The 72,089-nt window shown below is 41.9% G+C and overlaps 1 protein-coding gene across 1 annotated transcript; it reads right to left on the bottom strand.

Annotated features, from left to right (window-relative positions):
• Window positions 1-44,922: 44,922 nt before the first annotated feature.
• Window positions 44,923-66,315, bottom strand: dynlrb2 (dynein light chain roadblock-type 2). The gene is made up of 4 exons (XM_080186708.1): window positions 66,219-66,315; window positions 58,961-59,036; window positions 51,262-51,429; window positions 44,923-45,141 (listed from the first exon to the last, which is right to left on the bottom strand). Exons 1-4 carry the CDS (start codon window positions 66,219-66,221, stop codon window positions 45,098-45,100), a joined length of 291 nt encoding a protein of 96 aa, XP_080042834.1. The 5' UTR covers window positions 66,222-66,315; the 3' UTR covers window positions 44,923-45,097.
• Window positions 66,316-72,089: the final 5,774 nt, after the last annotated feature.

Genomic DNA, 72,089 nt, shown 5'->3' with positions numbered 1-72,089 from the left:
TCAATATCATTTTCCAAAGGTAGGGGAGTCTAAAACCAGAGGGCATAGGTTTAAGGTGAGAGGGGAGAGATACAAAAGGGTCCAGAGGGGCAATTGTTTCACACAGAGGATGGTGAGTGTCTGGAACAAGCTGCCACAGGTAGTAGTAGAGGTGGGTGCATTTTTTTTATTTATAAAGCGTTTAGACAGTTACATGTGTAAGATGGGTATAGAGTGATATGGGCCAATGCAGGCAATTGGGGCTAGATTGGGGGTTAAAAAAAGGGGTGGCATGGTCAAGATGGGCTGAAGGGCCTGTTTCTATGCTGTAAACATCGATGACTTCATAATCATAGAATCCCTACAGTGCAGAAGGAAGCCATTCAGCCCATCGAGTCTGCACCAACCACAATCCAATCCAGACCCTATTCCTGTAACCCCACATATTTACCCTGCTAATCCCCCTGTCACTAGGCTCAATTTAGCACGGCCAATCAACCTAACCTGCACATCTTTGGATTGTGGGAGGAAATCGGAGCATCTGGAAGAAACTTACGCAGACAGACGGTCATCCGAGGTCGGAAGTGAACCCGGATCCCTGACGCTGCGAGGCAGCAGTGCTAATTAGCCTCTGTGCCACCTTGCCGCCCCAAAATGAATCAAAAGATAGGGAACAAAGGCAGGTAAATGGAGTTGAGATGCAGATTGGCCGGGATCTGACTGAACGGAGCCAGTCAAGAGACCTCAAAGTGGGCGATCTTACCATTGCGCCCCTCCGGGTAGGGCCAGCTGGTGAGATCGCACCAGAGCCGAGGAATCAGGTCTGTGCCCGATTTCTCAGCTCGCGCGATCTTATCCAGATTGGCTATCTAGCGAAGTCAGCCTTGTGTGGTTGTATCTGAGGTGAGCGGTTTTCTTTGTTGAATTCTGTGACTCAAGATGGCAGAGCAGGAGAAGGGCAGACACTGTGGATGCTGGGATCTGAAACCAGAACAGAAAACGCTGGAAAATCTCAGCAGGCCTGACAGCTTCTGCAGAGAGAGAATGGAGCCAACGTCTCATGTCTGGATGACCCTTCGTCAGCTCTGACAAGAGGAAAGGAGGAATTGGGGGTTTCAGTTTACCTCTCTCCCACATCCATAACAATCAACATGCAATGTGTATTTCGAGGATTGGCAGTTCAAGACATGATGGGAGCAAGCTTTTTACTTACACACAGGTATGGTAGATGTAGTGATGGGAATCAGATTATAAAATTGCTCTGCAATGGGTGTGAGGGGTCAGAGTGGACTTCCTGCTAGACCAATATCCATCCCAAAATCCTCACTGAAGTGGTAACAATCTTTGCATTTTAATCCAGTTTACAATTCAGATAGCTCAAAGCTAACTGTCAGGAAATAGGAGTATAAACCTTACAGAGTTAAATTGTAATTATCATTGTTAGTCTTTCTCCTCCCCCTCTGCCACAGATATCTATTAATGGAAAGAATACTACTTAATCATGGCCTTTCTGCTACAAGATTAGATTCAACAAGGTTGTGAAATTTCTCATCTGTGCAGTGATGAGAGTATATGTAATACAAAAGGCCCCATTAAGCTAACTTTTAAAGAGCAGTTTGTAACCGCGTATGGTGAACTCATTTTTATGCTTTTTTTCCCCACTCGAGAGATATGGGCGTTGCTGGCCAGCATTTATTGCCCATCCCTAGTTGCCCTTGGGGGGGCAGTTGAGCGTCAACCTCATTGCTGTGGCTCTGGAGTTACATGTAGGCCAGACCAGGTAAGGGTGGCAGATTTCCTTCCCGACAGCACAGCAGTGAACAGATGGGTTTTTCCAACAATCGACACTGGTTTCCCAGTCATCAGTAGATTCTTAATCCCAGATGTTTTTTAATTAAATTCAAATTCTACCATCTGCTGTGGCGGGATTCGAACCCGGATCCCCAGAACACGAGCTGAGTTTCTGGATTAATAGTCTAGCGATAATACCACTAGCCCATCACCTTCCTTCTGAATAAACCCAACTGAATAAGACAATGGACGGCAAGTTAAATCAGGGGCTTTAATATCATATGTTTCTTTGAATTATGTTCAACATTATTAACAGCTGACCTATTTTTCACTGGTCCTAACTTTATTGTTTCTATGTTGATGACATAATTAATTTTATTGGCCAGTTTATTTGGTAACTTCTTTTATTCTGACCAATTGCTTGCATCCCAAAAGTCCAACAATACCAAAAAAGGATTTGCCATCTTTCTTAATTTTCGGAGTTTTATGGAATCACAACAGCGCATTCAGCCCATTGACACCAACTCCCTGACAGACCACCTCACCCAGGCCCTTTTTCTGGACATATTGACTCTGCTAATCCAGCTACACATGGTGGGACACTCAGGGGCAATTTAGCACGGCCAATCAACATAACCTGCACACCTTTGGACTGTGGGAGGGAACAGGAGCGCCCAGAAGAAACCCACGCAGACATGGTGAGAATGCGCACGCTCCACACTGACAGCTGGAAGTGAACCAACATCCCTAACACCGTGAGGCTGCAGTGCCACCACGTTGCCCTATTTTCTTTTATTTGTTCATGGCTGTGAACACTCCAGTGTCTGTTTGGGCACACCGAGGGAGAATTTAGCATGGCCAACGCACCCGACCAGCACGTCATTCGGACTGTGGGAGGAAACCACAGCACGCGGAGGAAACCCACGCAGACGCGGGGAGAACATGCAGACTCTGCACAGACAGTGACCGAAGCTGGGAATCAAACCCCAGTCCCCGGCGCTGTCAAGCAGCAGCACTCACAATTGTGCCACCATGGCCGTTCACATAAGTTGTGATTCACATCCTGCGAGGTTTCTGCTAAAGGCCCTGCTTTAGGTTCAACACTCAAGGCTTGAAAACCTTGTTCTTCACTGCCATCAAACTCTGACTGAGATAAGGGTCTGGATGAGGCAGGTTGTATCATACTGAAATTATTTGCGCCTCATCTGAAAAGTTACCAGCCGTGACACTGCAGCACTCCCTCAGTACTGCACTGGATTTTCAGTTAGATTTTTGTGCTGAAATTCTGAAATGGGACTTGGATCCATAATCTCCTGATTCACAGGTGAGAATGCTGACAGACGCATAATTTTCCCTCTGCATGGACTGTATGGTTGTTTACAATTTGTTACAGGTTAACTTTCCTTTCCCAGCAGTTTTCCAGGCACATGTGGCTCAGTCACTAACTGGATTTGATTTGATTTGATTTATTATTGTCACGTGTATTAGGCTACAGTGAAAAGTATTGTTTCTTGCATGCTATATAGACAAAGCATACCGTTCATAGAGGAGGAAAGGAGAGAGCGCAGAATGTAGTGTTACAGTCATAGCTATGGTGTAGAGAAAGATCAACTTAATGTATCTTTTTCTCGATGGAAGAAAGTGGAAGAGAGAATGTCTGGGGTGCGTGGGGTCCTGAATTATGCTGGGTGCTTTGCCAAGGCAGTGGGAAGTGTAGACAGTGTCAATGCATAGCGAAGGAAAGGGGAGGGTGCAGAATTGGACATGTTGTCTGTTCTGGAGGGGAGTCTAATTGCAGTATAACTGTGTTGCAGATCAGCCAGTCTTTTATAATTTCTTCCTACCTGACAATCTGCTTCCTGCTCATCCCCATCTCATTCACATCTAAAGCTGAGATGTCCATTAGATCACAGTTCTGAACAGAGTATACTCCCTTAATTTTACAATGACACCAGCAGACGGTAAGACAAACCACAGTCTGCTCAAGACCTTGGACTGTAACCACACTTGTGAAAACAACACTCTAAAAACCGATGGCTGCTTGTATTGATTATTTTATTGTTTGAATCCCTCATTGTTCCTCCTCTGAATTTTACACAGAGGGTGGGATTTTTTGGCCCTTCCTGCTGGTGGGATCTTCCAGTCCTGCCGAAGGTGACATCCCTGCAATGATTTTCCCCTGGCGACAGGGTAGGCAAAATGCTATAGGCATCGGTGAGACTGGAAAATCACACCAATGGGCAGGACAGTAAATTTACGCCCGTGTGGTTTTGTTTATTGCAAACAATAATTTTTTGATTTGATTTATTAGTGTCATATGTATTAGCAGACAGCGAAAAGTACTGTTTCTTGCACGCTATACGGACAAAACATACCGTTCATAGAGAAGGAAACGAGAGAGTGCAGAATGTAGTGTTATGGTTATACTTAGGGCGCAGAGAAAGATCAACTTAATGCAAGTAGATCCATTCAAAAGTCTGACAGCAGCAGGGAAGAAGCTGTTCTTGAGTCGGTTGGTACATGATCTCAGACTTTTGTACCTTTTCCTTGATGGAAGAAGGTTATAAGAAGTAATAATGCTTTCCTTGCCCTGATATTTTTTTGAAGACACTTTGCAAATTAATTGCAGAAGTTGAATAAAGTAAGTGATGAAATTTGTACCTTCAAGTTGGTACAAGATAGTGGGCAGGATTTTCCAGTCAGGCTCGCCCCAAGACCAGAAAATCCCTTCGGAGGTGAACAGACCTTTGCATGATCCCCACGCACCCCCCCCCCGCCGCCCCGCCCCGCCCACCACCACACACACTCCCACACACAATATGATTCCCGTGGCAGGCGGGATGGGAAAATTCCCCCCAATGTGTCCTCCCCCCGCCTCAGCAGTGCACAAGCAACCTCGTTAATTAATAAAGGCATGACTATCGGAAAGTGTGATTGAATCGGAAGAAAATTCAGGTCAGTATTCATATTTATTTCAGCAACGGATAAACTATTGCAGCTTCACAAAAGTGGAAGGACCATCCGAGGATTTGAAGTGGTTAATTACTACAGAAGGACGGCAATGGTGCAATGTTCCCTGTAAAGGTATTTGCATACGGGAGCAAGATGCTATTTTATAAATTTCTTCAAGACAAACGTGCCATTTACATTGTAAGGTGTAAACATTCCACCAGATAAATTTGTTAAAGGTCTGAGTGGCATCAAATGGCAACATGTATCTGCAACGTAGACTAAAGACAATATTATCTGCAGAGAAACAATCATTTCTATTATAATATGATTAGGGTATGCCATTGCCCAGCACATGCACTGAAGTAAAAACTAACACTGTAGTTCGAATCATGCGGTGGAATATCATGCAATTTTACTTTGCCATCTGTTGCTGTTCCCTTCCACAGCTGCCACTCAACGCGGACAAAATAAAACTAGAAAGTGCAACTGGTCGAAGATGGATTCCGTCCATAAAGGTGATTTAGAGTGGCTCAACCCGGGAGCCTGTTTCAAAAACTGAAAGTGGTCAGAGATGTGAAGGATCTGACCTTTCCCTTTCTGCTTTGCGGTGTCATGACAACCCCTTTAATGTGTTACTGAACACATTGCCACGTCTACATGAGACCTGTTCATGAATCAGCGTTTTCAATGCCTCCGGGGATTTGTGTACAAAATTACAGTCATTGGGACGCAAGCTGTGCCACGCAAAACATGTACAATAATCTGCCGCGCCAAAATCGCAGAATATATAGCAATTTCTCCCAGGTATACCTGACTGTCAACCACACACACATACAAGGAATTCTAAGGACACGCCAGTTTCAGAGTGAGGTGGGTTACGTCTGAGTAATGTTCCACACACCAGGATCCCAAGCTGCGATGCTGCTTTTAAAATACATTCCTCCATCTTTATGTTTCCTCAGAAGAGACATATCACCAATAAAATAAAAAACTCACTCATGCAGAGAGGCAGAGAGCAGATCTCCCTATTAATTCTCAGATAGCTTGAGTCTGCTGAAACACATTAATATATCTTGCAAGTCTAGAAGGATTCTAGAAATTGTTTGCCAACCCCCAGCTGCATAACCCCAGACAGCTCCACAGCACAGAAGGATTGCCAACTGTGATTAAATGTGTTCCAGGAGATTTAATTACATGACTTGCCCCCACGCTGCAGACATTACATCCATCCTCGCAATGTATGCCCTGCTTTCCTATCCCAATGGGAAAGCAAAAAGACTCATTACCCCATTGGGTGAAGCTTGTGTGTCAGCCATTTTCTGTGTTTGTACAGCTGGTAAAGTGAAATGTACTAAGAAAACAACCAAAGACTATTCCATGATATAATAGGGAGGCGATATCCAAGTGGTATTATCACTAGACTATTAATCCAGAAATTCAGCTAATGTTCTGGGGACCGGGGTTTAAATCCCTTCACGGCAAATGGTGGAATTTGAATTCAATAAAAAATAACCTGGAATTAAGAATCTACTGATGACCATTGTCGATTGTCGGAAAAACCCATCTGGTTCACTAATGTCCTTCAGGGAAGGAAATCTGATGTCCTTACCGGGTCTGGCTTATATGTGACTCCAAAGCCACAACAGTGTGGCTGATTCTTAACTAAGGATGGGCAATAAACGCTGGCCAGCCAGCGAAGCCCATGTCCCACAAAATAATTTTAAAGAATGAAATGTCCTGATAACCTTTCTCCAGAGTTGCACACAGCACATTCCTGGAAATCAATAGTCAATTTCTAAAGATTCCAAGCCAATCCTGAAACCCTACACATGGATACAGGCGGAAGATTTATTTGATTTGATTTGTTACTGTCGCATGTATTGGTGTAGAGTGAAAAATATTGTTTCTTACGCACTATACAGACAAAGCATATCGTTCAGAGTACATGCAGGAGAAGGTAAAGAGAGGATGCAGAATGTAGTGTTGCAGTTACAGATAGGGTGTAGATAAAGATCAGCTTAATATGGTAGGTCCATTCAAAAGTCTGATGGCAGCAGGGCAGAAGCTGTTCTTGAGTCGGTTGGCATGTGACCTCAGATTTTTGTATCTTTTTCCTGACAGAAGAAGGTGGAAGAGATTATGTCTGGGCCGTGTGGGTCCTTGGTTGTGTTGATTGCTTTCCTGAGGCGGCGGGAAGTGTAGATGGAGTCAATCAATGGGAGGCTGGTTTGCGTGATGGGTTGGATTACGTTCACAACATTTTGTAGATCCTTGTGGTCTTGGATAGAACAGGAGCCATCCCAAGCTGTGATACAATCAGTAAAGAATGCTTTCTATGGTGCATCTGTAAAGGTTGGTGAGAGTCGTAGCTGACATGCCAAATTTCCTTATCCTCTTGAGAAAGCTGAGGTGTTGGTGGGATTTCTTAACAATAGTGTCGGCATGGAGAAACCAGGACAGGTTGGTGGTGATATGGATGCCTAGAAACCTAAAGTTTTCACTGCTTTTTGCCAATCTCAGGAGATCGATAACCAGCACAGATAAACTGAGCATTTCACAAGTGACTGAAAAAAATGTACCTGAGAAGATTCACAACAAAAATTGATCCTTTCTGCCTCATGCTGGTGAGGATGCATAACTCTAAACTGTGGCAACTTCAGCAGAAATTATCCAGTTCCTATCCACCTACCATTGATCACAATGATTATTTTGAAGGTAATCATTCAGCATAACTATAGCAAATGCACAATGTCAGAAATAAAGATACTGGGAAAAGGCAAGATAAGAAATTGCCTGGTCTAAATTAAGTGCACAGTGGCACAGTGGTTAGCACTGCTGCCTCACAGCACCAGGGACCTGGGTTCGATTCCCAGCTTGGGTCACTGTCTGTGCGGAGTCTGCACGTTCTCCCTACGTTCGTGCGGGTTTCCTCCGGGTGCTCCAGTTTCCTCTCAGTCTGAAAGACGTGCTGGTTAGGTGGATTGTCCATGTTAAATTCTCCCTCAGTTACCCAAACAGGAGTGTGGCGACTAGGGGATTTTCACAGTAACTTCATTGCAGTGTTAATGTAAGCCTACTTGTGACACTAATAATTAAACCTTAACTTTAACTTAACTGTGGAAAAGTTAACCAGCAGGTGTGAAATCTTCAAATGTGAGATGCATAGAATACGAAATAAATATATTCCCATTGGGCAAAACAATGTTGTATTCAGATGAGAGTTGTGTAGAGTAATAGAGTATTTTTTATTTGATTTGATTTATTATTGTCACATGTAATAATATACATTGAAAAGTATTGCTTCTTATAATACAGACAAAACATATCGTTCATAGAGAAGGAAACGAGAGAGTGCAGAATGTAGTGTTACAGTCATAGCTAGGGTATAGAGAAAAATCAATTTAGTGCAAGGTAGGTCCATTCAAAAGGCTGACAGCTGCGGGGAAGAAGTCGGTTGGCACATGACCTCAGACTTTTGTATCTTTTTCCCAATAGAAGAAGGTAGAAGAGAGTATGTTTGGGGTGCATGTGGTCCTTAATTATGCTGGCTGCTTTGCCGAGGCAGCAGGAAGTGTAGACAGTGTCAATGGATGGGAGGCTGGTTTGCCTGATGGATTGGGCGACATTCATGACCTTTTATACTTTCTTGCAGTCTTGCACAGAGCAGAAGTCATATCAGCTGTGATACAACCAGAAAGAATGCTTTCTATGGTGCATCTGTAAAAGGTGGTGAGAGTCATAGCTGATATGCCAAATTTCCTTAGTCTTCTGGGAAACTGGAGGCGCTGGTGGGCTTTCTTAGCTATAGTGTTGGCACAGGGGGACCAGGGACAGGTTGTTGGTGAGCTGGATACCTGAAAGCTTGAAAGCTAAAGAGAAGCATATAATGATAAAAACAAATAGTAAGGACTTTTATTTTTCCAATTCCCTTCCACACCTAGGGTGCACAATGGCAGATTTCCATCCGTTTCCATAGCTAATGATTGCAATGGGTTACTGGCCTGTCGCTAGAGGCTTATAGCCTCAAACGTGTCTCACCCGCTCTTACCCGCCAACTTTGGTGTGTTTTGGAAGGATCTGCAGGTTGACACACTCAATCATTATGAATGCACCTTCTTTGGTTATCAGGCTTGGGTAGGGACTTAAATCCAAAACGTTAAATACGGATTTAAATATTATAATCAGTTTCATGCCTGGCAAGGTTGATCATGCCAGCAGTCCAGTGCCAGTAGGATTGTGAGCCATAATGTTTATTTTGGCTTTAATGCTCGCAGTGAGGAGATAACATGTTGACACTCACTGACAAAACTCATCACTCCTGATTGTTAAAATGACTTTGTTTGTGATAGTTTGCTGTCAAAGCTAACGTTCATTGCAGGACCCAACCATCAATTATATTGAGTGAATTGTAATGTATGTAATTGTATTTGGCTCAACAGAAGAAGATAAAAATGATAACCAGGACAAAGTGAACAATCACTTGGACAAGTGCATATTAATTAAAGAAAGCCAGCATGCATTTGTTGGGGGAAAATCTTGTTTAACTAATTTGATTGAGTTTTTGGTGCGGTATCAAAGAGGGAATGAGGAGGGTAATTTGGTTGATGTGATGTACAAGCAGTCACAAAAATCATCTGATAAAGTGCCAGAACTTGCTGCTCCCTTCGCCAAGCTCTTCCGTACAGTTACAACACTGGCATCTACCCAACATTGTGGAAAATTGCCCAGGTATGTCCTGTACACAAAAAGCAGGACAAATCCAACCCCACTAATCACCGCCCAATCAATCTACTCTCGATCATCAGTAAAGTGATGTGAGGGGTCAAACAGCACCTGCTCAGTGGCACCCAGTTTGGATCTCACCAGGGTCACTCAGTTCCTGACCTCATTACAGCCTTGGTTCAAACATGGACAAAAGAGCTGAATTCCAGAGGTGAGGTGAAGGTGACAGCCCTTGATATCAAGGCCACATTCCACCAAGTGCGGAATCAAAACTAAGGCCCGAGCAAAATTGGAATCAATGGTAGCGGGGGCAAACTCACCACTGGTTAGAGTTATACTTGCCACATAGGAAGATGGCTGTGGTTGGGGAGTATTAGCCATCTCAGTTCCAGGGCATCCCTGCAGGAGTCCCAAGGGGTAGTGTCCTCAGTCCAGCCATCTTTAGCTGCTTTACCAATGACCTTCCCTCCATCATAAGGTCAGAAGTGGGCATGTTTGTCGATGATTGCATAATGTTCAGTATCATTCACAACTCTTCAAATACTGAAGCAGTTCATGTTTAAATGCAACAAGATCTGGACAATATCCAGGCTTGGGCTGACAATTGGCAAATAACATTCTTGCCACACAAATGTCAGGCAATGATCATCACCAGTAAGAGATACTTGAACCACTGTCTCTTGACATTCAATGGTGTTACCATCACTAAATCCCCCACTGTCAACATCCTTGACCAGAAGCTCAACTGGACTCACCACATAAAAACAGTGGCTACAAGAGCAGATCAGAGGCTAGGAATACAACAGCAAGTAACTCACTTCCTGACTCCCCAAAGCCTGTCCACCATCTACAAGGCACAAGTCAAGAGTGTGATGGAATATTCCCCACTTGCCTGGATGGGTGCAACTCCAACAATGCTCAAGATGTTTGGTACCATCCAGGACAAAGCAGCCCCACTTGATTAGCACCAAATCCACAAACATCCACTCCCTCCACCGCCAGTGCTTCACAGCAGCAGTATGTACAATCTACAATATGCGCTGCAGCAATTCACCGCAGTTTTTTTTCACCAATATGATTGAAGTGATACACATGTAAGTTTTAAGTTTATTGTGAAAATCCCTAGTCGCCACATTCTGGCGCCTGTTCGGGTACACTGAGGAAAATTTAGCATGGCCGTCCACCTAACCCAGCACATCGTTCGGATGGTGGGAGGAAATGAGAGCATCCAAAGGAAACCCACGCAGACATGAGGAGATTGTACAGCCTCCGGACAGACAGTGAGCTAAGCCGGGGATTGAACCCGGGTCCCTGGCACAGTGAGGCAGCAGTGCTAATCTCTGTGCCACCGTGCCATCCCAGAAAGCAATGGTCAGTGAAGTGAGGTGCATGCTGATAGCTCACAACATTGACTGCAAGAGCTGTGAACTACCTTTGAGCCCAAAGTGTAAATATTTCTTTTATTTTTACCATTTGAAGTTGTTCTATTAATATATAAATGATTAAACATTTTCTATAACTCATTATGAAATATTCGGCATGTATTAAATGTATTTCATTTTATTCGCGGGGTCATGGTTAGTGAACAAACCCAATTTCAGTCTTGCGACCTGCTGAAATAAAGAAGGGTCACAGTGTGGCTGACTCATTAACCTACTGGGTCAGAGGAAAGGAAAGGTGAGGAAGGGGCCTCAGTGCTAATGAGTTGATGGAGCTTCTGTTTATTAAGACTGAAAGGTAGAGGAAAGGTTTCTTGTTCAGGATGTTGTAAGAATGCCTTGTTTAAGAAAAAAAACCTGCCAAATTATCTCGGCGGAAACCTAACCAAAAAGGCAAGAGAATTATACATAACTGATTCCAGAAGCTGGATTACTTTCCATTCCCTGACTGAGAAGTAAAAACTGAAAGTGCTGGAAATTCTCAGCAGGTTTAGCAGTGTCTGTGGAGAGCGGCAGAGTCAACATTTCAAGTGGAATATGATACTTTTATGGAGTAGCACTCTACAATCCTGTTTCCACTCCTTTCACCCTGTTTGTTTTTAGTGCATTCACAATGCTATCGTTTACCTAGAGGACAGCCTTTGCGAGCTCTGCTCACTGAAACGAGGCCAAAGAATGGCTGGCTGCAACTTCAAGATTATTTATGTTACAGCAGCTGACTTTGCTGAGACTGTATCTGTGAAAAACAAACCTCTTCAAAAGGACCTTAGGTTCACGTTTATTTTGATACAGCCATTTGTTTAAACACAGGGCATTGTGAGGGAACACGGGGCCCTTAATTTCTATTTCCTTTTTATGTTAAGCCAGAGCATTTATTGCGAGGTGGGTGGGAAATTGAGGCTTGTACTTTAAACATTGCTTTCATGTGCACTCCATGGGACTTTGCTATGACAGAGGAATCTCTGATCGTGATAATGAAATATTCTTGTTTAAGTTATGCGCACTGTCTTCCAGCGAGTTTTTAACAGTATTATTGTACAATATTCAGACAGTGTGTTTCAAAATATGACAGAAAGGATTGATGCCGGCAGTTTGAGTCATCCTCACACCATTCATTTTACTTTTGCAAAGAATGTTGTTGATGCAGCTTTTGCAAGACCGCAATGTAATAACAGACAAGGAAGGTCGTTTAGCCGACTGTGATTTATCTGTCCAGATAGATCTTAAAGTCAAAACCAGAAAATGCTGGAAACTCTCAACTGGTTTGACAGAATCTGTGGAGAGAGAATAGAGACAATGTTTCGAGTCCAGATGATCCTCATCCCAACTCAAAATGTTGGCTCTATTCTCTCTCCACAGATGCTGTCAGACCTGCTGAGATTTTCCAGCACTTCCTGTTTTTGTTTCAGATTCCAGAATCCATAGTAATTTGCTTTTTATTATAGATCTTAAAGTGCTTCCATTGTAACATCTAATCGCTTCTTAAATACTCATAGAACTTTCATCGTCATTAATCTTCCGCACTTGCGGAAGGATATATTGGCCTTGGAGGGAGTGTAGAGAAGGTTCCCTAGGCTGATACTGGAGATGAGGGGGTTAGCCTATGAAGAGAGACTAAATAGACTGGGTCTGTACTCATTGGAGTTTAGAAGGCTGAGGGGGGGGTCTTATAGAGACTTACAAGATAATGAAGGGGGTAGATAGGGTAGAGGTGGAGAGATTCTTTCCGTTTAGAAAGGATAGCAGGACTAGAGGGCGCAAGATAAGGGGGGAGCAGTTTAGATCAGAGTTGAGGAGGAACTTCTTCACTCAAAGGGTGGTGAATCTCTGGAATTCTCTGCCCGTGGAGGCTACCTTGCTGAATATATTTAAGTCACGGGTAGATAGGTTTCTGATAGACAGGGGAATTAAGGGTTATGGGGAGGAAACAGGAAAGTGGAACTGATGCACTTCAGATCAGCCATGATCTTATTGAATGGCGGGCAGGTTCAAAGGGCTAGATGGCCTACTCCTGCTCCTATTTCTTATGTTCTTATGTTCTTAATCTATCTAAAAATCCGTCCCATACATCAATCAGAGAATCACTTGCTGCAAGTTAAGACAGAACAGCAAGAGTTTTGGATGGCCTCAAGTTTGTTGAGTGTAGGATGTGGGCACCAGCCAAGAGTTTACTAAGGCATGAGTGAGTATTTCAGCATTAAGTGAGCTGAATCCAGAGTGAAGTTGTGCAATGTTAGGCTGGTGATGAGAGGTAGTCTTAGAGATAGCATGAACATGAGATAGGTAGCTCACCTCAGGATCAAATGTCACACCAGGGTTGTGAACAGACTAGCTTAAACCGGGCAAGATAGGGAGTTGGTTGGCACAAAATGGAGTTTGAAGTTGGAAGCGAAAACATTGGCCTTGGGCGATGGCCTAATGGTATTGTCTCTAGACTATTAATCCAGAACCTCAGCTAATGATCTGGGGACCTGGGTTTGAATCCTGCCACTGCAGATGGTGGAATGTGAATTCACTAAAAGTAACTGGAAACAATCTACTGATGACCATGAAATCATTGTCAATTGTTGGAAAAGCCCATCTGGTTCAGTAATGTCCTTCAGGGAAGGAAATCTGCTGTCTTTACCTGGTCTGGCATACATGTGACTCCAGAGCCACAGCAATGTGGTTGACTCCTAGGGCAACTAGGGTTGGGCAATCAATGTTGGCCAGCCAGCGACACCCATGTCCCATGAATGAATTTTTAAAAAATCTTCCCAATGGGCAGAATTTTCCAGCCTCTCTGCTGTGGGTTTAGTGATGGGTGGGGAGGGGATGCAAAGCTATGGCAGGGGCCTCCAATTGGCACTGGGTACCCAAAAAGGAGTAAGAAGTCTCACAACACCAGGTTAAAATCCAACAGGTTTACTTGGTAGCAAAAGCCACTAGCTTTCGGAGCACTTGCTACTCCTTCGTCATCTGATGGCTTTTTGGTGGCTTTTGCTACCAAATAAACCTGTTGGACTTTATTTGTGAGACTTCTTATTGTGTTTACCGCAGTCCAACACCGGCATCTCCACATCATGGCTACCCAAAAAGGAGACACTCTTCCTTTTTACTGGCCAGTAAACAACAGGGTCAAATCTGCTGGGTTACATGTTGAACATAGGCCTCCCCCATTAAGAGCGTTAGTTGGGGGAATGGGAGGCCAGCAGTGGGAATGTCACCAATAGCACAGTGCCCTATTTTACATGCCCACCCACCATGGTCCCACTCACAAATGACACTTAAAATCCAGCCCTCTGTTTCTACCTCTCCACAGCAGCTGCCTGACATGCTGAGTATTCACAGCATCTGCAAATATTTTTAATATTTTTATTTTAACATTACGGCTTCTTGCCCAGATCCCTTCAGAAAACTTTCTATCTACTCTATCAGTTCCTTTTAACATCTTAAACTCAATGAAATCACTTCTTGACCTGCTATATTCCAAAGGATATGAGTATTGCTTATATACAGAGCGTCAGTAATATTCTGGTGAAGATGCAGTACTTTGCTTCCAGGGGAATTTTGTGATTTCTGAGCTGCAGTCCCTGGAACAACACACATTACTCCAGATGTGGTATAACCAGGGTTTTGTACATTTGAAGGAAAACTTCCTTCACTTAATATTTCATGCCTCTGGATATAAAGATGAACTGTCTATCAGTCTTTTGGGTTATATTTGGACCTTGATTTGAATTTTGATTTGATTTATTATTGTCACATGTATTAACATAGTGAAAAGTATTATTTCTTGTGCTCTGTACAGACAAAACATACCGTTTATAGAGAAGGAAACGAGAGAGTGCAGAATGTAGTGTTACAGTCATAGCTAGAGTGTAGAGAAAGATCAACATGCAAGGTAAGTCCATTCAAAAGTCTGATGGCAGCGGGAAAGAAGCTGTTCTTGAGTCGGTTGGTACGTGTTCTCAGATTTTTGTATCTTCTTCCTGACGGAGGAAGGTGGAAGAGAGAATGTCCAGGGTGCGTGGTGCCCTTAATTATGCTGACTGCTTTGCTGAAACAACAGGAAGTGTAGAGAGAAATGGAGGTGAACAATGAAAGACTAGTAAATGATAAGCATTTGTTGATTCCAGGGTGATAAAAGAATGGGTTTCAGGTGAGGATAGGGTTGAGCATGTGGTGAATTTAAAGTCATCACAAAGGATTAAAGGAGAATCGAGAGGACATTTTTTTCACCTAGTGGGTGTTGGAGGTCTAGATCCCTCATTGTTTTTAAAGATGAACCAATAAATATTTCTGAACCTCCACTGTTCCTAACTTTCACCACTTAAAAAATGTGCCATCCTTTACATCTGTACTCCAAGGACTACTTTCCACGTCGAAGCTCTGAACGTTTGTCTCGGGAGACTTTGTCAGACATGCGGACAATGTGGCCTGCAGAGCTGATCGAGTGCGGACAATGCTTCAATGCCTGAGCAAGGATATTTACATTGGTCCAGCTATCCTGCCAATAGATTTGCACGATCTTGCTAAACTACAGCAATCCAGTTTAATCCCAATTTCCAGCTCTTGGACATTATAACTCTTCAATGTATATCCATGAACATTTTAACTACGAGGGTTCCAGACTTCCAACACCCACTAAGTGAAAAAAATGTTCCCTCAACTCTCCTGTAATCCTTTGCGATGACTTTAATTTGGCCAACATGCTCACAGTGTGGGTGGGAAGATACGCATTAAAGAAAAGACTTGCTGAAACTTATTTCCAATTACAAAAACGATTTACAGTTGAACAGGACTAGATCACTGTGTCTGTGCCTTTCTGCCTCTTGGCAAAGTTAACCGTGGGATAAAGCAGATGGGGCAGAATTTGTTTCCCTCGGTGAGATGCTCCAAATAGCAAGTCAACTGTAAATCACGCTTGTAAAATGTATTGGTCAGGAGAATCATGTGGTGGTCAGTTCCACAGGCACAGTGCCCGGACTCAGTATTAGTCTGCAATTCCTCGACAAGTGTGCAGTGATGCATCTGGGAAGGAAGAATGAGAAGAGATAAACTAACTGGCTTAAGCAGAAGAGGTTGCAGGGAAGGAGAGCCCTGGAGCTATACTTATACAAATCTTTGGTGACAGGACAAGTTGTATGGTATGTTTTACTAAAAAACATATGGGATTCTTTATACACAAAGTATGAAAGCAAGGAAGCTATGCTAAACCTTTATGCATCACTGGTTTGGCCCCAGCTGGAGTATTGTGAACATGACACTTTAGGAAGAATGTCAAGACCTTAAAGGGTGTGGGAGCGATGTACCATAATGATACAAAGGATATCTGGAATTAAGAATCTACTGATGACCATGAAACCAGTGTCGATGGTCAGAAAACCCCGTCTGGTTCACTAAGGTCCTTTAAGGGAAGGAAATCTGCAATCCTTTCCTGGACTGGCCTCCATGTGACTCCAGAGCCACAGCAATGTGGTTGACTCTCAGCTGCCCTTTAGGGGCAACCAGGGATGGGCAATAAATGCTGGCCAGCCAGCGATGCCCATGTCCCATGAATGGAAAATAAAAAATATGGAACTTCAGTTACATGAGAACATAGTACTGGAGAAACTGGGATTGTTCTCCTTCGAATAGAGAAGGTAATGAGGAGATTGAATAGATGGATTCAAAATCAGAAGCGATTTGAAAGAGTAAGTAAGGAAGGATCAGTGACCAGAGAACACAGATTTAAGCTAACTGGTAGAAGAAGCAGGTGCAGTGAGATAAGGACATCATCATTATTTTAGGCAGTGGTTTGTTAAGGTTTGGAATATAATGCCTGAAAAGGTTGTGAAAGCAGATTCATTAACTTTCAAAAGGGAATTGAATGAACATTGGAAGGAAAAAAAATTCTGCAGGGCTACGGCGAAAATGCCGGGAAGTGGAAATACTTAGATACCCATTCCAAAGAACCAGAACAATGTGCGGCAATTGTCCCTTTTAGAGCAACACAGTAGAGTAAGGGTCATGCAGACCAGGTGACCCTTACTCTGCTGTGTTTCCCTTAAAGGGGCAATTATCACATCCTTCCCTCTTTAATTCCTTTACACAATCATCAAAAACTAATTTACTCAGTCCTAAATTCTAACTACATGAGTTGGACAATTAGAAATGCAGTATTTGAAGGAATTTCCTGACCCTTGTCTCAAGGCACAATTCTGCTGCATGGAATGATTCTCCAGGATCGACAACACCTGTAATAATGGGTACTCTTTCTGGTACAGGCAGTCCATCAAGGAGGCATCAGTTATGTCTATAGCAGGTTGATCAGGTACTTCAGTGTTTATGGATTCAGAAACGTTTCTTGATGGCAGCACTTACTGCTGGAGCATCTCTCTACCTCTCAAGTGGTACATTGGCCTGCATGATTCTCTGATTCAATGGGCAGTATTTTCGGAACTACGTCTGATGTGCAAGTGGGAAGTCAAGGTGACTTCAGCAGGAGAGTGAGGTGGGTGAGCAAGCAAAACCTTGTGGGTTCATCAAATTAATTATGCAACTATGAGGATCCTTTCTTTAAAAAGGGCTGCAGGGAAAAGCCTGGGAACTACGTGCCAGTGAGCCTCACATTTCTGGTGGGTAAATTGTTGGAAGGTATTTTGAGAGACAGGATCTACAGGCATTTAGAGACGCAAGGACTGATTACAGACAGTCAGCATTGCTTTGTGAGTGGAAAATCATGTCTCACAAATTTGACTGAGTTTTTTGAAGGGCTAACCAAGAAGGTAGTTGAGGGTGGTACAGTTGATGTTGTCTATATGGACTTTAGCAAGGCCTTTGACAAGGTACCGCATGGTAGATTGTTGCATAAGGTTAAGTCACACAGGTTCCAGGGGGAGGTAACTGAATGGATACAAAATTGGCTTCTTGACAAAAGCTAGAGGGTGGTTGTAGAGATTTGCTTTTCAAACTGGAGGCCTGTTACCTGCGGCGTGCCTCAGGGATCAGTGCTGGTCCACTGTTATTTGTCATTTGTATTAATGATTTGGATGAAAATATAGGAGGCATGGTAAGTTTGCAGATGACACTAAGATGGCTCAGTGGGCAGTGAAGAAAGTTATTTCCAATTGCAATGGGATCTTGATCAATTGGGCCAGTGGGCTGACAAATGGTAGATGGAGTTTAATTTAGACAAATGCGAGGTGATGCATTTTGATAGATTGAACCAGGGCAGGACTTACTCAGTTAATGGTAGGGTGTTGGGGAGAGTTACAGAACAAAGAGATCTAGGGGTACATGTTCGGGGCAGGCTCGAGGGGCTAGGTGGCCTACTCCTGCTCCTATTTCTTATGTTTGTTCATAATTCCTTGAAAGTGGAGTCACAGATGGACAGGTGAAGATGGCATTTGCGATGCTTGGTTTCATTGGTCAGAACATTGAATACAGGAGTTGGAATGTCTTGTTGAAGTTGAACGAGACATTGATAAGGCCACACTTGGAATACTGTGTGCAATTCTGGTCACCCTATTATAGAAGGAATATTATTAAACTCGAAAGAGCGCAGAAAAGATTTACTGGGATACTACTGGGACTTGATGGTTTGAGTTATACGGAGAGATTGAATAGTCTGGGACTTTTTTCTCTGGAGCGTAGAAAGCTGAGAGGTGATCTTATAGAGGTCTGTAGAATAATGAGGGGCACAGATCAGCTAGATAGTCAATATATTTTCCCAAAGGTAGGGGAGTCTAAAACTAGAGGGCATAGATTTAAGGTGAGTGGGGAGAGATACAAAAGTTTCCAGAGGGGCAATTTTTTCACACGGGGTGGTGAGTGTCTGGAACAAGCTGCCAGTGGTAGTAGTAGAGGCGGGTACAATTTTGTCTTTTAAAAAGCATTTAGATTGTTACATGGGTATGATGGGTATAAAGGGGTTTGGGCCACATGCGGGCAATTGGAATTAGCTTAAGGGTTTTAAAAAAAAGAAAAGGGCGGCATGGACAAGTTGGGCCGAAGGGCCTGTTTCCATGATGTAAACCTCTATGACTCCATGATCACACTGCATCTTGCAGTGAGGTAGACAGGAGACCATCTTGTACAGGCAGTAAATTGAAAAAGCGCAGTGACAACCATTCAATCACATGCCAGTTCTTTCACATCTTGACAAAGTATATTTATCTTGGAGCTGGCTGCCGCTGTGGACTCGTGGTAGAAGGAGTGATTGCTGGGGTGCCAATCAAGCTGAGATCTCCACAGTTTAATTTTTAATAAATGAATTGACCTCGTCAACAAGGTATCAACTTATTTACTTTGTTTCCTAATTAATTGAAAGCTACCTCTGTGTTTGCACAAATACAATTCTAGTAGGTATATTTACACATAAAATACACATCTTGTATGATATTAATGTATCTGCTTATCTAGAATCGTAGAATGAGGCTATTTGACCCATTGCATCTTTACCATCTCCCTGCAAGTGCAAATCACCGAGTGCCACTCCTCAGCTTTTTCCCCACAGCCCTGAAAATATTTAATCTTCAAATAATGATCCAATTCTCATCTCTGAATTTTAACCAAAGTGCTGGCCTGTTTATTTCAGAGGGTAAATGCCTCCATTGACAAAACACAATGAGGTCATGTGAAAGTATTACGCTCAAATGCTTCAGTGGCCTCATATATGTGTCCAATTCTTCATGACCCTTATTTAAGTCGTGGTGTATCTTGTTTGCCTATAGCCATGTATTAGGCCAATTATTCAACCACTCATGACAGATTGCTCCCTCATTGAGCCACTATCATTGACCATGGGGTCCTCTTCAAAAGGGTACAGAAGCAAGGAGAGGGATTTCAAAAGCTGGCACCTCTGACATAAATCATGATACCTAGAAACACTTGCGTCTGCGAACAGGAAAGATATAACAGCATTGTAATGAAAGCAGGCAGTCCAGTAAAGAGACAGAAAAGTTCCAGACAGGGGTTTAGTGAAGATGAATTTCAATCAGGCTTGACATTATAGTTGAAGAGTTCATCACTCACAAGTGAAAGAGATACACTGTTAGCTGGGCTTTGAGCTTTGACATGTGCATTCCATTGTATAAGTTGTTCCCATTTGCAGACTGTGGGGAGTCAGGATGTGAGTTACTTGCCGCAGGATTCTTAGAGCTCCTTCCCTAACAGTACTGTGGGTGTACCTACACCATAGGGACTGCAGCAGTTTAAGAAGGGAGCTCACCACCACCTTCTCGAGGACAGTTAGGGATGGGCAATAAACACTGGCTCGGCCACTGAAGCCCACATTCCACGAAAGAATAATAAAACGTTAGAGCTTCAAAACTTATTATTTTCTTGGTAAAAAACAGTTCACATGGGGCAGGGTAGGTGTAGGAAAATGCTTTGTTGAAATGGCGGCGTGGGCTCGTTGGGCCGAAGGGCCTGTTTCCCGTGCTGGGTTGTTCTTTGTTTTGTTTTATTTATTTCTCTGTAGGTTGAATGAGCTTCCACCATGTATTCCTTTGGGTTCAGTGTCACTGCTGAATAGCGAAACCCCTTTCTTGTAGATCAAGACTCTGTCCAACTCAGCCTGGAATACATTCAATAACTCAGTCTTCCATTCGTCATCTTGGGAGAGGAACGTGACATTATTCACCTTCTGACTGGCCGAGTAGGAGGGACAATGGACGAAAAATTGGTTTAATTGAAAGTGAGACATTAGTCAGCGTTTACTTTCATTTGTCAGGTTTCACAACAGCTAAGTTGAAGAAAATAGCTTTTCTTCAGTATACCAGCTTGTACCTGAATAGAATTTCTAACAATGAAATATTCTTAATCATTTCAGAAAGCGGGCAGAGATTGAGAAAAGGGTTTAATAGCCTTAAATTACATAGAATATAAAGATCGTATAAATTCCCTGGAGCAAATATTTTACAAGGTTTAATCTAGAAAGACCAAGAAAAAGTTAATGCAACAGCACAGTTTCAACTTGCAAAGTTTCTACATGCTATGCTATTGATGTATAAATATTGATTTGTAGATTTCACTGTATGGCTTCAGGAATTAAACATCAAACTGAGATGTCTTTACTAAGTGCCAACGTTCCCGTTTCTTCCTCCTTTACTAAACCATTCCTCTGTTTCTTCGCTCTCTATTGATTAATCATTTGCGCTATTACTTCCACCACCTCATAGATGATGTGCCCTGTTAAGCACTGCAACGTGATGTGGAGATGCCGGCGTTGGCCTGGGGTAAACACAGTAAGGAGTCTCACAGCACCAGGTTAAAGTCCAACAGGTTTATTTGGTAGTAGACGCCACTAGCTTTTGGAGTGCTGCTCCTTCGTCAGGTGACTGGGCTCCCCACTGCAACAACCAATACTATGTGCAGTTTTGTTCTCCTTACTTGAGCAAGCATGTACTGGCACTGGAGGGGGTGCAGCAGAGATTCACTAGATTGATTCCAGAGTTGAGAGGGTTGGTTTATGAAGAGAGACTGAGTAGACTGGGAATATACTCATTGGAATTCAGAAGAATGAGGGGAGATCTTATAGAAACATCTCAGATTATGAAGGGAATAGACAAGATAGTAGCAGGGAGGTTGTTTCCACTGACAGATGAAACTACAACTAGGGGGCATGGCCTCAAAATAAGGGGGAGCAGATTTAGGACTGAGTTGAGGGGGAACCTCTTCACCCAAAGGGTTGTGAATCTGTGGAATTCCCTGCCCAGTGAGGCTACCTTATGGAATGTTTTTAAGGCAAGGATAGATAAATTTTTGAACAGTAAGGAAATTAAGAGTTATGGTGAGTGGGCAGCTAAATGGAGCTGAGTCCACAAAAAGATCAGCCATGATCTTATTGAATGACGAAGCACACTCAAGGAGCCGGATGGCCTAATCCTGCTCCTAGTTCTTATGTTCTTAGTTCTTATACTATTGGGCCCATAGGGTGACCACCCAACCTATTCAACAGCGGTCAACATTTTTCCACGTCAAGCGAGAAGAGGCTGGGAAGGAGTTCACATTATAACCTGGTTCTACAAACCTACTGGTTGTTGGTTACAAAACAGCATTTACACAGAATCTACTTACAGGGATTACTGGTAGCCAATCCAGCGCAGTCTTAAAATTTGTAGCACACACAATGAGTTACTGTAGAAAGTATTCTCATTCCTCTAATGTGAAACAATAAAAGGTTGTAATTTAACTTCTTTTGCAAGTAACGTTTATTTATGAAGTTTTCCTTCTCTTCTTGTACCTCTCACCACGGCAGATGCTGTGTTAGCTTGAACTGCAAATCTGGGGAAATTTAAAACTGACTCAAAGATTTTGGTGGCTACAGATCCTTAAATATCTCTGAGAACAGTCACAGGACTTCCTGGCTTTGAATAGCTGTCAACCACATTTGAAAATAACAGGCTTCGAAAGCACAGGATAAATCGCAACCAGTAGTTTGGCTATTTCCGAAAGCCTTACAATTGATAAACCCTGCAACATTTTTATTGTGTTTCTGTGTCCATTTAAGTGTAAAAGGTTTAGCTAAAAATATACACAAATCCTTTTATAAATAACAGCTGCAAGTACACTGATAAGCAATGCATAATTCCTCACAAAGGCATTACAAATTCATAAGGAGATAGATATATTGATCGAATGAACAGATCAACACATATAAGTACAGCATATATAATGTATGAGAATTAATGCTCTCCACTTTCTAATATCCAGCAGCTGTGAGGCCTGAATTCTGCAACTTTAACTGTTGGCTCATAGGCCTCTGTGAAGACAATGAGGCATCTTTTTTTTACTCATTTGTGGGATGTGGCATCACTGGCCAGCATCTATTGCCCATCCCTATTTGCCCAAGGGCAGTTGAGAGTCAACCACATTGCTGTAGCTCTGGAGTCACATGTAGGCCAGACCAGATGGGAATTATCCCCTCTCGCCTGCCATGGGAATCGAAGTGGGCGGGGGGCAGACCATGCAAAGGTCTGTTGACCTTGGGTGGAATTTTTCAGTTTTGGAGCAAGCACAGCTGGAAAATCCCTAGTTGCCCTTGGAGGGCAATTGATAGTCAACCACATTGCTGTGGCCCTGGAGTAAGGGTGGCAGATTTCCTTCTCTAAAGGATATAAGTCAACCAGATGGGTTTTTTCCAACAATTGACAATGGTTTCATGATCATCAGCAGATTCTTAATTCCAGATTTTTTTTTAAAATTGAATTCAAATTCTACCAGCTGCTGTGGTAGGATTCGAACGTGGATCCCCAGAGCATGAGTGAGGTTCTGGATTAATAGCCTTGCAATAATACCACTAGACCACCACCTCCCTACGATCCTTGTGCCTCAGTGTTGATCAGCCCAATAACTGGCAGGATATTTAAGACACTTTTTGTAAAGGAATTTCAGATATAATAATAAACATAGAAACTAGAAGCAAAATAGGCCATTCAGCCCTTTGAACCTGTCCACCCATTCATTTTGATCATGGCTGATTATCAAATTCAATATTCTGATCCCCCATTCCTCTCATTTCCCTTGATCCCTTTAGCCCCAAGAGCTACATCTAATTTCTTCTTGAAATCAGACAATGTTTTGGTCTCAACTACATTCGGTGGTAGTGAATTCCACGCATTCACCACCCTCTGAGTGAAGAAAGTTCTCTTCACCTCAGTTTTAAAAGGTGTATCCCTTATCCTCAAACTATGACCCCACTTCTGGACTCCCCCATCATAGGGGGCATTCTTTCTGAATCTCCCCTGTCTAACCCTGTTAGAATTTTATCAGTTTCTCTCAGATCCCCTCTCACTCTTCTCAACTCCAGTGAATATAATCCTAACCGACTTAGTCTCTCCTCATTTGACAGACCTGCCATCCCAGGAATCAGCCTGGTAAACCTCCGCTGCACCCCCTCTATAGCAAGGACTTCCTTCCTCAGATAAGGACACCAAAACTGCATACAATACTCTCACCAACACCCTATACAATTGCAGCAGAACATCCCCATCCCTGTACTCAAATAAAATACATTCTGAGTAGAGGATTTTCTGGCTTCCTCCCCATGACAGGTTTTCCAGCAGCAGAGGCGGCTCTCATTGGCCACAGGCTGGATCTTCCAGTCCTGCTACAGATCAAGACATTTCTTATTGTTTGTGTTCAAGAGCTTACTGTGGACTGCTGTACACACCATGTCATAGGCATGGTGCGTACAGCTCTGCCATTCATTATGATCATGGCCACCATCGCTGACAGTCATCATTGAGCCTGATGGAGCAAAGGTTCAGTGCACCTGTTAGATTTCATTTCAATATAACATCAAATGTCTCAAATCATTGCTGCTCTTCCTAAACCATGAGGTATATTTTACAGATATACTCACCCAGTGCAGAGCTTTATGCAATTGAAGATCTTTTTTGTGTAATGGATGGACAATTATCAAACTATGAATGAGGATCAACAACCTCCAAGATCGATTCTCTGTCTGCATTCCTGTCAAACAAGACTCCATATGGAGAGCAGAGCTATAAAGTCTCAGGGTTAATTAGTGATGGAGAAATGCCAGGATGTAAGATGGCAAACAATCCATAAAACAGAGTCCACAGATAAACCAGAAATCCTGCATTTTTACACAGGGATCTGAGTAGGATTGGGACAAGAAATGCTCTGTATATCCCACAAAAAAGACAGACATAACCGGGGCCCATAGCCACACCTTTTATTTGCAGGAGCTGAGACAAGCCAAAGGGGAAATTGTTAAGTGAGGGAATAAGTTCTGCTAGGTGGAGGAGAGCAGAGCTGGACAGGGATTGTTCAGGCCGCTCCTTAAGAAAAGAAGTGGGAAGCCCTCAGTCACTTCTGGTGAGAAATGGAGGGATTGGATGTTCATTGTGAAAGAAGGCAGTTAAGGCCAGGAAACTGGAAATTGTTGATATGGTATAAGGCATCAGAGAAATCACAAATTTGTAGGTGGGAAGATATTGGGCAAGAAGAGTGAGAATGAAGTCAGGATAGGAAGAAATGAGTTCTGTTGGGCAGGAGCAGGCTGGTACAATGAGGTTATCAGGGCAGTCCTGTTTGTGGATTTTGTGAAGGAGGTAGAAGCAGGCTGTATGGTATGGGGGGTATGAGCATGATAACAGTGGAGAAAAGATCTCCAGAGGAGACGAGATCAGTGACAGCCTTGGCTTGATGTCTGGTAGTGGGGTCATAGTCCATGGGTAGAAAGGAGGAAGTGTCTGAGAGTTGGCGCTCAGCATCTGCGAGGTAAAGGTCTGTACGTCAGACAACAACGATATCACCTTTCTCAGCAGTTTTGATTAAAAAAAACTCACGGTTGGGCCAAGAGAACAGAGTGCAGCAAGTTCAGAAGGAGTGGGTAAAGGTTACAGAGAAATTGAGACAGCTGATGTCATGACAACAGTTCTCAATGAAAAGATCATGAGTGGGTAAGAGGCCAGAGGGGGAGATTCAGGAGAAGGAGAAGACTGGCGGCAGGAGTACAAGTACTCTATCAGGATAGTAGTTAATTGGAATTTAACAGGTCTTATTTTGCACAGCTTCCCAACTGGAAGCAGTTGTGTGACATCAGAGGTCCTGTGCATTCCTTTAATTCCTTTTTTTTAAACATAAGGCACCCACAAAAAATACTTCATATAGATTTTATCTGAGAGTAAAAGTACCTGGTTTAAAACCTGTAAATAGTTTTCAGCGCTCCAAGATGTGATAGTATTCATGAGAAAAATAATAACCCTGCACATTAGGTCCTACACATCCTCCACCCTAATACTGTAACCATAGATACAGTGATGACACAATCATATTGCAAAGCCAAGATCTTGTTAGAAAATGTGGTGACAGAGTTCAAGATACTTATTTGGTTTATAAATGAAGGTATTTACCTTTACAATATAATTAGCATTACGTTTTCAAAATTTTTTCTGTTTAATCTTGAAACCAAAAAATGAATTGGTCCTAATAATCTACTGTAATGTCAATTGGCTCACAGATTTAAAACATATTTAATTTATTGCACAGTTTCAATGACAGCACCCAATGTGAGCTAACTGTAACTTACTGAAGCTCTTTCGTAGATTGAATCAAATTTATTTTTTGCATTATTCAGCCAGAAACGTGGCAAGAAATTTGGGCAGCACGATGGCACAACGGTTAGCACTGCTGCCTCACAGAGCTAAGGACCCAGGTTCTATTCTGGCCTCGGGTGACTGTGTGGAGTTTGCATGTTCTCCCCATGTTTGTGTGGGTTTCCTCCCACAGTCCAAAGATGTGCAGGTTAGGTCGATTGGCCAAACTAAATTGCCCTCTCAGATCTGTTCTGCCATTTAGTTAGATCATGGTTAATATCTTCATTAATAGCTGTAGAAGCATCTTACTTGATCTATATTCCTTGGTAACCTCACCTAATAACAGTTTATCAATATGGGTTTTTAAATTTTCAATTAACCCTCAGCTCTAGCAGCCTTTCGGATTTGTGGGTTACGTGGATAAGCCGTGGTAAAATGTGTGGGGTTACAGACAGGTGCTCTGTCAGAGAGTCAGCGCAGATTCGATGGGCTGAATGAGTTCCTTCTGCATTGTAGAGACTCTACAAAATGTGGTAATAAAATTCAGAAATTGTCATACTTATTGGCAATAAAGTTCTCTTCATTTTTTAATTTTTCACCCATGCTCTAAATGCGTGTTCTTCCTCCTGGCTGATGCGTCGCTCTGCTGAAACCAATGTTCATAAGGAATGTTTTCCCACCCCATGCATGCCTTGGAAAATCACAAGTCAGCAACTTCCCGGCATGTACGTAGATATCTCGGAACAGATGCAGGCTGTCCAGTCCCTCAGACCTGTTCTGCCATTTAGTTAGATCATGGTTAATATCTTCATTAATATCTGTAGAAGCATCCCACTTGTCTTGATTCCACATTCCTCAGTAACCTCACCTAACAACAGTTTATCAATCTGGGTTTTGAAATTTTCGATTAACCCTCAGCCTCAACAGCTTTTCGGGAGGGAAGTTGGATTTGCACTGTGCTTTGTGTGGAGAAGTGATTCCCGTACACCCTAGTTCTAATTTCAAGGCCATGCTCAATGAGTGGAGATAATTTCTCTCTATCTCCCCTTTCAAATCCTTTAATCACTTTAAATGCTTCAATTATATCACCCCTTAATCTTCTGCACATAAGTGATTATACTACCTGCTGAGAGCATCAAAGCACCCCTATTGTACCATTTTCTGCTTTAATTTGTTCTTTCACAGGATATCAGAACTTGTGGAATCTCTTTTCTTCCATCCTGTCACCTTCTCTTCCTGCAATTTACAATTTCTAAAGCAAAAGTTTGGTACAGCCTAATCTTCTGTTCACCCTTTGTGGCATCTGACAGCGTGGGCTTTGCTCCGGACTTAGGGGCTGTCAATAGTAATTTTTTAAAAATTATCACCTTTGCACAAATGTGAAAATAAAACAGGTCCGAACCAAATGGTCCATTGAGCTCACATCATCCAGAAATAAGTGCGTAATTTCCCCCCCTCTCCCCCAACCATCTAGTTTACATCAGACAGACATACCTGCGTAATTCTCTCCCTCCCTCCCCCCTTCCCATCCCCAATGACACAGCTCTCTGGAATGGTTAAACTCTTCCTTCCTTTCTTCCTTCTTCCTTCACCTATACCCCCTCTGCCTACTCACACACACACACACACACACACACACACACACACACACACACACACACACACACACACACACACACACACACAAACACTCAAAAACACATGCACACACACACTCAAAACACACACATAGACACATGCACACACACTCAAAAACACACGTGCACATGCACAAACAGACTCAAAACACACACACACACACATTTCTTCTCACACCATTCACCTGCTACCACCGCACTAGCTCCCCCATGCCCTCACTTCATTCCTATTAGCGGAGGCGATGGCCTAGTGATATTTTCACTTGACTATTAATGCAGAAACTCACCTAATGTCTTGGGGACCCAGGTTCGAATCCCACCAGGACATGTGGTGGAATTTGAATTCAATAAAAAAAATCTGGAATTAAAAATCTACAGATGACCATAGAACAATTGTTGGTTGTCAGGAAAAACCCATTAATGTCCTTTCGGGAAGGAAATCTACCAGGCTTATCCGGTTTGGCCTACATGTGACTCCAGAGCCACGGCAATGTGGTGGACTCCTGACTGCCCTCAGACGACTAGGGATGGGCAATAAATGCTGGCCAGCCAATGACAACCATTTCCTACAAATGAATTAAAAAAATCCTCCACCTCATCTGTAATCCTTTTTTCCCTACCTCATCCTTACCTTATTTCCACCATAGATTCTGCCTTTTTACCCCTCCATACATCTATCACCATCTCCCTCATAACTCCAACACCCCACACCCTTTTCCCTGCATCGCTGTTGCCCTGCACTCACCTTACATTTGTTGATTTTTTAATTTGATTTGTTTTATATGCATTGGGATACAATGAAAAGTTTTGCTTCTTGCACGTTATGCAGGCAAAGCATACCGTTCATAGAAAAGGAAACAAGAGAGCGTAGAATGTAGCGTTACAGTCATAGCAAGGGTGTAGAGAAAGGTCAATTTAGTGCAAGGTAGGTCCATCCAAAAGTCTAACAGCAGGGAAGAAGCTGTTCTTGAGTCAGTTGGCACATGACCTCAGACTTTTGTATCTTTTTCCTGATGGAAGAAGGTGGAAGAGAGAATGTCCGGAGTGCGTGGGGTATTTAATTCTGCTTTGCCGAGGCATCGGGAAGCGTAGGCAGAGTCAATCTTTGCACCTGCGCAAAGATATTTTGGCCTTGGAGGGAGTGCAGAGGAGGTTTACTAGGCTGATACCGGAGTTGAGGGGGTTGAGCTATGAGGAGAGGCTGAATAAACTGGGCTTGTACTCGTTAGAGTTTAGAAGAATGAGGGGAGATCTCATTGAGACGTATAAGATGATGAATGGGATGGATAGGATAGAGGTGGAAAGACTCTTCCCGCTCAAAAAAGACAGTAGGACTAGGGGGCACAGCCTCAAGATAAAAGGGGGGCGGTTTAGAACGGAGTTGAGGAGGAACTTCTTCACTCAAAGGGTGGTGAATCTCTGGAATTCTCTGCCCGTTGAAGTGGTGGAGGCTGCCTCGCTAAATATTTTTAAGACGCGGGTTGATGGGTTTTTGATAAGAGAGGGGATTAAGGGTTATGGGGAGAGGGCGGGAAAGTGGAACTGAGCAGCAACAGATCAGCCATGATCTTATTGAATGGCGGGGCAGGCTCGAAGGGCCAGATGGCCTACTCCTGCTCCTATTTCTTATGTTCTTATGTTCTTATGTTCTTATGTCAATGACTAGAATTGGCTGAGATTAAACCCTTTTCCCACCTCCCCCTGCCTTCAACTGCCTCCCACCCCTTCTCCCTCTCTCTGGTGGGTCCTCAAAGCATAGCAGACACTTGCCATGGAGTACATCTTCTTTCCTCCGTCACACCTTTTAATTTGGGGAACTGCTGTCCTGCAGTTACCACACAGTTCTGGACTCTCCTGCTCATATTGATCCCCATTGGCATGTTGGAAGGATTTGCAGGATGATAATTAACCTGGTGGCCATAAAATGAACACACCTTCTGTGGCCATCCTGTTTTGGACCTGAAACTTCAGCCTCCAATGTAGAGATACTACCACTGCACCAGAAAGTTTTCACGCCTCCTCCATAACATCGCCCTTAAATATCTGTTGTCTTAGCCTTTCCATGAGCACCCACATATTCCCCCGCTATGGCTAGTGGTTAGTGGCCAGCACTGATGCCTCACATCCTGTCTTGGGTGACTGTGTGGAGTTTGTATGTTCTCCCCGTGGCTGCGTGGGTTTCCTCCGGGTGCTCCACTTTCCTCCCACAGTCCGCAGATGTGCTGGTTGGGTGGATTGGCCTTGCTCATTTGCCATTTAATGTTCTAAGATGTGTTGATTGGATGGATTAGCCCTGGCAAATGTTACAGGGATTGGGCAGAGGCCTGGGTCTGGGTACCATACTCTGTTGGGAAGTCAGTGCAGAGTCAGTCGGCCCAATGGCCTCCTTCTGCACTGTAGAGATTCTATAGATCTCACCCCAACATGATCCTATTCATCCTCCCTCAAGCTCCCATAGCCATATAATTTCTTAGGAGAGGAAAAAAAACATTATTTTTGTTTTCTCCAAGCATTTTTTAAAATTTGTGTGAGGAATTATTGATAGGCTCCAACCTAAAACTTCAATCCTTTTCCCAAAGGATTTCCAAAGCTAAGGGTTGAGGAAAATATGCCACCTGTTATAAATGAGGAAACTGGAATAAATAAAACACCTTTCTGTTTATGGATGGGTACCTCCTGTTCATGGCACTTGTAGGCAGTGGCCGGACTTTGGGGAGTCAGTAAGTAAGTAAATCGCTATGGTGTTCTTAGCCTCTAACTTGCTGTTGTCATCATAATATTTACATGGCTGGTCCAGCTACCCCAGGGGTCAATAGTAACCCCCAGGATGTTGATTTTGGGGGATTCAGCGACAGTAATGTTATTGAATGTCAAGGGGCGATGGTTGGATTCTCCTTTGTTAGAGATGGCAATTGCCTGGCACTTGTGTGGCATGAATGTTACTTGCCACTTGTCAGCCCAAGCCTGATTTTTGTTCAGATCTTGCTGCATTTGGGCAAAGACTGCTTCATGATTTGAGGAGACATGAGTGGAGCTGAACTCTGTGCAATCATCTGTGAAATCCCCACTTCTAACCTTATGATGGAAGGAAGATCATTGATGAAGCAGTTGAAAGTGGTTGAGTCTAGGACGCTACCCGGAGGAACTCCTGCAATGATGTCCTGGAGCTGAGGTGACTGACCTCCGACAGCTACAACCATTTTTCTTCGTGCCAGTTATGAGTCCAAGCAGCAAAAGACCTTTCCTCCTGATTTCTATTGACTCCAGCTTTGCCACACTCTGCCTTGATGACAAGGGGAGTCACCCTCATCTCACATTTAGAATTTAGCTAATTGGTCCATGCTTGAACCAAGCCTGTAATGAGGCCAGGAGTTGAGAGACCCTGGCAAAATTCGTCAGTGAGCGGATTATTGCTGAGCAAGTGCCACTTGATGACCCCTTCCATCATTTTACTGATGATTGAGAGTAGACTGATGAGGTGGTAGTTGGTCGGGGAATTGTATTTTGGTGGCCGGATTGTTTTAGAAAGTTCTAAAAAGCAACTTTGACAAGTAAACTCTTGCAAAGGTAAATGAAACTCAGTTTTCAAAGCATAATGGAATTTTATTTTTAAAACATTTTTTAAAACATAAAAAAATCCAAAATGAAAAATATACAATGGACAGACAAACAAAGGCTTTGGCCAAAGAAGAGATCCAAGATTGACTCAATGACACAACAGCACCACTGAGTTTTCTCCACAGATCTCCGTTTTCATACCAGAGGTTTGGTCAGTTAAACAGGTTGGTTATCTCATTTATCTCAAATTATACCCCAATAATTAATTGGCAGAGTTTAATTTAGTAACCAACATGTCAATCCATTTATGATCATTTTGGTGCTCAACTTATAATCTGACATTTAAAACATTGATCTGTCATTCGTCTATCTGTTTTATGGAAGTTCTTTTTCAAAAACGGCTTGTTACGATTCAGCATTTCTCTAACCGGTTTAAACCAGCTCTAATACCAAAGGAAGGCGCTTTTATCATTTGTCATTATCCCCTGGCCTAGATATATGTGGGTAATTTACTTTGTTGCACAATTTGTGCCTGACTTGTGCTGGTATCTTTCATGAATACATCTTCCATTTTACTGGCATGTTATAAATCCATTTCTTAGAGACATTATTAATACGTTACTTAGATATTTTGCATTGCTCTCAAACCACATATTAAAACATAAGCAGCTAATTATCCTCATGATGGGTATTTAGATTTAATCAGAATTCTCAACTACAGTCGGGTTGGAATTGTCCTGCTTTTCATGTACAGGACATAACTGGGCAGTTTTCCATATGTTGGCCAAATGCCACTTTTGTAGTTGTAAAGGAACAGCTTGGCTAGGGGCATAGCAAATCCTGGAGCACCAGTCTTCAGTGCTTTTGCTGGAAGATTGCTGCAAATGCTTCAGCCTTATCTTTTGCACTGATGTGCTGGATTCCTCCATCATTGAGGATGGGAATATTTGTGGAGCCTCCCCCTCCAGTGTGTTGTTTAATTGTCCATCGCTATTCATGGCTGGATGCGGCAGGGCTGCAGAGCATAGATCTGATGCGTTGGTTATGGAATCACTTTGCTCTGTCTTTCACTTGTTGCTTTTGCTGTTTGGGGTGCAAGCAATCCTGCAGCTTCATGAAGCTTCATCAGGTTGACAACTCATTTTTACGTAGGCCAGGTGCTACTCCTGGCAAGCCCGCCATCACACTTCATTGAACCAGGGTTGATTCTTTGACTTGGTGGATATGCCAAGCGTGAGGTTACAGACGGTGGTTGTGTACAATTCTGCTGCTGCTGATGGCCTACATCATTTAATGGATGCCCAGTCTTGAGTTGCTAGATCTGTTTGAAATCTATCCCATTTAGTATGGTTCCAGTACCACACTATACGATGGAGGATATCTTCAATGTGGAGACGGGTCTTCACCTCCATAACAACAGTGTAATTGTCACTCTTACCAATATTATCATTGACAGATGCACCTCACAAACCAATGGGGGAAGCCCTGCTGCAATTATTATTTTCAATAATTGCAACATGAATGAATCCCAAGCCTCGGCCAGTGTGATTTCAGAATGAAATGTACTGCGTGTCCTGAGTCGGAGGAAGTCTCAGGAATTCCCCTTCATCCCAAAACCAGGTAGGATCCCATTTCCAGCTTCACACATCTTTGCTGCTGATGCAATGGGTAAACTCTTTCACACTGATGCTTCTTGCCATGTGAATGTTATCCAAATGGGGAGAGGGCGGGAATGTGGAACTGAGCCACGACAGATCAGCCATGATCTTATTGAATGGCGGGGCAGGCTCGAAGGGCTAGATGGCCTACTCCTGCTCCTATTTCTTATGTTCTTATGTTCAAAACAGCACAGCTTGCAACAGTCCTGTTCCCAACTGCCATTGTACCAAGCATTCCCATGAAAAGATTTGTCAAAGCTTTCAAAAGGATGGCCTGTGCACTTTTAATTTTTAAATGGAATTAACAGGGTAAATACGTGGGGTTATGGGTATAGGGCTTGGATGGGACTGTTGTCAGTGCAGGCTCGATGGGTGGAATGGCCTCCTTCCGCACTGGAGGCTTTCTATAAATTAACACAGTCTAAAACAGGATGTCACATCTATCTGTAAAAAATACTACAAATTGTGCCTTCACCTTTACAGAATACAGCACGCCAATGTCAATGAAAAGCAATTATTGTTATTCAATGTGTGGCAGAACTGAAATGCTTTAAAGAGGTATTCAAAGTCACAAGCTTTATTATTGATTTGTTTTTCTATGCATTGTGTTCGATGGTTGAAGGGCCAAAATGGAAATATCACTGTTATGTTTGCATGTTTTGATTTTGTAAAATCTATGTATATTTCTTGTAGAGTACTAGTGGTGTGAAACTGAAAGGGTTTGAAAAATGAAACCACCTTTGAATGTTGATGGTTCATTTTTTTCTTAAGGGGAGAGGTGTGATGTTACTATGCCTTTAAGAAGTGTATTTTTTTAAACATGTTCTCTGCAGTTATCAGCAGGCACCAAGATGCTTAAGCAGATATCCTTTCATTGCTGCTTAAATGGTTTAAAATGGGTTTTGTTTATTTATCATCTGGATCCAATGCCCTATCTGTGAGTTTATGACCTTTTGAAGAGTTGTGGGAAGATTGATTAACAGGTCAGATGGGACAGTTTTTTCTCTCCTGAGAGTTCTTCCAGTTACAGTTTTGGTTGCGTACTTTTTTTAGTTAAAAGCTGAATGGAATCGAGACTGACTAGTGTGCTCTTGCCTCTCTCACTGGAGTGAAAGTTCTGCAGTTGCTGGTTTGCTAGCTGGTAACTATTGGCAAGTATTGCATTCCAGCATCACATAAGCATTCTTATTTTTATGTGCTGAACCTGGGATGGGTATGGAGGGTATTAGCTTTGTGGAGAGATTGAAATAAACAGATTGTTCTCTCTGGAAAGACAGAGGCTGAGGGGCAGCCTGATAGAAGTTTATAAAATTATGAGGGGCATAGATAAGGTGAACAGTTGGAAGCTTTTTCCTGGTGGAGTCTTTGACATGGAGAATACAGCATGGAACAGTTAACTGTCCAGCTTTGGTTGACTCATCAGGACATGAGAAAAATGCCAAATTGTGGTGAACATGTATTTGTCCTGATGAGTGCAAGATGAAAAGCTTTGACAACATGTCTTTTTTTCCATAAATATCATAGGCATTAGTTATATCGAAATTAAATTTAAAGATTACAGTTCTGGCACGAAATGACAATTGGGAACTGAAGTGCAAATATTGCAAGCTATTTTCTATATATTGTCAAGTTTTCAAAGCATTTATTGGAGGCACAGTCAATGTCGAAAACAGTAATCCATTTAAATACACCAATAACTCTTTTCAATATTCAGCACCAGTGGCAGATAGTACTTCAGTGACTTTTTAACTCTACATTATAAAATGTTCTGGTTACAGGAAAAGAACAAAGAACAGTACAGCACAGGAACAGGCCCTTCAGCCCACCAAACCTGTGTTGACACATGATGCCTTTCTAAACCAAAAACCTTTTGCTGCAATACTTTGCAGCAATCAATTTTGCACATAGTGCTTATTTATTTACATTGTTATTTTTAAGTTAAAATAAAATTTGGTCCATTTGAAAAATAAACAGATCAATTTTATCTGAAAGGGCACTGTTCCTTTCATTTCTCATTAGAAATAAGCAACATGCAACGCTGCTGAGTAAATGGGCAGCAGGATGGCTCAGCTGTTAGCACTGCTTACAGCTGCCTCAAAGCTCTTGGGACCTGGGTTTGATTCCAGGCTTGGGTTACTGTCTATGCGGAGTTTGCATGTTCTCCCTGTGTCAGTATGAGTTTCCTGAAGGTGCTCTGGTTTCCTCCTACAATCCAAAGATGTCTGGATTAGGTGCATTGCTCATGCTAAATTGCTCCTTCGTGTCCCAGGATGCATTGGTATATGGGGCTACAGTGGTAGGGCCTAGGTGGGATTGTTGTTGGTGAAGACACGATGGACTGAATGGCCTCCTTTTGATTCTATAATTATCTCTTTTATATACAATGTTTTAAGAGCATACAAGGTTTTTGTTTTCTAATCTTTTCTTTATTTTCTTTCATATTGAAGTCTGGCTCCTCAGCCAGAGGAGGAACGTTTCTTAGATGTTTGCTTAATGTTTGATTGGTGGAAGTTGGGGCATCACTGATTTGGGGAAATAGTAGCATGGATACAAAATTGGCTGAGGATCGGGAAAAGAGTTGTGGTAAATGGGTATTCGACAGATTTAGGGAGATATGCAATGGTACTCCCCAAGATTCAATAATGGGACCACTGCTGTTTTTGATACGCATTAATGACTTGGATTTGGAAATTTAAGATGCACAGTTGGATATCCCTCCCATCGACAGGGTTGAAGGCCTGCCTTCAGCCCACCCACTCGCCAGCTTGCCCTGTGCCCACTAGAATTATACCAGTAGGAGGACAGGTGTTAGGTTGCTTTCCCACCAATTGAGGCCCTTATTCCCATCCTGTTGCCACTGGAATTTAACAGGTGGTAGGAGAGATGAGCGGCAAGTGGGCAACCCAGTAGACTTCCATGAGCGGACTGATGGGGGGCACAGGAGGGCTTCCTATCAGAGGGCCAAACCAAAGTTTAATTCTGCCCAAGTTGCCCTCCCACAATTGGCCTCTCAAACCACACTCCCTTCAATTCTCCTTCCTGGGTCTTGCAAGCAGGGCACCTGGTGAGATACCCATAAGCTTACTCAAATCCCAACACAAAGCCACCTGCTTCTGTCCCAAAGTCCTGGAAAGCCAATTGTATCAGATTGGCTGGCTGGCAACTCTGAGGTGGGATTTCCTGGTCCTGAGGGACTTCTATTCTGACTCCATGGGTCATTTCTTCAGGGGTTCTGGTGAGTGCATGTGTAAAAGTGAGAGAAGTGTGCATGTCTCAGTGAGAGAGGTGTGATTGCAAATAAGAGAGAGAGCGATGAGCTCATGTGAGAGATGGAGGGGTGAGTACATGTGAGAGAGGGGTGAGTGTGCGTGTAAGAGAGAGAGGTGGGTTTGTGTGTGTGAGAGAGAGAGGAGTGGTTTATGTGTGTGTGTGTGTGTCAGGGAGAGAGAGGGATGAGTGTGTGCATGTGGGTGAGGAGTATCTTCTCACTTTTACACGTGCACTCATCCCTCTCTCTCTTTCATGCACATACACACCTCTCTCCGATACTGAATCTCCCTTCTTTCTCTCACAATCACATTTGCCTCTCTTTCACACATTCAGCGCCTCTCACACTCATCTCTCTTTCTCATACATGCGCTCTCAGCCCTCTCTCACACTCAAACCTCTTCCACACACACACACACATTCAGTCCTCCCTCACAGACACACAATCTCACCCATCTCTCTTTCACACACACACACCCTTATCCCTTCTCTTGCATACATACTGATGCTTCTTTCTCTCTCAAACAGGCACTCACCCCTCTCTCACACACACACACACACACACACACACACACACATCCGTCCATCTCTCACTCACACACTCATCACTCTCTCTCACACTCAACCCCCTCTCTCTCACCCACCATTTTTATTACTTAACCTTCATGACAATAATCTTCTGAGAACTAAACATTACCTTTAAAATATTAACTCAAGCTATAGATATTCACAACAATCTGGAGAAGAAATGACAGAATGTGGAGTATGAACGTGGAGAGTGGGATTCACTGGATTGCTCTTCAGAAGAACAAACGGCCTCCTTTCCATGCGGTGCAATGCTACGATCACTGGCAGCGCAGTGGTTAGCCTTGTTGCCTCGCAGTGCCAGGACCCAGGTCCAATTCCCAGCTTCGGTCACTGCCTGTGTGGAATCTGCACATTCTCCCCATGTCAGTGTGGGTTTCCTCCAACAGTCCAAAAGACATGATAGTTAGGTGCATTGGCTATGCTAAATTCTCCCGAAAAGGTGCCAGAGTGTGGCAACTAGGGGATTTTCACAGTAACTTCATTGCAGTGTTAATGTAAGCCTACTTGTGACACTAATAAATGAACTTTTTTTTTAGTCTTGTCCTCACCTGAGGTTTCCCAGCAAGTTGATTTGTCTTCCCTAAATTGTTACACCCCACCTGCTGCCCAAATGAGGGTTAGTCTCTCAGCTCAGATCAGGAATTGATCCTTGGGGTTTCTTGATCTTTGTAGTTTAGTGCCATACCATGTGGCATAGCTCATCTGCTTTATCATCCAGCAATCAGCCTAAAAATAGTTATAATAGAAGTGCTATTTTGTTTGGGGAAATGATTGTTTTCTTTGACTTTTGTTCATGTGAATCAGCCCTAAACTGCTGCCAAAGAATATGTTTTGTGGTGAAGTTTTCCAACTATGCACTCCCATTTCACCGACCCACCCACTGAGAGGGCATAATCAGATTAATTAACTGATTCATTCCAGTGATGCACACTGTCATTATTCTATGCTGGTAGGTCACTTTATCATTTTTTTTCCTTTTGAACTCAACTATTCAAACTCTTCAAGAGTCAGGTAAACTGGTTTAATTTTAAAACCTAAAAGTCCTTTTCGCTGGTGCTTAGAACTAGAATGGTGGCACACTGGTGAGCACTACTGCCTCACAGCACCAGGGACCCGAGTTCAATTCCTGGCTTAGGTCACTGTCTGTACGGAGTCTGCACATTCTCCTCATGTCTTCATTGGTTTTTCTCCGGATACTGCGGTTTCCTCCCACTGACCAAAATAAAACATGCTGGTTAGGTGGATTGGCCATGCTAAATCCTCTAGTGTACCCAAATAGGTGCGGGAGTGTGGCAACTAGAGAATTTTCACAGTAACTTCATTGCAGTGTTAACGTAAGCCTACTTGTGACACTAATAAATAAACTTAAAAAGTAACACACTTTGTTTCAGTATTCTTTAAAGAACATGTGAAAAAGCTTCAAAACATTAGCTGCTTTTGATTTGGACCACAAATAATTTACAATCAAAGGCAGAAACTACATGAGAGTTAAGTGGTTTTGTGGGAGGAAAACATACTCAATAGATTCAAGAATACCATCTTCCAGCTTTTTGGTTTGAGATGGTTGATGAAAATAGTTTCGTACTGGTTAGCTGAACCATAAAAACAGGCAGTGGTGCTTAACAGAAAAGCTTCCATACGCAAATAACTGTCATTGTCTTGTCATGTACTTTTGGATAGATGTTTGAAACGAGGGCTGTAAATTCCATTTGCTAATAAGCCAAGTGCTTTGCAGATTTGGTTTTGACAGAACAGATCAGCTTTTAAGTGACAGTGTGCAGGAGAGTAGTAAAGGGAAAGGGACATTCCACTAGTTTTGTGTTGGCAAATTAATGGAATAACGGAATGATAGTAAGTAAAGCTTACTTCAAATTGCTTGCTTCAAATTTTCAATCTTCTATCAATTTTTTCCAGTGCTTAGGACAACTTATATTGTGTCATCAAGCAGCTCATAGTGTATTATAATACAGCCTGGATAAAGACTAAAGCTCTTCCTGACTGCTTCAATTTCCATACCTGCCACCTCTATAGCTTCTGCAAAATTACTTTCTTGTTGCATCTGATCATTTTCCACTTGTAGAACAATGATAAAATAGAGGATACAACAATACATATAGAAATGTTAGTTAAGACCTACAATTTGACTAATTCCAGGAATAGAAATTTCAAAAGGGCCAACGCAGCACATACCATCAATCACTAGCAGCTATCATACCGGAGTTGAGGGGATTGAGCTATGAGGAGAGGCTGAATAAACTAGGCTTGTACTCGTTAGAGTTTAGAAGAATGAGGGGAGATCTCATTGAGACGTATAAGATGATGAATGGGATGGATAGGATAGAGGCGGAGAGACTCTTCCCGCTCAAAAAAGACAGTAGGACTAGGGGGCACAGCCTCAAGATAAAGGGGAGGCGGTTTAGAACGGAGTTGAGGAGGAACTTCTTCACTCAAAGGGTGGTGAATCTCTGGAATTCTCTGCCCGTTGAAGTGGTGGAGGCTGCCTCGCTAAATATTTTTAAGAAGCGGGTTGATGGGTTCTTGATAAGAGAGGGGGTTATGGGGAGAGGGCGGGAAAGTGGAACTGAGCCACAACAGATCAGCCATGATCTTATTGAATGGCGGGGCAGGCTCGAAGGGCTAGATGGCCTACTCATGTTCTTATGTTCTTATCGTTAGAGATCCACTGTTCAGGAACCTGCACTTCCATCAATATGGATTCAGGTGGTTGGCAGAAGAGAGCTTGGGCCATAGGGTGACCTGAGTCAGGGATATGTGGGTTGGATAAACTACAAAGGATCGTGAGCGAAGCCCAGTACATCAGATAAACCAGCCTCCCACCCATTGATTCTCGACACTTCCCGCTGCCTCGGAAAAGCAGCCAGCATAATCAAGGACCCACGCATCCTAGACATTTTCTCTTCCACCTTGTTCTGTCGGGAGAAAGATACAAAAGTCTGAGGACACATACCAACCGACTCAAGAACAGCTTCTTCCCTGCTGTCATCACTTTCCAATAGACCTACCTCACATTAAATTGATCTTTCTCGACACCCTAGCTATGACTGTAATACTACATTCTGCACTCTCTCCTTTCCTTCCCTACATATGGTGTTTTGTCTGTATAGCATGCAACAAATAATACTTTTCACTGTATGTTAGTACATGTGACAATAATAAATCAAATCATATCAAAAATGTGGATGATGCCGCAAGATCTAACCAGGTGTGAATGTCCAGCTCATGGCCAGACCCTCCACAGCCTGAAAACCATGGTGCTTAGACCCATCGGCTCTCATGGTATCAAGGCAGCACGTGTCAAGTGTGGAGTGGACTATCATCTAAATTGACTCCCATTCAGGTGGAATCCCACATTAGTTGTGCACCCAACATCCCTCATGAGTTGCCACTCCACAATTTGAGATGTGGGAATTTCCTCTGTGCCTCTCTAGTTGGCATGGAGAGGGTTTCCTGAATGATTGACGGCTGCATATCCTCCACCTTCTTGCCTTCCTCCACCATTAGGACATGTCTTGGCATTCTGTTCTACTACCTGGAGGTGAGGGAGATCCCCATTGGAGGGCTTTCTACGTGGGTGTCCTTGGTTTTGCCATTAGGCACCTGGCCTGGAGGGTGCTTCACACAGCAGTGCCTCGCAAGCATCTGTTCAAGTAATTCACAACTTCGCAGGCCACATACCCTTCCCTTGGCCAAGGGGAGTCAGTGTGTTCCACATTTAGTTAGGTTGCAGGCTCTTTCCAGCTATTTGAAGAGGCTGCACCTCAGCGTTTGGTTGCACTTTTGCCCCATGATGCTAATCTTCATCACCCGGTGCAGAACCTCCTCGTAAGTTGACCCCTCAGACTGGCCAAGTTGGCCACCAACAGGTCCAAGCACTGGTTGAGAGAGTTTTTTAACCCTACTCTGCGGCTGGTGGCCTTGGAGAGGGAGCATGAAGTGCCCATCGGCACATTTCAGGCCTTCTGTGACTGGTGGATGCCATAGGGCATATCATCACTCCCAGTAATGACATTTTGGTTTAGTTACAGTGCCCCACCAGGGGATGTCAACCTTTCTCTTTAATTTGTTGATTGTATTAGTAAAATATACCATAAATCGTAACATACAAGTGAACTTAGCACGAGTCAACTGCGTTCTTCTGCCCTCCCCCAAACTGCAAAGCATGACTGTTATGTGTTAAGTGCTGTCCGTGCAAAGTATGACTATTATGTGTTAAGTGCTGTCCGTGCAAAGTGAATCCCAAAGGGAAACTTAGCAAACCACTACAACTTGTTACTTTTTGCATTTTACCGTGTCAGTAGCCACAAACTCCAGTAACATTTTTGGGATTTGAAATGACAAATTGAAAGGTTTATAAACAAAAGCAAATATAACTGAAATACACAAGATTATATTTACATAGTTGAAATTAGTCTGACAGAACATCCCTACAAAAAGATATCCTACTCGATTAGATTCACAAATAAACACCCCTTTAGGCAACAGGCCCCTATAGATATTGAATTTTACCACAAGGCAACCCCACACTTGGGGTAGGGGAGGTCTGTCACAAGGCTTCCCTCTCTCCCACTCTGCTGTGGAATTCAATAAACTTCAAAGCAAAACCTTGCTTTCCAAAAGAAGGCTTTTCTGGATTGGCTGAAGCTCACCGTGCTTCTTTAGTTCTCTTCCAGCACAGAGTACACTCCAGGAGGTCTTATGTGGCCACTCCCAGCAAATTTCTCACACCTTTTCTTAAGTCGTCTTTATTTTCTTTCATTTTTATTCCATTGTCCTTAGTCTTCTTTGACACTCACCTTTTCCAGAATATATATATGTTTTCCCTGTTGCTCTCACTTTTGGTTCAAATAAAACTATAGTTTAATGACATTTGTGAAGTTGGAAATCTTTTTTTTACTTCCCCCTGGAATTTAACAACTGAACACAACAAACCTTCTGTACCTTTTCATGCAAATTTCTATCAACATTCTTCTGTATAGAAAATGCAACTTGACCACATTTACTTCAACTGCCTGCCTTTTACACCTTGACACCTGCAGACATCTAGTCCCCAGCGTAACTGACTTTGTCACACACAGCCACAAGGCTCCTTCACGGTATAACAAAATATCAAAAATACCCTTTTCTTCGTAATGCATATACTCAACTTATGAGTTGCCTCCCCCGCCCCCCACCCCGGCCCTTGCACCTCCCCATCCCCTTACAGCCATGACATGCTATGCTTTTATTAGTAGTCAGACTCAATTTTTCACCCCACAAATGCATGTTTTACTTGCCATTACCTTATAATTGGGCACAAGGGATCAGGCAGATATTATAGGTGTGCTGCAAAGATGCATGGGAATTTAAGATACTGCTAGTTTTTGCATCAGACACTGATTCTTTCAGGTGAGGCATTCAAAACACCAGGTGGGGTTTCATCAAAACTCAGAAACGAAGCATTATACCCCTCCCCTCAATTTCTAGTCTTCTTGAGATAAAGTCTAAGTCTATTAGCATACTAGATTAATTTTTGCACCTGCACATTAGAAATTTAGTGATGCACTTGGACACCATAATTTCTTTGCTCCTCCACAGCATCTAGCCTTTTTCTGTCAAAAAAAAAGGAAGGCAATAGTTATGAATCAGGAGTAGTGATGGGATGGGCGGAGGTGGGTGTCAAAACAATCAAGGAGGAAGAAAGGTTGCAAAACTAGCTGAAAGGACGGAGAAGAAAAAAGGTCACAAAGGGGTCAGGAAAAGGAAAAAGTAATAGAAATAAGGAACACTTGGTGGCACAGAACCTGAATATTGCTGAAAAGAGAGACATGTTGTTGAAACTTTTCATCTTGCACTCATCAGAACAAATGCGAGAATATCAAATTTCAAATGATCACAACAGTTATACCATAAGAGAAGTGTGCTGATTGGGTGACAATTTGGCTGTGATTGGCTGTGGTCTTGCCATGGAGAAAGCAAAGCAGACCTATAGGCTTCCCAAACAATTTGAAAAAGGCACAAGGCTTGAGCAACTTCCTTTTGTTTGCATAGAACAGTTCGCTCTGTATGAATGCATTCATTTCTGTCAACGGACCCTTTCACAAGCTTCACTGATCCATCACATTTAACAGTGGATGTGTTTTGGATTTTGACTGTGCAGACTGGTTGAGTATGGTCTGTACTCTGATAAACTGAACAAAACAAAATCCATTAAATGTATTCTGCAATCGTTAGCACTTGCAGGCAATCCTGATTGTGCTTATAGCTACATTAACAACTGAATTTAAAGTAATCGGTCAAGCTCATAATGTCATTTATACTTCTAGAAGTGACTTATGTTCAGACACAGGGACTTATTCTCTGCAAACAAATGGAATATGCCCAAATGTTGTAATCTTTTTAAATTATAAGGGACTTGGGAAGCCATGGAATCACAGGATCCCACAGTGCAGAAGGAGGTCATACAGCCCACTGAGTCTGCACCAACCACAATCCCACCCTGGCCCTAACTGTCAAGGGTACTAGCAAAGGGCAATTTAGCACAGCCAATCCACTAACCCGCACATATTTGGACTATGGGAGGAAACCAGAGCACCCAGAAGAAATCCATGCAGACACAGGAGAATGTGCAAACTCCACACAGACCGAGACCCAAGCCAGGAATCGAACCTGGGTCCCTAGCACAGTGCAGCAGTAGGGCTAACCATTGCACCACCCATGGCAAAGAATTGGTGAGAGTCCACTTGCCAAACAATCAGCATTCTTTTCTCCTGTAGTATAAATTGCTGTGATTGTTTTCTTTTGCATTCTTGCATTTGTCATGATGGGCGCAAGGCAAAATGCTTGAGCAACATGTCACTTTTCAGACATAATAGACTCGAGTTAGGAGAACAGCCAAAACGCATACAAACATAGACATAGAAGGAACTCAATTTAGTTATTGCAAAAATTGAGACATGTCCTGCCTGTGAAAACAGGAAGGACAATAGGAAAGTGTCTAAAGTCTGATGTACTGTGGTAACATGAGATTGACTTGTGGCTAGGTGCAGGCAGCTGGAGTATTGATAAACCAACATCTGATTGCAGTGGCAATTATAAAAGGTGGGCAAGTCCAGGATCTGATTGTGTTTTAGTGCACTTCTGGAGGTTGTCCAGTGGAAATGTAAGTATGGTGAGTCAACCAAGTCAAAAATTAATTCCCCAGTAGAAGCGAGGTGTTGAGCAGAGATGTTGATATTAGTAATTCAAAGCAGCTGCTTCATTACACCAGCAGCGGGGAACAGCATAGTTCTGCTTTGTTATTTCAAGTGAAGTTTTTCCTCCAAGAAAACAATTTGACTTTACAAAGCATCATGTATTTGAAATATCCCAAAATTAATGTCTTGGAAAATCTTCAGATAAAATTAGTTGTTAGCCATTTTCACAGTTAGAGTTATAGAAAGGCAGATTGTCTCCATACTCACCAAGGCTTAGTTTCTCTAGCCTTAAGATGGAACTATCACAGTTAACCCTATGAACGTTTTTATTTTCTCTACTGACAGGAGAAGGGATAGATTATAGAAAGAGATTATAGATAACACCACCAGCATGCAATTACAAAGCAACGTTGGCAGGGAGTTTATCAGCAACTTGTCCTCATCTCAGTTAAGGAATGGCCCAGACAAGTTAATTTGAAACATTTAATTTACCTGGCAATTAAAAAAGGACAGCTGTTGCCAAGCTAATTAGTGAATCCATTTCACTTCTATTTCAATAACTGAGATTTTGACATCTGCAACTAAGCACCATACCTTCAGACTGTAAAATATCCCCTCAATTCCAATTTGCATTCACGTTCTGGCATTAAGATTACTTTGAAAAATATCCAACATCTTTTCAAATTCAAATCAGAGAATCATGTGTTTGGGGTGGCATGGTGGTTAGCACTGCTGGCTCACAGTGCCAGGGGACAGGTTTGATTCCAGCTTTGGGTGACGGAGTGTGGAGTTTGCATGTTTTTACTGTTTCTGCACGGGTTTCCACCGGGTCCTCTAGTTTCTTCCCACAGTCTAAAGATGTACAGATTAGGTGGATTAGCCATAGTAAGCGCGCAGGGTTACAGGAGTAGAACGAATGGGACTGCCTGGGTGGGATGTTCTTTTGGAGAGTCAGTGCAGACCTGGCGGGCCGATAGAATCCCCAGTAGTACACAAAGAGGCCTATGATAATCAAGAGATAGACGTTTCATGCCACAGATAAGAGAACCATGTCTGTGATCAAATTCACTGAGGAAATAATGATGGTATAAAGAAAGGTAAACCAGTTGTACAACGTTGCTATTTATTTTTGAAGTATTCTAAGGGAAAAAGACAGTTAAAATTAGTTAATAAGTGAGATTCATAACCATGACTGGTCCCTCACACTGTCACAAGATAACTCATTTAAGTTATACTAATAGTCGGACCATTTCTCCTGTGCCATTTGGATATGCGCTGAGTTCATTCACTCGGATTCTGGATAACGATTAGAAGATATTCTTTATCTGTAAATTAAACAGAAAATACAAAACTATTATAAAAAGGCTTCTTCCAACTGGACAAATTCACAGTCACAATATTTACCACATTTTAAATGTTCAGTACTTTATACTTAAAAAGTAAAATGATTAAACACCAACATCTTATCAGATTATTTGTCATTGCAAATTAGGTTTTCTCCTCCAGTTTGAAAAATGTGTTCGAGAACCATTCTGTTTACAGGTGCAAAGCCAAGTGGTCTTCATGGAAGTCATTGTTCATCTGAACCACAGATTTTTTTTTTGTCTTAACCAACTGCAGTTTATTTCTTTTCATAATTATTAACCATCCTGTGTGATTGTCATTGTGCATTAAGGACAGCAGGTGCAGATATGGCTAGTCTCCGTTTGTGACAATTGTCTTAGGACAAAAACAAGCCAATTCCCCATGTTAAACTGAAACACAGTCAGTCTGAACAGGTACCAGGAAAAAAAGGTTTCAAACTGTAAACTAAACTGGAGTGGCAACTGTCAAAAACTACTTCTGCAGTTTATGATTCTGCCCAAACCCTGCTGATTTTTGCCATCAATCTCAGATATCCATGATTATCAGCTTTCAATGTAAAAATTTTGCTTTAATCTGAGGAAGAGAGAAAGAGAGAAATGTTGCAGGGGATAGGTGAAAGGCAATCTTTACTGGAAAGATGAGGGCGTGTTACTTTCACAGTGCCATGTTTCTAAAGTAGTTCAACCTCGGACCATTTCTGAACAATTTCACAGGAGATTATGATAACTTATGATAACTATGTACACTTGGTAAAATGAGTGGTAAATATAGATGCAATCGCTACTGTCATGTTGAATCATGTGTGATTGTCAATTTCAAAGACATGGATTCATGGTGGATAATATTGAGAATTTTCCCGTGTATTTTATAAGAAATCAAGTTGCCTTTTGCCATTAATGTTATTGGCCCAGATTTTGCCATTAATGTTAATGTTACTGGCCCAGATTTTGCCAATGGCAGACTCATTACTGACCTCAATTGCAAGATAATGGTTGGAATGCAAGTCTTTACAGGTACAATGTGAGTGGAGAGGGAGTTAAAGGGGTGTGAATTGTCTCAAGCCAGGACAGTTTCCAATTTCTATTGAAAGTCTTGCACTCAGTAACTCAATATTTATGTAAATTGTGGGAAAAACTACTTCTAAGTCTGGTAATGAATATTTGCTTTTTGAATAAAAGTTCACTATTCCACTGTTCCACTTTGAATCGTGCCATCTTTCAGAAGCCTTCCTTTCATTCTCATTGTCCAAATGAACTAACCACTTTCTAATAGTTCCACTCATTGCAGCCTTGGTTTCTTTGAGTGGTGCACAAGCATAACCCCGAAGACTTTGTCAGGATTTCCATGTCATCTTGCTGAGATGACAGAAACTTGATTTCAGCACCAATATTGCTTTCACCCAATGTCACGTGTACTACTGAATCTTTCCTGCGCTTAACTATTGGTCCTGCAATAGGATGTCCCCAAACACAGCTGCAGCAGTTAGTCCTTGTTGCTGAATGCTGATCCCGATATTTGGCACAATCTGAGTGCATGATTCAAGTCTGAGTGGCAGAGGAAGACGACATCTTGAACACTTCCTCAGGTGATTTGCACTGACATTCAGAATTCACAGGTGGGCATCACAAAAGGATCATCAAATTTAATGACTGAATTTCCTTCCTGTTTGTGTGCATCACAGATGTAACAGTTGGTGCCTTCAATGGGAAATTAACTCCCAAATACTTTGGGAAAGTCAACAATTCTATGAAATAGATCTCATTTTTGTGTGCTGGAAGATCTCAAAGTTGAGAAACTCAGAAGTCCTTTGGAATATAAAATCTGTGAAAGCAGCCTCTTTAAAAGTTGCATGTTACACATGTTGTCAATGTCTAACCGGTGGTTCACACATTAAATTTGAATACTGTCAACACTGAAATGGCTGTGTGGGATTTAGAACGCAGCTGAAGGTCCTCCTTTGACATCACCAGTGGCAACTGCCTCACTCTTTACTTGAGCATAGTTGCTCAAACACAATTCCTTTGACAACATCTCAAAGCACAGCCTCTCCTGGACATGATGTCTGACTCCTCTTTGTTGCTCTCTGTTTGGAATCCCTTTTTGTGTAAAGCAGATGACATCAGGACCACAAGTACAAAAGGCATTTTCTCCTTCAAGTCTTCCTCTTTAAGCAATTCCAGCACTTGGAAAAGAAAAATTAGAAGTCACAGATGTAAAGAAAATACAAAAAATCCTATTTGATGGTTCGACGTTTAAACGTTAAAAAATCATTTGTAAAAATCAGATACTTCCATCTGAGCTATTTTGCGTATGTTTCTTCACATAAAAAAAATCCTTCTGGCTGGATCCTGGCTTTATTAAAATGCACCTCCTTGGAAAAGCTGTCAAACATTCTGGCGATTTTAATTCGTAAGAAGTGGGCAATTAGCCCAGGTTCACACCACTACATTGATCTGATTATTCTCTCATTAGAGGCTTTTCCCTGTGGAGAAGTGTAGAATCACTGACGGCAACTTCTGGATTTCCATGTTTAACTGCATATGTACGAACACCAGATGTCACCACCAGTTTCATGGAGTAATGAAAAGAATGCCAACAATGTCGTTGTCTGCACACAGCTAAACTGACATGAATGCAACTCAACACTTCCATTGCACCTCAATACTGGTATCATTGTTTACAAAACATAATTTAAAATTTATTTGAAATTAAGTTTTCAGCAAAAATCATTTCTGTACTTTAATTACTGCACGAGAGAAATTGCACAATTGGACACCTTTCAAGTATCTTGCTACTCTGCAGAAAATTCTTGGAATGTAATCAGTGTTGTTTTATAAAGCTGGTTATGGTACATTTTTATTATGTAATACTTTCAGCTTCTCCTCTTCATCTATTGAGATTTTGGCAAAAAGGGTGATGGCTGTGTGAAATTTGCATGCTTAAATTTGTACAAAATGTTATATACAAAGAGCCATTTAGCTGTATTACATCAAGCTGCAGCGCTGATTGGTACAGCTCCAAGTGTGGGCACAATTTAAAATGATAAATTAACAATATGACACATGCAATCATGCAGGTCTAAACATAATGTTTCCCACAGCAGATTAGCACCTACCTGCTAAATACACAAGAACAAAAGAATGTGGAGCAGGCATAAGCCAATGGTCGAAGTGATTGTGTCAACACCTTTCTTGCCCTTTTCCCTTATTCTTTGACTTCCTTGATCAAAAATTTATCACAAAGTCTTCAATATATTTAATGATCCTATCTCCACTGTTTCCTGAGGAACAGAATTTCATAGACTAGAAACCTTCAGAGGAATAATTCTCATCTCAGTATTAAGTAGGAGACCTGTAATTTTTAAGACTGTGTCCCCTAATTCCAAACTCCCCCACAAGAGGAAACAACCTCTCAGTATCCACTCTGTCACGTCCCCTCAATCTTATTTGTTTCAATAAGATCACCTTTCATTCTTCTAAACTCCAGTGGGTACATGCCTCACCTGCTCAACCTTTCCTCACTTCATAAAATAATCACTTCATCCTAGGAATTCAAATAAACTCTCTCTGACCTGCGTCGTATGCATTTATATACCTTTTTAAGTAAGCAGAACAAAACCGTACAGGTACGTCCGAAGGCCCTGTACAGCTACAGGAGCACTTCCCTTTTTTTTTTACACTTCTCTTCCGGCAATAAACATCAATATTCAATTTTTCTTCCTTACCACTTGCTGTTTCTGAATAACCACTTTGTGATTCATGTATCAGAACACCTGGATCCCTCTGTTCCATGGAGTTCTGCAGTGTCACTGTATTCATATTAAATGCTCCTTTTCAATCCTTCCTGCCAAATAATACTCATTACCGAAAGTGAAAATTAATAGTCTCTACGATGGCAGATCAAAAAGTAAATTTTGATAATTGATAAATGGGAGCTTATCTAGAGCATGCTAAATAGAAAACTGTAACGCACAATTTGTTTCCTAAGTAATCAAGGTCCAATAACTCGAGTGCAGTGCTGAAGTAGTAATGAGTTAACTAGATCTTTCCTCTTGGCTTAATGAATACTCACACAGCACACATTATACTTACAGGAAAACTGTAACGAATTAGATATAATGAGGAACATTACAACAGGCAATCAACTTTAATAGTTTGCCTTTGCCTTTTAGCAAGAAAAATCCATTAGGCTCTTCCAAATGATTTCAGCCCAAAATATAGCATGTCACGGCACAGCAAAATGCAATACATGTACAGAAATATGTTAGACATTTTATGTTTTGCTGAGGATTCTTACATCCATTAAGGAAAACTAATTCTGTTGGTCTCTATAGCATTTGCCATTTGTGCCCATACAATTCCCATACCTGTGCCAATAGGGCTTATAGCCAACCATCAAGGAATTGCATGTAGAAGCTCTTCACTACACACTCCTGGTTTTTAATGCTGGTGTTCCAAATCTTTTTTTCCAAATCAATTTTTTTCCAAATTAATATTTGCATTCTGCTATGTACAGATTACTATTACTGATTGCCAAACTGATTTATTACCCTGCATTGGAAAGTATTCTTGCACTGGATCATGGAGCTAAAGTTTTAGTCCAACTCCCTAACCATTCGTTTTGAATCAAGCTGAGACAACGAAGATGGTTCTTTGGCCACCATCTGCAAGATTCCATTAGTAGAAACAAAGACATATGGAGGAGGGAGAATCGATATGGACTGACGGTATATCCTCACATTTATCACTTTGTGGCTAGCTATAATTAATGGAATTTTATGATTGGTGTCAGAGGACTTTCCAAGTATGGGAGTCTCACACAAGTACACTAGAGGCAGAATGAGAAATGGTTTTGCACAGACTTACTCACACAGCATATTTGGTTGTGCTAAATTCCCTGGAGGGAAACAATAAGTGCAGGATCACTACTTCTCCAAAACGTGGAAAATTGGAAGGTAATTTATTCCAGGACCCTCTCACATGCACCTAAACATCTGACAACAAAGGACACATGGAAACATCACCTGCTCTGAACCAGGCAACTGAATTTTTTTGTTTAAAAATTGTTCTTAGGATTTGGTTGACACAGCAGGCAATATGCATTGCATATTCTTTGTTGATGAGAGCATTAAGAATAAATTGTAGATCATAGAGCTGGAGTCACATGCAGGCCAGACAAGAAGTTGGCAAGTTCTCCATGAAGGACATTAGTGAACATTTTCATTTTACAACAATTTGTCACCTTCTGCCATCATTTCATTTCTGGCTCCAGTTACACAAATCATCAGTACAAGATTTCACAACATTAGAGTTGCCCATCTAATAGTAGAACCACAAAATAGTTTTGAAAAATGACAGGAGGACATCCAACTACAGCCTGTGGATAAGTAGCTTCAAGGTTTCTATGACTGCTCATATGTGCACATGGTTAAATTCAATCTTTCCAACCCCTCTGTCCTGTGAAGCAACATGTGGCTCAGCAGAAGGCAACTGGTGCTGCACCTGATGCTTCTCATCAATGAGAAGTCTATGCAGCTCTGACCTGTACCACTGAAGTGCAGATTAAAGTGAGTGATTTCCAAGGCTGGTTACTTCCAAGAGGTTGGAAACTGTCTAGTAGAACACTAACAGTGCTGTGTGCAGCAGCCTCTCACCTAGCCTTCACCTTTTGAAGACTTCCCACTGGTCAGTTTTACTGTGTAGCATTTGCAGCTGTATTCTCACCTCATTGACCCTGGTGAGCTAAACATAGCATGGTAAACCCATGAGCTGGTTATTAAATGCAGGGTTACACCTTGAATTACTCACTTCCTTGTGTATTTTAATTATTCACCAGAGTGCTCCACAGGGATTCCCCACTTACTTGCAAACCCACTAGAGGTAGGTAGGATCGTAATGGGTTCCTGACCTGACCTCACTTTTCAGGTTTTTAACCCTCTGCATGACTATATCTACCCTACCCTTTACCCAAAGCTGCCAACCCTTAGCAGATCTATCCAGAGATTCTGCACTTTTGAATAACCTGAATCGCCACCTTACAGGGAAACAATCTACTTCACTCCTACAATCAAACAGCTTTACCTGGTGCAACCATAATCTCATGTTTTTTTGATCGGACACGTAGGAAGGTCAAGTCATTCTGTGGATCAATATCTCGGACAGTGCTTCTGGCCTTCATGGCAAGCTGATGGAACAGGCCTGCATACTGCACTGTGGAGGAGTTATCCAATGTTGTCCTTATTGGGATTCCTGCAAATTAAAACATGCAAAAAACAAATAGTAATTTTCTACATTGATTTCATATTTTACTCATATCCAAAAAGACAAAACAATTTAAAAAAAAGTTTTTAAATGCAGTCTCAGCATTTACAGTACAGTCAATATGGAAATTTGCAGTCATAAAGGGGACTTGTGATCAGTTAGTGAGACATCAACTGACACGTCCAGCTCCTTCTCGAAATTGTCAATTCTACCCATCTCAATCATCTATTTGAGAAGACGGCACCATTCATAAATCAGTGAATCCAAATTGTTTATTTTCCAAAAAATCAGTTATAATGGGAAGCAATGTTGACCCCAACCCTCCACACTGACAAAAATGCTGCTGTACCTTTTACTATATTTGTCCCCCTCCACTCCAACAGAAGGCAGTTGGCCAAGCCATTGCCACAACAGCGAGTATCTTAAACTTTGTAGTAATATATATATATATATATATATAGTGATACAGTAATATAACTGGGTGGCATGGTGGCAAACACCGCTGCCTCACAGTGCCAAGGACCTGGGTTCAATTCCCAGCTTGGATCACTATCTGCGCAGTATCTGTATGTTCTCCCTGTGCCCACATGGGTTTCCTTTGGATGCTCCAGTTTCCTCCCACAGTTCAAAAGACGTGCTAGTTTGGTGCTTTGGCCATACTAGACTCTCCCTCAGTGTACCCAAACAGGTGCTGGAGTGAGGCGACTAGGGGATTTTCACAGTAACTTCTTTGCAGAATTAACATGAGCCTACTTGTGACTGATAATCTAGAGGCATGGGTCCTAATTCCACTCTGACAACTATATAAAATTTAAAATTCAGTCAATTAGATAAAACTTGAAGTAACAGTGACCATGTAACTATTGTGTCTAGTTCACTGAAGTAAGGCTAGTCTACATATAACTTCTGATCCTCAGCAACATAAATGCTGTCTGAACTAACCTAGCAAACCACTCAGAACAAAGAAAATTACATCACAGGAACAGGCCCTTCAAGCCTGCACCGACCAGGCTGCCCAGCTGAACTAAAGCCCCCCCTACCTTTCTGGGGATCATATCCTTCTATTCCCATCCTATTCATGTATTTGTCAAGACGCCCCTTGAAAGTCACTATAATTTCTGCTTCCAATACCTCCTCGACAGCGAGTTCCAGGCACCCAACATCCTCTGTGAAACAGACTTGCCTTGTACATCTCCTTTAAATCTTGCCCCTCGCACCTTAAACCCATGTCTCTGAGTAATTGACTCTTCCATCCTGGGACAAAATTTCTGACTATCCACTGCCCATGTCCCTCATAATCTTGTAGACTTCTATCAGGTTGCCCCTCACCTCCGTCGTTCCAGTGTGAACAAACCAAGTGTCTCCAACCTCTCCTCATGCCCTCCATGCGAAGTAACATCCTGGTAAATCTTTTCTGTACCCTCTCCAAAGCCTCCACATCCTTTTGGTAGCGTGGCAACCAGAATTGAACACTATATTGTTGTACGAAACTGTATAACGATCACCATAAAGAAATCAAAGGTTCAAAAAAGTGGCTCACTACAACCATTTTAAGGCTAATAAATGCAGGCATTACCTGTGATGTCCACATTCCATCACATTGCGAGTTCAATTGTTGGGCAAGGCACTTTTACCATGGAATAAAAGCAAGATAACAGGTAAATCAAGGTGCTCTGCACAAACCATTTGAGGCTGCTGACAGGATGTGAACTGTGAGAAGGATGCAGAGATGCTTCAGTGTGATTTGGACAAGCTGCCCAAATAGACAAATGTGTGACAGCTGTAGTACAATGTGGATAAATATGAGGATACCTGCTCTGGCAGCAAAGATAGGAAGACAGATTGTTATCTGAATGGCTATAATTTAAGAGGGAAGGATACGTGCAACAAGATTTGGATGTCCTTGTACACCAGTCGCTGAAGCTTGCGGGTGCAGCAGGTGCTAACGACAACAAATGGCACGATGGCCTTCACAGCGAGAGGAGAACACAGGAGTAGGGATGTCTTGCTGCAATTAAACAGGGCCTTGTGAGGCCACACCTGGAATAGTGGGTACAATTTTGATCTCTATCTGAGGAAAGATATTCTTGCTATAGATTGAGAGCAGAGAAGGTTTAACTGGCTGATTCCTGAGATGGCAGGACTAACGTATGAGAAGAGATTGAGTTGGTTAGGATTATATTTGCTGCAGTTTAGAAGAATGAGGGGGAAATCTTAGAAACCTTTAAAACTCTAACAGGACTAGACAATGCAGTTGCAGAAAAGATGTTCCCAATGGGAGATGTGTCCAGAACCAGGAATCATGGCTGAAGGATATAGGGTTAACCTTTTAGGACTGAGGCGCAGAGAAATTTCTTCACCTAGAGAGTTGTAAGCCTGTGCAATTCGATACCACTGAATGCAGTTGAGGCCAAAACATTGTATGTTTTCAAGGTGGAATTAGATATAGCTCTTGGGGTGAAAGAGATCAAAGGAAATGGAGGTTGGGAGCAGGGAGGAAAGCAGGATCTGACTGTTGAGTTGAATTACTTACCATGATCATGACGAATGGTGGAGCAGGCTTGAAGGGCCAAATGGCCTTCTCCTGCTTTTTTTTACGTTTTTATGATTGTCAAATTAACAAATTTATAAAGAATGTAAATACCCATAATAAAAATCAAAACAGAAAATGTTGGAAGTGCATTCCTGGTCAATCAATACCTGAAAAGGTGAAAGTAACTTCCTTCAACAGCACCTTCTAAATGCATGACCTCTTTCACCCAAAACACACACCATCCTGATTTGGAACTGTATTGTCATTCCTTCACTGTCAATGGATCAAATCCTTTCTAACAGTTCTGTGGGCATGCCACACCAGATGGACTGCAGTGGCTCAAAAAGCACTTCACCACCTTCTCAAAGGCAATTAAGGGTGGGCAACAACGCTGGCCTTGCCAGTGACACCCAGATCTCAGGAAGGAACAAAATAAAGCTAACATTTCATGGCGAGCTTCGTCTGGGCCACACCCAGCTCACAATTATTTCATTCATTCCTAGAAGTGAAGTGGCCTGCTGTGCAGTTGTAGAGTTTCTGTCTTTATCTCATTAACAGCTTTCCTGCTTAGCTCAGCTGGGGAATTTCAAGATGACAAGAAGAAATAATATTGCTACTATATGAATCGCAAGGCCATTTACAGGCAAGTGCAGAAAAATGTCTCAATAAATTCTGCAGCTTCAATAAAATGCTGCCTTCATCATTCCATGTGCAATCTCATAGGAAATACTATATTAATATCATGGACAATTTAATTGTGTAACCATCATCTTAAATTTGATTGCAATAGTTCTCATTTATTCAGCAAATCTCAGGGTGCACAGGGGATATGAGCTATTAAAGCACCAATTAATGTGGCATGTGATCACAATACATGTTAAGAAATAGGCCATTTAGAATATTGTCCCAAATATTACAAGGCTCAAAACCATTGCAAATTGTAAATTGCCATTACATTTCATGTTCCAAATTTTAAATTTGAGCACAAAATTCTCTGTAACAGGGCATCTGCGGTGTAAGAATTAAAAAGCATGATAACCTAGCTACATTGTTGTTAAAATTAAGATAAAATTAAGAGCTTACTAAATTGGGGAGATTTTTTGAAGTTAGAACAATGAAACATTTAACTTGTCCAGTTATTTAATCTTTCGCTCCAAATAAACACACACATTCATACCAACATTCAGAGCCACAACTCAAACTCATCATCTCCACAGCCTCAACCTATCAAAGCCATTTCTGACTACTTCCTTGTGACTCTTACCACAAACATCCCCTTATCCTGCTGCTTTTTAGCACATCCTTCATAGAAACTTTCTCATCTCTGAGGGGCGATGATAAATCTAGGAAGGGAAGCTTATCCAAAAGTTCCTCAAATATGTTATTGCCTCACAAATCAACACCCACCTTGCTGGCAACTCTTAGCTTGAACAAAGAGATTGTGTTTTCCATCCCACCCATGGCATCATAACAACCACAACCGATGGTTAGTATGAATGCAGGTTTCAGTGTACATGCTGATAACATGCTGCACACCTCTCCACCACTGCCACCATGTTGCCAAAATGCTTGCCTGACATAGGTGGTACATAAGAACTTTCTCATTTACTTTCCTCACTGGACAGGAAGAGTGCTGCTTTAGTATAGGGTCTCAAAGTTACATGATTGGGAGAAAAATTTGGCATTTATTAACAGGGGGTTTGAAATTAAGGGCCGTGGGGTTATGCTGCAACTGTACTGGATGTTGGTGAGACCACATTTGGAATATTGTGCGCAATTCTGGTCACCTCACTATAAGAAGCATGTGGGAGCATTGGAGAGCGTGCAGAGGAGATTTACCAGGATGCTGCCTGGTTTGGAGGGTAGGTCTTATGAGGAAAGGTTGAGGGAGCTGGGGCTTTTCTCTTTGGAGCAGAGGGGGATGAGAGGCGACTTAGAGGTTTATAAGATGGTGAGAGGGATTGATAGAGTGGACGTGCAGAGACTATTTCCTCAGGTGGATGTAGCTGTTACCAGGGGGCATAACTATAAGGTTCATGGTGGGAGATATAAGAGGGATGTCTGAGGTAGATTCTTCACTCAGAGTGGTTGGGGTGTGGAATAGACTGCCTGCTGTGATAGTGGAGTCAGACACTTTAGGAACTTTCAAGCGGTCATTGGATAGGCACATGGAGCACTCCAGAATTATAGGGAGGTCTTGATCTTGGGATTGGACATAGCTCGGCACAACATTGAGGGCTGAAGGGCCTGTACTGTGCTGTACTGTTCTATGTTCTAGAAATTGAGTATTTGGAGAATTGAACCGCGCCAGTGGATTTGCATTCTACTATCCTGAAGTGCAAAGACAGTGCCACATACACAGAAAGACGCCAAGTAGTTTCTAGCTGTATTCCAAGATGCACTCATATAATGGGGCTCTGTGAAAGGGCAAGAAATGGTGTAAAACAAACCAAAGAATACCTTTTATTACATAAATGTGATTCCTCTTCTACTTCAGCTTTTTTTCTTCACAATCATAACCTCTTGTGCTCACCAGAGGTCGCACTGATACCTCACGGTGTACGCATGTGCATGCAAGCGATGCAGAAATGAGTCAAGCCCGGTACACCATTTTAAAATCCTCTGAGTTGTGACATTAAGATACACACTGGAGTTTCCTGACTCACTAATCTCATCAGTATTGCCTCTTGCACAGTGATGAATGTTGCGCATTATGTTTTCTGTAATGGTCAAACATGTGCATTTTATCTTCCTTCAACTGGAGCACCAATGATGCACACGTACAATAAGCACATGTAGTGGTGTTTGCAGATAAGGCAAGAATCCTGAGTAACCAACTCGATGCAACTGCTGCAGCTAAAGCCACCATTATTTAATGAACTTCATTTCCAAAGCAGAGAGGCAGAGAGAAGGGGAGAGAAAACATTCAACAGTGGCAGATAAAGACTTTCGGCTCCCCCTTATGTGCAAATCATGGATCTACTAGTCAGCTGATGGAAAAAAACCTTCAGATTACTGCCTGTCAAACTCCAATGAATTATATTTCTGACAGCCTAACCTAGAGAAAATTAATTATGATCGCTACTTAAAATTACTAGGAAATACATATAAATCATTACTCCATAAATACAAGCTTTCTTTCACCCTTGTTTTTTAAGGATTATTTTTTCTTTCCATCTTTGCTTCTCTCTCTCTCTCTTCTCCAACACCCCACCACAAAAATTACCTAGCCACAGATATGCACAATCTCGATCTTAGTTCCTGCCATAGCAGATCTACAAGAAACCAAAAAGTGGCATCTTGTGGGAAAATGCTTGCAGTTTGGTAAGTAATTCAAATACAAAATTATTGTGCAGGGAGATAGGAACTAGCTTAATGCTTTGTGTTGCTACGATTATCCACTGATTGAACACAGCACTGAAAACAACCACAAATCTAGCTATGTACAAAACAGAAGTGCTCTTTTGATCTATGCAACTAATCCATACTGCACCTGTCCTATCGACTCACTCACTGCTGGCTGCCCTGGTCCTACGCAAAATGAATCCTATCACCAAGTTGACATTTCACTGTTCCAGGTGATGTTACAGCAACTATCAGCTATAAAACAAATACAGATCTGGCACAGATATCTACACAGTGTCAGTTGCTCTCTTAAACAGCATTTGGTTTGTTATGGAAGATGTTGTGTTTCACAAGAAGCAAAACAAAGTACTGCATGCTGTTAACAAATTATTATAAAAATAAGAAAAATACATGCACTAGCTCACTTCTGTGATAAGCATAACCAATGTAAAAACACAAGTCCTCCAACCAACACAAGTTTCTCTGCTTGTAGCCTGGCTCATTGATGTTTGTACTGTGACTCTAAAGATTCTTTCTTGAAAAAGACTAGCCAGGATTAAGAGAGGTTGTCAACATCAAGGTACTATATTTCTTCCCAACAGTTCAGACATTGCAAATGAACTCTCCATGAAGAGCCAACATACATCCGCTATAGGGACTGAAGACAGTAGGATGAAAACAGCCTACTTTCAAAATCTAAAGAATGTAGAAAGAGCTTTTACATGGTAGCATTTGAATTTGAAATCCAATACATGGATCAGATCCCAGTATCGACATCATCAAATTCCATTCTGGACGTTATACTTTAGGAAGAACGTCAAGGCCTTACCAGAAATTACAATGGTACTAGAGATAAAGAGCTGCAGTAAAACAAGCATGGAGAAGTTGGACTTGTTTCCCTTAAAGCAGAAAAGGTTTGAAAGAGATTTGACTTTTGATTTGATTTATTATTGTCACATGTATTAACATACAGTGAAAAGTATTGTTTCTTGCGCACTATACAGACAAAACATACTGTTCATAGAGTAGGAAACGATTTGATGAGTGTTCAAGTTCATCATTAACTTTGATAAAGTAAGGAAAAAACTGTTTCCAGTGGCAGAAGTGTTAGTTACTAGGAGAAAAGGGGATTTAAGAAAGTGTTGTCATTTGGATTGCATTTCTTGAAGGACCATGGAAGCAGATTTAACAATAAAATTCAAAAAGAGAATTAGAAAATACTTGAAGGAAAGAAACATATAACACTGTGGGAAAGAGCAGAGGAGAGGAATTATTTGAATAGCTGTATCAAAAAGCCACTACAGGCATGATGGGTTGATTGGCCTCCTTCTGCATCATTTTATCATTCAACTAACTCCTTGTCACATTGGCAGACTTGATAACCCACGAGAAGCGGATGTACAAATTTGCACTGTGCTAAAGCTGTTTTATGGACACTGGTTCCCTTTGGATCAAATGGACTGCAGTGGTTCAAAAAGGCAGCTCACCGTCACCTTCTCATGGGTAATAAATGCTGGTCTAACTATCTTGCCCATGAACAAATAACTAAATCAATATAAAAATAGTTCTGTAAGCCTTGTTTTATGTCTGGATAGGAACATGAACTTAGAATAGCATTAAGACATGTAAAGAGCCACTTACCTTCTGAGTTCACAACTATTGTTCCAACCACACCTTTGTGAGATTGAATCCTCTTCAGAGTTTCCTCTACCTCACCCTGTAAACAAGAAAAAGAGATTAATACACAAGGCAGCACTTGATAGAATGCAAGTTCTTAAATTACAGTTCTCCCAAAGTGCATAAACCAGTAGTTATTAAGAACTTGAGAAAATGGGAACCTTCAGGATGGACAAATGTTGTAACTAAGGGCCTGTTCCAATGAGATCTGCAACCATGTATTTCATTGCAAGGTTCTGAAATAATCAGGTAGATGAGACTAAAGTTGACTCAACTTTCTAAAATGAAACAAAGTAAGAGGAAGGTAAGTTGCAAAACAAAGCACAAATAAAATGAGGAATCTGTAAGAAATAAAGGCAATATAAGAGCATGACTCATTATGGAGTGGAGCAGGGAAAGATAGGAGGGAGACATAAGTGAGAAGAGGAAACACTGCTGGGAACAACAAGAAGCAAGTTCCACAAGAGGCAAGGGGACAGAAGGGAAAGATCTAGATTCAAGCTAGCCACGAGTGAACTGCATGGGAGGAAGGAAAATGTATTGAGTCCAAAGGCAGTATAAAATTTATAATTTCACATGAATACAAATACTTCAAATCTTGGTCACATTGCAAAAAATACTTATCTGAAATAAAAGGAGAGAGAGGCCAACTCATACTGTATTGACATCAATTTTGACGGCAGTTTCTAAAATAGGCAAGGGAACAGGTTTCCCCACCAGTTTGACTAGAACATTGGATGGAAGTAAAAGCACAAGGAAACAGAAAGGAAAATAACAATCCACCTTTTGAGTTTTTTTCCCCTCAATTATATCAATATTATAAATTCAATTCCAGAGAACAGCCAGGAACTCTAATAAATCCATCAGAGACGGGAAATGGTGATGTAGCGGGAATATCACTGGACTAGTAATCCAAAAGGTACAGACTAATGTTCTGGGAATACGCGTTCATATCCCACCATGGCAGCTGATGGAATTTAAATTAAATTCAATCAATTAATCTGGACTTGAAAGCTAGTCTCAGTGATGGTGACCTTGAAACAATCACGGTTGTCATAAAAACTCACCTTGTTCACTAACGTCCTTCAGGAGAGAAAATCTGCCATGTTTATCTGGTTGGTCCACATGTGACTCCAGACCCACTGCAACGTCGTTGAGTCTTAACAACCTCAAACAGTCTAGCAAGCCATTCTATTGCACTTGGCTCCCCATCCTTCTCTGTAGCAATTTGGGATAAGCAACAAAGGCTGGCTTTGCCAGCAATTCCTTAATCCCATGAAAGAATTTTTAAAAAGCAGTTCTACATTTTTTCCCCTCATTTATAACTGATGTTCTAAACACAACTTCTCATACTTCTAACAATGTTTGCTAGTCTTGGAATCATTTGTTTGAATAATTTTCTCAAATATGATTGAATTAATTTTCTTTAAAACATTCACCCACTGGCAATGCTTGGATTACGAACTGTCATAACAAAGCACTTACAAGCCACACTAAACTAGCAGCTGGTTATGTTATAAAGCCTGCTCTGCTATACATAATGACAAAAGTACAAACTGCTATCAAACATTTAAAAGGAGATACCAGCCAATTGTGCTATAAATATTTCAATTTAACATGCATTATTTTTGGACCAGAGCACTCAGATGCACACAAGGTGATGCACAGGTGTGGTTGCCTATGGAATAAACAGAATAACAGAGGTCTTTAAAACTTCTTCCACTTGTAATTCCCTTGAAGATTGCAGATAAACCGAAAGAGGTAGGAGGTAGAGGCATTATCCACCCAGAGCGAAGAGAGGTTATAGCTGGGTCAGTATATGATATTCTTAGCAATTGTAAACAATGTAGGAGGGAGTGTGCAATTAAAAAGGGTAGGTTACATTTACGAAATAATAATTCCCCTTGTCATCACCACCATGCCTGAGGAGTCAGATGCAAGGGCATCGGCACTACAATTTTCTCTCTTCCACCAGGAAAGCACTTGAGATCAAGATTGGCAGTTCACAACCTACATTCTATTGAACTGTAGAACAGCAAAACACTACATAACTGCTAAGAAAAGTCATGCATTATCAAATGCAAGAATTGCTAGTAGCAAAATAAAAGGAATAGTCTCAAAAATTTGTAAAATTGCATGCTTCTCATTCACACACGTAGAGAAACACTGCTGGCAAAGTCAACATTTATTTCCTGCCCCCAGTTGTTCTTGAAGTGGTAGTGAGCACTAGCTTGGCTATGGGTGCAGTTATTTTTGGAGCATATCTTCAACATTATCACCAAAATGTTGTCAGGCTTGTGGCCTTTGCCATGACCAATGTGTTCAGCTATTTCTTGCAATCATGTGGACTGAATTAATTGACTGAACACTAACATTTTAATGCTGGGGATCTCAGGAGGAGGGTGAGATGGATCATCGACTCAGTACCTCTGGCTGAAGATGCTGTCTTTTCCATTGATACACTAGATTCTGCTTTGATTTAATTTATTATTGTCACGAGTACAGTGAAAAGTATTGTTTCTTGAGAGAAGGAAACGAGAGTGCAGAACGTAGTGTTGCAGTCTTAGCTAAAGTGTAGTGTGAGGTAGGTTCATTCAAAAGTCCGATGAAAGCAGGGAAGAAGCTGTTCTTGAGTCAGCTGGTATGTGACTTCAGACTTTTGTATCTTTTTCCCAACAGAGGAAGGTGGAAGAGAGATGTCTGGATGCGTGGGGTTCTTAATTATGTTGGCTGCTTTGCCAAGGCAGCAAGAAGTGCAGACAGAGTCAATGGGAGGCTGGTTTATGAGATGGATAGAGCTACATTCATGACCTCTTGTAGTTTCTTGCTGTCTTGAGCAGGGCAGAAGCCATACAAGCTGTGATTCTACCAGAATGCTTTCTATGGTGCATCTGTAAGTTGGTGAGAGTCGTAGCTGACCTGCCAAATTTCCTGAGTCTTCTGGGAAAGTAGTGGTGTTGATGGGCTTCCTTAACTATAGTGTCGGCATGCAGAGACTAGGACAGGTTGATAATGACCTGGACACCTAAAAATTTGAAGCTCTCAACCCTTTCTACTTCATCCCCGTTGATGTCGACACAGGCATGTTCTCCTTTATGCTTCCTGATGTCAATGACAATCTCCCTTGTTTTGTTGATATCGAGGGAGAGATTATTGTCGTCGCACCAGTTTCTCCATCTCATTCCTGTACTCTGTGTTGTCATTGTTTGAGATCCGACCCACTATGGCGATGTTGTCAGCAAACTTGAAAATTGTGTTGGAAGGGAATTTGGTCACACTGTCATTGCTGTAGAAGGGGTATAATAGGGGTCTGAGAACACAGCCTTATGGGGCACCGGTGTTGAGGGTGATCGTGGAGATGATGTTGCTTATCCTTACTAATTATGGTCTGCAAGTTAGGACACAGTCACAGAGGGAGGAGCTATGGCCCAGGCCACAGAGTTGAGAGAGGAGTTTCGTCGGAACAAAGTTGTTGTAGGCTGAGCTGCAGTGAATAAATAGAAGTCTGACATAGGTGTCCTTGTTATCTAGGTGATCCACGGTTGAGTGCAGGGCCAGGAAGATGGCGTCCGCTGTGGACCTGTTGTGGCAGTAGGCGAACTTAGTGGATCCAGGCAGTCCAGGAGGCTGGAACTGATTTGCGGCTGATTTCATAATGATGGATGTCAGAGCCACAGGATGATAGTCATTAAGGCACATTGCTTGGCTTTTCTTTGGTACTGGGATGACGGTCATCATTTTGAAGAATCTAGGGACCTCAGTTGTTGTAATGAGAGGTTGAAGATGTCTATGAATACCTCTGCCAGCTGATTCGTGCAGGATCTAAGTACTCGTCTGCGTTCCCCATCTAGGCCAGTCTCTTTATGTGGATTGACCTTTGAGAAGGCTGCTTTGACATCCACAGAAGGAGGCCAATCGGCTTATTGAGTCTGCACTGACCACAATCCCACCCAGACCCTTTCCCCATAACCCCATGCATTTAGCCTAGCTTGTGCCCTTGACAGTATGGGTCAATTTAGCACAGCCAATTCACCTAACCTGGGACAGTGGTAGGAAACTGCAGCGCCCAAAGAAAACCCATGCAGACACAGGGAGAATGTGCAAACTTCACATAGACAGTGACCCAAGCCATGAATCAAACCCAGGTCTCTAGCACTGTGAAGCAGCAGTGCTAACCACTACACCACTGTGCTACCCAATCAATGCGCTGCCCAACCACTGTGCCACTCACATCTATATTGGTTACCTCAGATACATGCTCATCCAAGGCTTCTAGAGTGGAGGACGTGATCTCACTGACCTATTGCTCAAAACAGGCATAGAATGCATTAAGCTCATCAGGAAGGGGTGCATTAGGGCTGGCCCTCAGAGGATCAGGTCGATTGCTTCACTGTCTACATCTTTCACAACTGGATGTGGCACGATCGCAGAGCTTTGATCTGATGCATTGGCTGTGGGGTCTGTTGACAGAGTGTTGCTTCTGCTGTAGTTTCCATTAGTTTGGTACTTCATTTTAGGTTCATCTGGTGCTGTTTCTGACATACTCTTCCACAATCCTCATTGAGTCATAGTTGATCTCTTATTTCGATTGCATTTGTTGAGTTAAGAATTTACCAGGTTACAAGATTACAGATTTTGGTGATACACAGTGAGCTCAGGCTGTTTAGTTTTGAACCACTAAATCTGTCTTAATTTATTCTATTTAGGATCGTGATGGTACTATGCAACCCTACTATAACTCCACAAGACCTGTGCGGTAGTTGCTCCTACAAATACAATTATGGGCTGATGCATCTATACTAGGTGGATCGGTGAGGTTGAAATTGGATGGGTTTTTCTTTTGTATTGATTCTCTCATCAGCTGCCATACACCTACTCTGGCAGACACGTCTTCAGGACTTGGTAAACTTGGTCAGTGACAGCAGTGGCAAGCTAATTTTGGTGATGGACATTAAAATACTGTGTGCATTCTGTGCCCTCAAAGATCTCAGTCCTTCTTCCAAATAGTGTTCGACATTGAGGAACATTGATTTCTCAAAGAGGGTGGGCATCAGCAGGAGTCGTGAATTAGCAGACAACTAACTGAGAAGGTACAAAATCATTACCAGAGAAACTAAACATAACTTGCATGTCAAAAAACTGAATGCACTTCTGTGCAGGTTGGGATTTCCTGTAATCAATCTAAACTGTGTTAAAGGCTGTATCACTTGCAAATAACAGGTAGATATAAAAGCAAACTTGTAGACGTCAGTTGAGAGTTTTTTTTTAAACAAGCACACTTTTATCTATCTGTCCTTCAACAGTGAGAGCAGGGAGAAGGAGACAGTGGTGGTTATGTCATAACAAGAAATCCAGAGGCCCAGGCCAATGCTTGCAGGGGACAGGTTCAAACCCGACCATGGCAACTGATGGAACTTAAATTCAATCGCTAAGTCAAAAATAGAAAGCTGCTGTCACCAATAGTAATCATTGATAGTTATAAAAAGCTATCTAGTTCATGAATATCCTTTACGGAAGGAAATGTACCATCCTTACCAGGTCTGGCCTACAATAACGTAGCTGATTCTTAACTGCTCTCATTTCAGCCCTTTGAAAAGGCCAAGCAAGTCATGCAGTTTAAGGGTAATTAAGACCGGGACAACAAATGCTGGCCTTGCCAATAAAGCACACATTTCTTTTTTTTTAATTAAAATTACTAGATTGCTTCTTGTCCAAAAATGAGATTGACTGGAATGGTTTAATACTCTGAGTTTAATAGATTGAGGGATAATGTCATGGAAACGTAGATTCTGAGGGGGTCTGAAAGGTAGACGCTGCCAGGACTTTTTGCCATCTGGTTGGAGACTCTAGAATGAGTCTCAGACTATTTAAAATGAAGATGAGGATATAAGATCAACTGTGATTCTTTAGAATTCTCTAACAGATAATCATGAATGCTGAATTGGAGTAAATTCATAGAGATAGATAGATTTGTGAACTTGGGAAGAAAGTGGAGACAAGGTCAAAGATAATCCATTATTCTTGGCATGGCAGTCCTGAGGGATCATATGGCCCACTCATGTAATGCTATTTTTAAATTTTGTCTGTGGATTACTTAGCAATATTGATTAGCAAGAACACTGTTGGGAGAAACACTTTGGTCAATATACAAGTGCTGTTTTTAGACCAGTCCCACAAATTACTCTAATTAGCAATGAGAATCATTGAACCCTCAAACGACTCAACTCAACATCCCCCCAGAAACGATGTATTTTTGGAAGGCCAAAACCTGTAATCAGACTGCTTGTGGTTATCCTATAATTGGAAAATCAACATAATACCATTAATTCACATATCCACCATAACTAGTGGCAAAAAAAAATCAATTTACCCCACTGCCAAGTTAAAGGTCCAGCTAATCCTTTGTTTACAAAAAATCTGGATAGAAGTCCACAGAGTTTGTTTTTAAAAGAGTGGTTAGGCACTACTGTTTTAAAATATTGAAGCTACAATCAATACAGACCAAATCGTCAAAAAGCAGGAATAATAGAAATCCACCCCATTTCCTCCAATTCCAATGATTTATACAGATTGTAAAGGATTTCAGTCAACCCTTAGAGGGCCAGTTCAAAAAAAAAATCACTATGAGAGCAATAACATAAAAGCAAAATACTACAGATGCTGGAGATCTGAATCGAAACAGAAATGCTGGAAAGACTCAGCATCTTTGGAGACACAAAAGAGTCCAATAGAGAGCAGCTCCTCAGAGCTCTGAACGGTCACGTTGGACTGGAAAGGTTAACTTTTATTTTTCCGCTTTCTATAGCTGCTGCCAGACCCGCTGAGTCTTTCCAACACTCACTGTTTTCAATCACAATAAGATTCATATAAAACTGACAGAAGAACTTCGTGCTGTGTAAATGAGTTAAGTAGAAGGAACTTGCACGAACCGGATACACCCTTTCCTTTTCCTCTCTGTACGCTATCATTAATTATATGATATAAATTTATATACCTCTCATATACTAAACCAAGCAAGCACAATGCAAAACCCAACTCAAGGCCCTGGACTCACTGCCATCCCTCCTCCCTTGGCCCTGGGCATTCAGAGTCTCCGAGCCTGACAGGCGCAGGGGGGAAAGACACTGGCACACCGCAAACCTCCCTGAGTGAACAACCCGCCAATTAACAACAACAGCATATTTGTTTTCTCTTTCGCGTGACGTTTTGTTTTCTTTTTTACCATCGTCTCTTCCCGAGGCCCACAGCCGCGAAACCACACACCAAGAGGCAACGAAGCGGTTGCTAGGCGGAATCGGAAATGCCTCTCCCTGTTGACCCGGATGCAGTAGCTTGGGGTCAGAGAGGGGAAAGGTCAGTGGTGGGTGGTGAGGGCAGACCTGCCACTAGAGTCCACATAACGCTTTTGAACCTCCAGGGTTCTCTTGTGAAGGCTCCCCAAACTAATCATTGGATTATTTTGTTTTTAATTTTTATTTCATCCAAAAAAAATCCAAATTAGATCCAATTATCAACATCCCAACCGACTCAAGAACAGCTTCTCCCCTGTTGCCATCAGCGTTTTGAATGGACTTATATTAAGCTGATCTTTCTCTACCCCGAGCTATGACTTAACACTGCATCCTGCACCCTCTCCTTTCATTCTCCCGTATGTACTCTATCATTAATTATATAATATATACTTATATACCTATCATATATTAAGTTGATCTTTCTCTATGTTCTAGCTATGATTGTAACACTACATTCTGCATTTTCTTTCTCCCCAAGTACTCTATCATTAATTATATGACATATACCTATAATATATTAAGTTGATCTTTCTCTACACCCTAGCTATGACTTAACACGACATTCTGCATCCCCTCCTTTCCTTCTCCCCCATGTACTCATTAATTACAATAATTAATTATATGACAGATATCTATCATATATTAGGTTGATCTTTCTCAACACCCTAGCCATGACTAACACATTCTGCACTCTTTCCTTTTCTATGTACAGTATGTTTTGCCGAGAAACAATACTTCGCACTGTATACCAATATATGTCACAATAATAAATCAAAATGAATTGTATGTTTTGTTCGTGTAGTGCACAAGAAATAATACTTTTTGCTGTATCCTACTACGTGTGACAATAATAAATGAATTCAATTAAATTCAAGTCATGGTCCCCACAAGAGGCACACAGAATCTTAAATGAGATGTTGCACCCTATCTTGGGCTTGACCTGACACTTCATTTTAGCCAACAGGATGATAACTACTTGACAAATCCAAGCTGAATATGTTGGATAAAGGGTGGCCGTAGAGCAAGGGGACAGGATCATGACTTGAGTTAACAGAGATATGTTTTCCTATTGATAGAAATTAATTAAAATACTTAACAATTTGTTTGTTTAAATCATTTGAAATGGGAGTAGGGAGAATTGGTGAAACATTTTTATTCCTGCTTTTGATAACTCAGGTTAAGGGATTTTCTCTTTAGACTGTTTATCCCACATCCCTCAGGGATGTCCCTCTAAGACAGCCTGCAGGTGACTGATAGGCGAGTCTCCTCTTGCTTTTCCCTGTTTTATTTTAAGCATTTTTTCTGACAGCCTTCGGAAGATAAATGGCCACCACCCTCTTATTCCTTGTACTCGCTCCTCCCCCCATCCTCTGTATTCCACTACCACATCCATCCACCTATCTCCCCTACATCCCCCACCCCTGCACCACACAATCCCTTGTCTCTCTCTATTCCCTGCACCCCTCTATCCTCTGCATTCCCTGTCACCAGCATCCCCCTATCACTTGCACCTTTTATCGCCTGCACCTTGTTGTCTAACTCCCCTGCACCCACCACTGTCCTCTGCACTCATCACTATTCTCTGTATCCACCCCTATCCCGTGCAAACCCCCCACCCCCTTGGACCCTATGGTTACCAGCATGCCTGCTGCTCTTACGGTCACCAGCACCACCTGAACCTGTTCTGTGGTTGAAGAGTCCCTTACTTTATGATTTGGTCACTGTGGCTAAGATTTCCAACTCAGATTGGTGGTGCTCTTGAAAACTTGTATTTTTACACCAACGGTTGTTGTGTAATATATTGTGAGAACCAGCCACCTGCGAGTTGGCAAAGAAGGGAAATCAAGAGCAAGGAAACCAAAATTGGGGAGTGATTTGAGATTAATTTTAATTTCGTTAATAAGGAAAGAGACAATAAAGATTATACGCAGTACACTGATTGCTAAGATGTGACAAGTGATGTCACAGAAGGATCTGTGCTAGAGCCTCAAACATTTATTGCATTTATTCATTACTTAGATAATGGTATAGAAATGCACGATGACACAAATACAGATGTATATTTAGATGGAAGTATAAAGTTACAAAGAAATATTGATTGAATAGGTAAATGGGCAAAACGATGGGAAGTAATTTTCAATGTTGGCAAATGTTAGGTCATCCACTCTGGACTTAGAGTAGTTTCTTACCTGTGTGAGTTTGGGCCTGCTGACCTGTTTGCGAGGATCAGTCACCACTGATGGTCTGAAGTTTGGCTTAAAAGTGTTTTTATGTTAGATTCATTCAAACCGAACCTGTTCTACCCCCTCTGTTTACTGAAAGCAAAACATATAGTCCTAGTGTCAGTTGAAATTTAAAGAAAAATCATTGTGATGCTATTTGGAAAATGCCTTTTGTAAGGATTTTTCTTACAAGGGCATGTAGCTGAGAAGACTGATTGCTAAATGGTATGAAGCTAGAAATGGCAACAGTTCAAAGCAACTTGGGGGGGAAACTAAAGGTATATGGATCATTGTAATAATCAAAAAGGTCAATGGAATGTCGGTCTTTATATCTGGAGGAATAGAGTATAAGGGGGTAGATGCCAATCTTCAACTACACAAAGCACTGGTTAGATCACACCTGGAGTATTGTAAGCTAATCTGTTAACCACACCTTAGAAGGATATATTGGCCTTGTTAGACAGTGCGCCATCGATTTACCAGGATGATATGTGTACTCTGAAGAGTTTAGCAAATCACAGAGATTATGCAAATTAGGGTCTTACTCCCTTGAATTTAGAAAGATTTGATTGAACCTTTCAAGAAGTTAAGGAGAGCAGAAATATTCATTTGGGAGAACCTATTTCTACTATTTGGGATGAGTAGGACTAGGGAAGAAAGTCAAAAATTTAGATCTGGCATTTTCAGGAGAGAAATTTGGAAATAATTCTTTGAACAATGGGTGCTCGAAGTTTGGAACTCCACAAACCGCAATTGGTGTTGGAATAATTGTGATAGATTTTTGATAGCAAAAGATACCAAAGGGTATGGAATTAGGTTGCAGATGAGCCATGATTTCATTGAATGGTGGACCAGCCATGAGGGCTAAATGGCTTATTCCTGTTTCTATGTTTCTTTCATGCACAAAATTCCCGAGATTTCACTCATCTGTTTACTGACTGCGTGCCGCTCCCTTGGTGCTCTTGTCACTTGCTGTGTTGCTGCTGCTCCTCGCTTTGCAGAAAACCCACCATAAATTTCAGTTTTTCTCAAATTCAGTTGCCTCTATTGTATCCCACCCCACACCAAGTCACATTTGTCCATTGCAACCATTCCCACTGATATATCACCTGGCTTCCCACTTAAAAAAATGCTCCTTCTGGCACTTAAGTCCGAAAAGGACCTTATTATCTCACTGACTTTTTACAGAACCCACCTATGCTCTCTACATCTCTGACTGGTCTCATTTGTATGTCCCTTTGTCCCATCAATGGTAGCTGTGTCTTTAGCTACTAGATCGTACCATACATAACTTCCTTACTGAATCCGAGCTCTGTTGAAAAGGATAGGGAATATATATGGTGCACAAAAACCTTGTATCCCTTGTCCCATTTATCAGAAAACAGCACAGCTTGTTTATATTTATTTTGTTGCTTTTCTTTCTTGCTCTACAGCAAGGCTTTCCCTCCTCTGTCATCCTTCTGGAACAATTATGTTCTTCCAGGTGAAATGTTGCTGCCTATTGTTCAGATATTGTTCTCCAGGGGCTTGTTAAGCCATATTTTTGACTTTGGTTCAGGAGCAGGTTGCTGTTGTTTATTTTGTCTTCTTGTGTCCTGAGGGCAATGTATATGATTATAGGTATGCACTACAAAAGAAAATTGTAACAAACATTTCATCTTAAAATGTTATTTAAGAGACGGAATAGACTAGCTTAAGAAATTTTATATTAAGAAAACCACAATTAAAGTAGATGATCAGTTTGTAGATTCAACCAGCAGGGTCAGTGCCAGCATTTGTGTTAGTGCTAACAATATTTTTGTTGTGCGTTGCAGCATTTGCTGCCTCTTTTGTTGCTTCTATTTCTCATCCATGTGTTGCCCCTTGGTGACATCATCCCAAAACACAGTGTTAATTTCCACATGTACTCTGAATTGACATCAAGCTTTACTTTACCACCAGGTATCTTCATAGAATCATAGGATCGCTACAGTGCAGAAGGAGGCCATTCAGCCCATCAAGCCAGCACCGACAACAATTCCACCCAGGCCCGATCCCTGTCACCCCACGTTTTTACCCTGTTAATTCCCCTGACACCAAGGGGCAATTTGGAACGGCCAATCCACCTAACCTGCACATGTTTGGAGGGTGGGAGGAAACTGGAGCACCCGGAGGAAAGCCATGCAGGCACAGGGAGAATGTGCAAACTCCACAGGGGAGGCCAAAATTGAACATGGGTCCCTGGACCTGTGAGGCAGCAGAGCTAACCACTGAGCTGCCTTGCCGCCCCTTGACCTCTTGGAATTGTTCGACTACTTGTCTGACATCCAGCACTGAATGGGCAGTAATCTCTTGCATACTACTGAGAAGGACTATTTGCACTATAAGCTTTGTTCTCTTGCCACTAATTCCATTCTTCTTTCTAGCAATTGTTTTTAGGTGGTCAGACTGTTCACAACAGTGGTGTCCATATTTGATTATAAAATGAGCTTTTGACCACACATCAGGCTGTTGCCCAAGAATGCCAGTTTCCAACTAGAATCGTAGAATCACAAAAGATGGTCATTCGGCCCATCAAGTCTGCACTGACTATCTGATGGAGCATCTTATTCAGGCCCTAGCCCCAGGACCCTGCATGTTCACCCCACTAATTGCACAGTGTTTGGCATTGCTGCCTTACAGCACCCGGGACCCAGGTTTGGTTCCAGCCTTGGGTGACTGTCTGTGTGGAGTCTTCACGTTCTCCCCGTATCTGCATGGGTTTTTTCTGGGTCTCCCAGTTTCCTCCCACAATCCAAAAGCATGCAGGGCAGTTTGATTGACTATGATAACTTGCCTTTAATGTAGCAAAATGAGTAGATTAGTGGGATTAGTGGGATAAAAATGTATGGGACAGGGTCTGGGTGGGATGCTCCATCAAGGATAAAAACAGAAAATGCTGGAAAATCTCACTATATTTGACAGCATCAGAGTTCTAACGAAGAATCACCTAGACTCAAAATGTTGGCTCTATTTTTCCTCCACAGGTGCTGTCAGACCTGTTAAGAGTCTCCAGCATTTTCTGTTTTTGTTTCAGATTCCAGCATCTGCAGTATTTGGCCTTTAAGCTCTTTCTGTACTGCAGTTTAAGTTTAATTATTAGTGTTACAAGTAGGCTTAAATTAACACAGCAATGAAGTTACTGTTAAAATCCTCTCGTCACCACATTCCGGCGCGTATACTGTAGGGATTCTGTACTAAGAGATTTTCACAGTGGTTTAATTGCAGTGTTAAAGTAAGGCTACTTGTGATGCTAATAAATAAACTTTAAAAAACTATTCTTTGGATTAAAAATGTACTTTATAGTCAAGGAAATGCCTCTGCAGTGTGGTGGTAAACATTGCAATGTGAGCTGAGCAATTCCAGCAGTTTTTGTGCTTTTTGTTTTTATTTCCAGTTTCCATCAACTACAGGGCAGCATGGTGGCATAATGGTTGGCACTGCTGCCTCACAGTGCCAGGGACTTGGGTTCGATTCCTGGTTTGGGTCACTGCCTGTGTGGAGTTTGCACATTCTCTCTGTATCCATGTGGTTTCCTCTGGGTCCTCCGGTTTCATCCCA

This window comes from Carcharhinus amblyrhynchos, chromosome 4, assembly GCF_965287045.1.
Source record: "Carcharhinus amblyrhynchos chromosome 4, sCarAmb.v2.hapA, whole genome shotgun sequence".
In the NCBI taxonomy this organism is placed as follows: Eukaryota; Metazoa; Chordata; class Chondrichthyes; order Carcharhiniformes; family Carcharhinidae; genus Carcharhinus; species Carcharhinus amblyrhynchos.
Note: the sequence above shows the minus strand (reverse complement) of the source record. Positions and strands in the feature narration are given on the sequence as shown.

Bases quoted from the DNA above. Each gene is read 5' to 3' on its own strand.
- dynlrb2 (XM_080186708.1), bottom strand. The intron at 51,430-58,960 runs GTAAGTGGCTCT...TTTAATTTGCAG, and splicing joins AATAGTTGTGAACTCAGAAG to GAATCCCAATAAGGACAACA. The intron at 45,142-51,261 runs GTAAAGCTGTTT...TTTAATTTACAG, and splicing joins TGAGATTATGGTTGCACCAG to ATAAAGAATATCTTCTAATC.